At 34.8% G+C, this 72,089-nt stretch overlaps 1 protein-coding gene and 3 pseudogenes across 1 annotated transcript; 1 reads left to right on the forward strand and 3 right to left on the reverse strand.

Moving 5' to 3' along the window:
* The first annotated feature begins 18,333 nt into the window (after positions 1 to 18,333).
* On the forward strand, positions 18,334 to 21,263 carry LOC120087862 (cytochrome P450 81Q32-like). The gene is made up of 2 exons (XM_039044827.2): positions 18,334 to 19,679; positions 20,540 to 21,263. The coding sequence occupies exons 1-2, from the start codon at positions 18,807 to 18,809 to the stop codon at positions 21,167 to 21,169; spliced, it is 1,503 nt and encodes a 500-aa protein (XP_038900755.2). The 5' UTR covers positions 18,334 to 18,806; the 3' UTR covers positions 21,170 to 21,263.
* An 8,486-nt stretch (positions 21,264 to 29,749) lies between these two features.
* Positions 29,750 to 30,343, reverse strand: LOC150033319 (uncharacterized; annotated as a pseudogene).
* A 272-nt stretch (positions 30,344 to 30,615) lies between these two features.
* LOC150033320 (uncharacterized) lies at positions 30,616 to 31,595 on the reverse strand (annotated as a pseudogene).
* Positions 31,596 to 31,861: 266 nt separating this feature from the next.
* On the reverse strand, positions 31,862 to 52,396 carry LOC150033321 (uncharacterized; annotated as a pseudogene).
* Between the last annotated feature and the right edge of the window lie 19,693 nt (positions 52,397 to 72,089).

The raw sequence follows: 72,089 nt of genomic DNA on the forward strand, positions 1-72,089 counted from the left end.
TCTACTCATCCGTTCTTTCTCTCTTTGTTACAATGTTTATTATTTACGATCTAGACTAAATAGTTTGCACTTCGAATGCAAACTATTATAACCTAAACTAGAATTGATGCACTTCAAACATAGACTATCATAACCTACAGATTATTATAACCTACAGATTACAGTAACCATTGAATATAAACAAACTCAATGCCCCAAACACCCCTTTAGATTTCAAAAGGGGAAAATGAGTGTTACCAATTTTAAAGTACAATCGTTTTTTACTAATTTAAAGTTTAGAAACTAAAATGTTAAAAAAGAATCAAAGCCCTATTTGGTAACCATTTCAATTTTTAGTTTTTGAAAATTAAACCTACTTTTTCTCAATTTCTTACAGTAATTTACATATTTCTTAAGGTGAATTCTTAGTCAAATATTAAAAAAAAAATCATTTGTATTTCATGTTTGATAGAGAGTTTGAAAACAGAAATTTGAAAACAATGGATTTAATGAGAACAAAGTTGTATTTCATGTTTTCAGATATGTATTTGGTAGCAGATTCAAAAGTTGGATTCTAATTTAAATAGTAGTTTAAAATATGTATGATACTATACATTTATAAATCATGAAACTAGTTCTCGTTACTCACCAATATTTAGTTGACATTCAACTATTATTTATTTATGAATATCATTTATGTTTAAAAAATTAAAAAATTATTATTTTATAATATTATATAATTTATAATACATTATATACATTATTACATTTTTTTAAAAATGAATTGAGTTTATTATGACACATTATATTTTTAGATGTTCTTATCTTTATTTAATATTATTCTGCATTTCAAAATTTAAAAATTCAAAATATAGATAGAGTAAAAAAAATAGAAATGTGTTTTCAGAATTTGAACTATTTGGTGATAACATCCAAAATGTTTTATCTCGCTCTGCAAGTTTAAGATCGTTACTTGATTTTATGTGTTTATTTAATAATTTTTATAGGTATCAAGCATCTAGGAGGTAGAATCGACTGTTACGGGTCGTTCGGGATTAATTTACAGCAATTAGAAGTTAGAAACTTCAAATGATAAAAATGACCCAAATGCCCTTAGAGGCACAACACAGTAGTGCACCATCCCGCACATGGTACTTTTCCCTAAGAGCATGTTTTTGGGGAAATTGAAGACATTGCCATGGGCGCTTCATAGGGGAGTGTCGCGGCACTACATGGGCGTACGAAAAAGTCAAGGTTGCGCGTCTAGCAGATGAGATGAACAAGCAAGCGAAGGCGCTCCCTAACAGCATCAGGTGCCCAGTCTACGCTTCGACAAGGAGACCCTCGAGGGCTAGAGCATTGTGGCGCTAAGGGCCAGCACAATACTATATCTATTTTCTTTCTTTTTCATGGCTAGGGGAGAAGAGTTAAGCTGATTTTGAGAGCTCTAAGCTTGGTAGATTAGGGATGCATATTTCCTTGTTTGAATATCTACGATGAGCATGCTAGTAGATTTAATTGACAACTAAATAACTAATACTCGGATTTTCGTTTGCCCACACTTTGCATATTGTACATGTTCGTAATTGTATCTACAACATGCTTAATTTGAGTAGCAATAGATTTTAGTTATTACTATGGTTCGATTACTAGGATATTCTTCTATGGGTCATCAACAACAAAAGATAACGAAACCTAAGGAATGAAAATACGTCAAATTAGATTTTTCCAATTTAACTTAATGTCCTAATCAATCTTAGAACTTAATGCGACTAGCTAGACTTATTTGTTTAGGAATCAGCATCCGTGTCGATTTTCTTTACGGAGTTTGTCTGGATTTTTGTATATTCGATTGGGCTTGAGAAGTAGATAACCAATGAATATTTTCATGATAAATCAATGAATTGATCAATTGATAACCTAATTGTCTCTTAATTGATGAAAGTAATCTCGTGTATAGCTCTCTCTTTCTCTCTCAATCTATCTTAGTTGTCGCAATTTAAATCCCTACATTTAGTTTTCCTGTCTATGAATTATTAAATTCTCGAAAAATAGAGTAGCAACTAAAATGATGAAGAAAAATTATAACATGAATTCAACAATTAGAACTAAGAACTTATCTCGTGTAAAAGATGAAGGAAAGAGAGAATCAACACAGAATTATAGCGGTTCAATCCCGATAGGGATCTGTTTGGTTAGTGTTAAATGAGAAATTTTGGACCAATCACAATTTGCCACGTCATTTACTAAATTAATGACGAAATTCCAAATCATTAAATTTGGGCTCAATTAAGAGTTAACATAAGTCCTCAATTGAAGTTGAAGACAAACTTCAAAGACACCACGTGTTTTTATCATGACTGTTAAATTAGATAAGATTAATTTGGCCTAATTTGATATTATTATTTGGGTCAAAGTCCAACTAAGCCCAAAAAAGTAGGTTAATTTGACCTAAATGTCAAATCAGGCCTAAATCTGATTAATTGGGCCTAAAGGCCAGACCCATGGACTAACTAAGCCCAAGTATAACTAACTGGGCCCAAAGGCCAGACACATGGATCAATCGAGCCCGAGCCCACCTGTGAACTCTATAAATAGAGAAGCTCTCTTCATTTGGAGAGGGTAGCAATTCTATACTTCATAGAGCTTATAGAAAATTCTCTACAATCAGAAGACTCCTCGACTCCTGAAGCTGACCACACCTGAAGACTGAAGTCCTTCAAAGATACAAACATCCTGAAGATTGAAGTCCTTTGAAGATGTAAGCTTTCTGAAGACTGAAGTCCTTTGAAGATATAAACACTTTGAAGACTGAAGTCCTTTAAAGATGCAAGAAATTCTACATTCAGATAGTCCAGAGAGAATTCATCAACAAGCAAAAGACTCCCAAGACTTCTAAAGCTGCACTCCTAGAAGATAGAAGACCTTCGAAGACTGAAGTTGTTTGAAGATATAAGTATTCTTCTAAGACTTCAACTCCAAGATCATCACGCGCATCGCTTCCTCAAATCAAGCATACGCATTCGACTGAAAGAGAATCAAAAGATCAAGAACTAGAGATCGAACCACATCGCATCAAACCAACCTCAATACCAACACCAAATCAAGTTCAATTCCACGAAACAAGTTTCTTCGGAAGCCTCGTGCGAACACTAAATCCTCTAAAAAGATCAACACACCTGAAGCAAGAAGATCAAAAAGCCCGAAGGCCGGTCATCTAAGAAGATCAACAAGTCCAAAGGTCGATCGTCCAAAAAGATCAACAGACCCATAGTTCGATCGTCCAAGAAGATCAACAAGCCCAAAGGCCGATCATCCAAGAAAATCAACAAGCCTAAAGGCCGATCGTTCAAGAAGATCAACAAGCCCGAAGGCCAATCATCCAAACAGATGAACAAGTTCAAAGGCCGATCGTCCAAGAAGATGAACAAGCCTAGAGGTCGTTCATCCAAAAAGATCATCAAGCCCAAAAGTCGATCGTCCAAGAAGATCAACAAGCCTAAAGGCCGATCATCCAAGGAGATCAATAAGCCCAAAGGCTGATCATCTAAGATGATCAACAAGCCCAAAGGCCGTTCGTTCAAGAAGATCAACCAGCTTAGAGATTATAATTTATTTTGAAAGCATCAAAATAATATGTATTAGAGACTGTACTCACTTTTCACAAAATTAATACAAATACAAAGTTCAAGTTCACGAAATAAATTTCTCTTGAAATCTCACGCAAACAAATTGGCATGCCCAGTGGGACCTTTCTACCTCTCATCTCTCTCTCGTCATCCAAGTCAATAAACCTACAAATGGCACCAAAGAAAGTTGTATCCAAAGCTACTGTCATAAGCTATACTTACATAAGCTCTGTCATCACGGAAAAACTAATTGAATCTACTAAAGACGGGATCGTTATTAGAGAAAATCCCTTGTTCGACAACTATGTTTCTGCTACTGATCCATCAGATAAAGAATCGTACTTTGATACTATATCTATCATGGTGACTGAAGTAATGGCTGAGTCAGCCATGGCAGAGATGGAAAGGAAGATAAATTTCCTAACGAAAGCTGTTGAAGAGCGAGATCATGAAATTGCTGCTTTAAGAGATCAAATACAGACTCGAGAAACCTCTGAGTCTAGTCAATCTCCAACTACAAAAGCCAATGACAAAGGAAAGACTTTCTTGCAGGAAGACCAACCGCAACAATCTACCTCTGTTGCCACCCTGTCAATTCAATAGCTGCAGGATATACAACCTCTATATGGGTTCAGTATGGAAGACCATCATAGTCCTCCTTTATGTACTCCAAGCCATACACCAAGAGAATCGACAACCTAAGAATGCCAACTAGGTATCAACCTCCAAAATTCCAGTAGTTCGATGGAAAGGACAATCCAAAACAACATGTTGCACACTTCATTGAAACCTGTGAAAATGCAGAAACCAAAAGAAACCAGCTAGCCAAGCAGTTCTTCTATACCTTGAAAGGAAATGCTTTCGATTGGTATACTGATTTGGAGCCATAAGTGATTGACAGTTGGGAATAGCTAGAAAGGGAGTTCTTAAAACGCTTCTACAGTACAAGGCACACTATTAGCATGATGGAGTTGACGAACTCTAAACAGTGGAAGGGAGAGACAATCATCGATTACATCCACTGATGGAGAGCACTGAGTTTGGATTACAATGATAGACTCACTGAATTATCTGCATTGGAGATGTGCACTAAAGGCATGCATTGGGAGATTCTATACATCCTACAAGGGATAAAACCTCATACATTTGAGGAGTTGGCAACACGCGCTCATGATATGGAGCTGAGCATCGCCAATAGAGGAACTAAAGATTTTCTAGTCCCCAAAGGGAGAAAATACAAGAATGAATCCAAGGGCATTGAAAAAATTATGGATAGTGCCACAAAAGAATCTATGGTCATTCATGTGACCCCGCAGAAATTTTCCTCCAAAGGAAACAAACAAAATTTGAAAGAAGGCACAATGAGGGCGAGAAGCATCGTCCAACTCTTAAAGAAAGACAAGAGAAGGTTTATCCATTCCCTGACTCTGATGTGGCAGATATGTTGAAGCAACTGCTAGAGAAATAACTTATTCAGCTACTAGAATGCAAGCAGCCGGAACAAGCAGGAAAAGTAGATGATCTTAAGTACTGCAAGTATCATCAGGTCGTTAGTCACGCAGTTGAAAGGTGCTTTGTGCTGAAGGAATGAATTCTGAAGTTGGTTCGTGAAAAGAAGATTAAGTTAGATTTGGATGAAATAGCTCAGACGAATCACATTACAGTAGTAGCAACTTCAAGTGTTCCAACATTGTCTGTGTCCCATGCTCAAAGACAAAGCCTGATCTAGTTTGGAGCCTTTGAGCCTATAGTTGTTTGGTTCCAGCAAGAGATTCAAATAGCAAATTCCAAAAAGAAAGATGAACTCGTTGGAGATGACAACGAAGGGTGGATAGTTGTGACTCGTCGAAAAAGAAGATAGCCAAACTCCACCAAAACAGAGTCGCGTTCTTATCGAAGCTATAAAAGAAGGAATAAGACTCATAAAAGGAAAGGCAAAAAGATGACATGGAAGCCTAAGCCTACTAAGAAAGAAGACAAGAACTTTCGTCAATTCCTACGGCCGGTAACTTTGGCAAAATTTTTCCCAATAAGCTTTCCCAATAATCATCCAGAGAAAGTATCAGAAGTTATTGTATGTCCCACTGTCGGCATAGTGGAAGTCGACAACAATCATATAACTGTCGAAGAAGTCAACGACTCGGAAGAAATGAAGCAAAGAACTTTTGTCTTCGATCGTATTAAGCCTTCAAGTGCTCGATCTTCAGTCTTTCAAAGATTTAGTATAACCATGGTAGGAGAAGAAGACCAATGTCCAACAATTACTTCTACTCGAACTTTGGCCTTCAAAAGGCTAAGTATATCCACATCAAAGAAAGATCGACCTTCAACATCTACTTTTGATTGTCTCAAGACAACAAGTGATCAACATAAAGGAAGGATGAAAATCTTGAAAGCGACATCATTCCATGAAGAAAACAACGACGAAAAGATTCATAGTCATGTCCCTTCACGCATGAAGAGGAAATTTTTTGTCGACATAAGTACAGAAGGTTCCTTGATAGTGAAACCAAAGCTCATCATATTGACGAATCCTACAAATGAAGAGGATGATCAAAACCATAATGAAATAAGAGCTTTTGAAGTTTAAATGAAGAAGCTCCTCATTGCAAGAGCCTAAACTGCATGATGCTCCTGCCCCGCATGAGCTTAAAATATGAACGGCCCAAAAAAAATCTTTGTACGAACTACGTTACGACTTGATCCATGTCATTATAAAGGGTATGTAGGCAACTTAGAGAAATTTAAGTTCAGTCGCGCATATAAAAATATATATTCTTTTTCAACTATATTATGACTCGATTCCTATCATTGTGAAGGGTATGTAGGCAGCTTGAAAGAAACTTCAAGTTTAGTCTAGTTTAAAAAAAAAAAACGGAACTACGTCATGATTTGATCTCTTTCTTTAAAGGTATGAAGGCAACTTAAAGAAATTTAAGTTTAGTCCATCAAAAAAGGTACCACAACCACCTAAGTATGATACTACAAGATTGATGTTGATCATCCCCGTTAAAGAATGACACTTCAGATTGAAGATGTTCATCCCCGTTAAAGAATGACACTTCAGATTGAAGATGTTCATCCCTATTGGGGGCAACATAATGGATTGAAGATGTTCATCCCTCGTAAGGAGTTAGCACGGTAAATAAAAGGCACATAATTTGAATGCACTTTGCTTCCTCTTTAAAATCAAACTTGGATGCTCCTTCATCTTCAAGTTCAAAGGCTTCATCGAATGCTCAAGTCTGGAGGCTTTACAATGCCATCTTCATGCTCAAAGTCGCGAAGTCGAGCTCAATGTGAAGATTCATCGATGCTTCGTCAAACTCAAGTGCAAAGGATTCTCCGATGCTCATCAAACTCAAATGTGAAGGATTTACCGATGCTTTGTCAAACTCAAACGCGAAGGTCTCGTCGATGCTGCTCCATCTTCAAGTTCAAGATTGGCGTGCATGAACCCACTTCCATCTTCTAGTTCAAGATTGGCGTGTATGGTCCCACTTCCATCCTCAAGTTCAAGATCGATGTGCATGGCTCCGCTCCATCTTCAAGTTCAAGATCGGTGTGCATGACTCCCTTCTATCTTCAAGTTCAAGGTCGGTGTGCATGGCTATGCTCCATCTTCAAGCTCAAGGTCGGTGTGCATGACTCTACTTCATCTTCAAGTTCTTGGTCAGTGTGCATGGCTCGGCTTCTTCTTCAATGACTTGGTTTACAAAATCATGACGCAGCTTCACTTCATCTCCAAAGTCTGGCGTGGTTCGCTTCATCTTCAAAGTCGTGGCATGGCTTCGCTTCATCTTCAAAGTCGTGGCGCGACTTCGCTTCATCTCCAAAATATTGGCACAGTTTCGCTTTATCTCTAAAGTTTGGCATGGCTCACTTCATCTTCACAAGTTTGGCATCGTTTTGCTTCATCTCTACAAGTCTGGCGTGGCTTCGCTTCATCTCCATAAGTCTGGCATGGCTTCGCTTCATCTCCACAAGTCTGGTGTGGCTTTGCTTCATCTCCATAAGTCTGGCGTGACTTCGCTTTATCTCCACAAGATTGGCGCGACATCGCTTCATCTCCAAAAGTCAAGTGCGGCTTCGAATCATCTCCAAAAGTTAAGTGCGGCTTCGCTTCATCTCCAAAAGTCAAGTGCGGCTTCGCTTTATCTCCAAAAGTCAAGTGCAGCTTCGCTTCATCTCCAAAGTCAAGTGCAGTTTCTCTTCATCTTCGAAATTCAAGTGCGGCTTCGCTTCATCTCCAAAAGTCAAGTGCGGAAAAAGTCAAGCGCGACTTCGCTTCATCTTTGAAAGTCAAGCGCGACTTCGCTTCATCTTTGAAAGTCAAGCGTGGCTTCGCTTCATCTCCATGAGTCAAGCGCGGCTTCGCTTCATCTCCATGAGTCAAGCGCGGCTTCGCTTCATCTCCATGAGTCAAGCGCGGCTTCGCTTCATCTCCAAAAGTCAGGTGCGGCTTCGCTTCATCTCCAAAATTCAAGTGCGGCTTTGCTTCACCTACAAAATTCAAGTGCGGCTTCGTTTTGTAAAAAAAAGAAGTTAAAAAAATTGAAACAGAAAAGATCAAAAGAAAGAAAAAAAAAAACGAAAGAAAGAAAGAGGAAGGAAAATTGAAAAGAAAAAAAAATAGAAAAATAGAGAAAAAGAAAAAAAAAAAAGAAGAAAGAAAGAAAAGATTAAAAAAGGAAGAAAACGTTGGAAGAAAAGGAAAAAGAGAGAAAGGAAAGATTAGAAAAAGAGGAGGGGATAAGAATAATAGAGGGGTTTGGGCTCCTATTTATAGAGGTTCATAGGTTCCATAACAAATTAGGAAATCCAAATCAAATAAAAGATTTGATTTAAAAGATTAGATTTTTTATTAGATTTTCTAATTTGATTCTATCCTAATTTCAAATTAAATTAAACAAATTTTCTATTTAATTTAATCTTATTAGATTTTCTCCTCAAATTTATCTTCAACTAAGATTTGGACATATTCCAAATATTATTCAAAATCAAATTTAAATAGTAGATAAAATCATAAATTAAAATCTGGCCATATTCCAAATTTTATTCAAAATCAAATTGTTCAACATTGAGATTAAATTGTAAATAAAATCTCAAATTAAAATTTGGGCATATTCTAAATTTTATCCCAAATCCAAACCATCAAACTTTTATCCTCAAGCCAAATTATTAAGGATAAAATCTCAAATTAAAATTTGGGTATATTCCAAAATTTATCGTTAGTCTAAATCACCAAATCACTAAACTTTTATCCCCAAGCTAAATTATTAAGGATAAAATTTCAAATTAAAATTGGGGCATCTTCCAAATTTTATATCAAATTCATCCAAATTTAGGTTATTATCTCTATTTCCAAATCAATTTTTGGGAAAGATCGAAAATTCATCCTAAATTAAAGTTTGGCCATATTCCAAATTCAAGTATCCTATTGAGTTTTTATCTTCAATTAAAATAAATTGCGGATAAGAAAAAAAATCTCAATTGATCTTTTATTGAAATTTGGGCATATCCCAAATTTTATCTTAAATCCAAATCAAATTGGGGTAAAATCTCAAATTAAAATTTGGCCATATTCCAAATTTTATTCCATATTCAAGTTGTCTAGTGTTGAGTTTTTTTTTTTTTTTTTTTTTTTTAATCTTCAATCGAAATAAATTGTGGATAAGAAAAAAATCTCAATTGATCTTTTATTAAAATCTCGGCATATCCCAAATTGTATCTTAAATCCAAGTCAAATTAAATTGTGACAAAGCTCAAATTTTTTTTTTTTTTTTTTTTTTGTAAATTTGGCGATATTCAAAAATTTATCCCAAATTCAAGTAAACTTATGTAGTAAATTCATAGTTTGACTGACTCATCAATTGAGGTCAAATTCAAGAACAAATATATTTGGATTGATGTGCATAAATCTCGAAAATGGGCATTTGTTGAACGATAAATTTTGCACCAATCACAAGTTGCCACGTCATTTACTAAATTAATGAAGAAATTCCAAATCATTAAATTTGAGCTCAATTAGGAGTTGACATATGTTCTGAATTGAAGTTGAAGACTGAAAGTCCAACTAAGCCCAAAAAAATAGGTTGAATTTGACCCAAATGTCAAATCAGGCCTAAATATGATTAATTGGGCCCAAAGGCCAGACCCATTAACCAGCTAAGCCTAAGTCCAACTAATTGGACCCAAAGGCCAGATCCATGGATCAACCGAGCCCAAGCCAACCTGTGAACTCTATAAATAGAGAAGCTCCCCTCATTTGGAGAGGGCAGCAATTCTATACTTCATAGAGCGTGAATTCTCTACAATCAGAAGACTCCTTGACTCCTGAAGCTTACCACACCTAAAGACTGATGTCCTTCGAAGATACAAGCATCGCAAGCATTCTGAAGACTGAAGTCCTTTGAAGATACAAACAATTTGAAGATTGAAGTCCTTTGAAGATGCAAGCAATTCTACATTCAGAGAGTCCAGAGAGAATTCATCAACAAGCAGAAGACTCCCAAGACTCTTAAAGCTGCACTCCTAGAAGATAGAAGACCTTCGAAGACTGAAGTCCTTCAAAGATACAAGTATTCTTCCAAGACTTCAACTCCAAGATCATCACTCGCTTCGCTTCCTCAAATCAAGCATACGCATTCAATTGAGAGAGAATCAAAGGATCAAATACTAGAGATCGAACCACATCGCATCAAACCAACCTCAACATCAACACCAACTCAAGTTCAACTCTACGAAACAAGTTTCTCCAGAAGCCTTGTGCGAACACTAAATCCTCCAAAAAGATCAACAAGCCTGAAGGCCGATAATCCAAGAAGATCAACAAGCCCGAAGGCCGGTCATCCAAGAAGATCAACAAGCCCAAAGGCCGATCGTCTAAGAAAATCAACAAGCCTAAAGGCCGATCTTCTAAGAAGATCAACAAGCCCAAAGGCCGATCGTCCAAGAAGATCAACAAGCCTAAAGGTTGATTGTCCAAGAAGATCATCAAGCCCAAAAGTCGATCGTCCAACAAGATCAACAAGCCCAAAGGCCGATCATCCAAGGAGATCAACAGACCCAAAGGCCGATCACCCAAGAAGATCAACAAGCCCAAAGGCCAATCGTTCAAGAAGATCAACCAGCTTAAAGATTATAATTTGTTTTGAAAGCATCAAAATACTATGTATTAGAGATTGTACTCATTTTCCACAAAATTAATACAAAAACAAAGTTCAAGTTCCATGAAATAAATTTCTCTTGAAATCTCATGCGAACAATAAGATACATAAGTAAGATGCAGATCATTATAAAAAAAAAAATGTAAGAAAATAGGTTTGATTTTCAAAAACCAAAAAAAAAAAAAAAAAGTTTTGGCTTTGTTTGGTAACCATTTTGTTTTTTGTTACTAGTTTTTGAAAATTAAGTATATTTCCTCTCCATTTCTTATAATAACTTGCATCTTTCTTAAATACAATGGTTGAATTCTTAGTTAAATTCTAAAAACATTTTTTTTTAAAAAAAACTACTTTTTTTAGTTTTTCAAATTTTGGCTTGTTTTTTAAATCATTGGTAAAAAGAAGATAAAAAAGTAAGAAATTTAGAGGTAAAAATAATGCCTATAAGTTAAAAATTAAATGATTACAAAACGATAGTAAAACGATTATCACACGAGTCCTTAATATAACTTTTTGGTTCAAATATCTATTTCTTAGATGTGGCCCCTAAAATATCCTTTTCATCATTTGTAAGATTTGTTAATGCTCATTGTTTCATGTTTGTCTCATTGAGATAGACAACCAGCTATTTAAATAACTTGTGTCAATATTTTGAGATTTTGAAAAGGTGCATGACGAATACTTTGGGAACAAAATTATGTTTTGTTCCATATAATAATTCTTAAAACAATATTCAACTTTGTCCCCTCAAAGAAAAGATTAAATAAAGTTGGTTTCCAGCACATGAAAGATGCATCAATATTTATATAATGGTTGCACTAGTTTCTTTTTTATAAAAGAAGATTATTTTAAAAATTAATTGCGAGAATCGACGATGGATCTCCAATCTTAAAAGAGAGTACATGCCAATTAGCACTAACCTAAACTCCATTTGACATTGAGTAAAAATTCATGCCTACGACTATTATGAATTTTTTTTTTAATCAATATTGTAAAGCTTCACAATTTTTATTAAATTATATTATTTTAAAACTTATTGTAAAAAATAGTGTAGTTTTGATTCCTCGAGAGAAAGTTATCAGAGACCTCCAACATGCAGCTAAGAGATATTAATTAAATGATGCGACGAAAAACAGTCAAGTTGTATGTCATGAGAAAAGAAACAAAATGTTTTTGTAATTATCCAGTGTGCCACCAAAGTCCCACGCTAACTAGATAAGGAGAATATTATAGATAAATATAAATAAGTACGGCATAATATTTCAAATGGTATGTAAGACTTCTTGAATGAAATCAAAATATACAAAATAAAATCATGGAGATTGATAGCACCAGAAATGTGCTACTCTAAGGCTTTTAATTAGCTAGTTTTAGTGCATTAAATGTTCGCTTTGATACCTTTCACTACAAGAAATCACAATTTTTTCAACACTTGAAATCGCCGAAAAATGGTAGAAAACGCTTCGGAAGATTCTCTCCCGACGATGTATTGATCGTTGTCGGGAGTTTGGTCGGGAGAAATCTGTCGGGAGTAGAACTCTCGACGCTGAAAAAGGACTGTCGGGAGTTCCAAACTTCCGACGGTTAATATACATCGTCAGGAGTTCTTATAACTGCGGACGGTCTCTTCCATTCATCAACAGTCTCTTCCATTCGTCGGCAGTTAAAGGAACTCTCGACGACCCTCTATTTCATCAGGAGTGCCTTTCTCTCCAATCATCAAACGCGTCCATCTCATTTCTCTCTCTTTCTCTTCTATGTTTTTTTTTTTTTTTTGCCACAGACAAGTGGAGCTTCTGTCTCTGATTCCAAAGCCACCGGCGCCAGAGGAACCAAAACCGGAGGAGAAAGAGAAGCCCAAACCTGAAAAGAAGAAAGAAGAGGTATAACTACGAATCAAACACACCAACATGCCTTATTTATTGGTTAAAGTTTTACATAAATTTATAGGTAATATTAAAACCAATCAATCCGTAGCAAGAACAGTATAACGGTGATCAAAATTACAAGCAATCATAGAAATTGGAGAAAAGAGAACTCAAGAAAATGTAGGAACAGACGACGATGAACAAATGGTCAGATTAGTTTGTGTTGTTGTGAACGGGAGAAGAAGAAAGTTAGATCAGTTTGTGATCTTGGTTGTGAAAAGGATACATGAAGAATTTAATACTTTAAGGGTAAGTTTATATTTTCCCTTTCATCTCTGTATTTTTTCAGCAAAAGTATGTTTAAGATTAAATTGGTTTATCCTATTAGTTTTCGTCCTCTACATTCTATTATTCTGTAAAACGAAATTAAAAACGCATTCAATTTCTTTCCCTTTGGGAAATTCAAATCCCTTAAAAGTTCACTTGATTAACTACTTGCTTTATTCTTATTAAAAAAAAATCATCATGACTGAATCCCTAAATAAAATTGGAAGAGTTGTCTTGATTGCTAAAAGAGTTAATACATGATCTCCAAATGATGATAGTCTTGAACTATTTTAACTATATAAATTTGACAGGTGTGCTTGCATGTATTAAAGATTCCGAATGAAAAAAGAAATTACATAAGATAAGTTTATGGAAAATTATAGATTTATACGTAATAAACGTTGGGGCAATCGTATCACTTTGAACCTGAAATTTTCATACGTAATAATATTAAATTTATACCCTTCTTTAGATTTTGTCCGAAATACGTTGTTTGAGTCTGAGATTCATTAATTAAAATCCTAAATTGTTATAGATAAATCAATTTTGACCCTTGTTAAAATTACCTTTAAAAATCGTCTATGCATCAATTATTACATGTGCTTATACTTCTTCAAATGTAAGAATAACAAAATGGATTATTAAAAATGATGTATGAACGATTTTCAAATAGAATCCTTATTGAGAATCTAAATTGATTTGCTTATAAAATTTTTGGGTTTTAATTGACAAAATTATATGTGTCATATGATATGATGTTAAGTCAAAATAAAATGTAATGAAAAGTACAAAATAATACATTTATGAAAATTAGTATTAAAATTGATACAAATATTAGTTCAAAAATTTAATTGATACAACTTCGATATAAATTGAAACTTTTTCTAAATATTATACTTTCATTTTTTTTATTTCTCTTTTTGTGGTCGAATTTTAGTCATCATGTTGTAATTTCAAATGGTACTCTATTGAATGTTGAGGTACATAAGATGTGGGAAGATAAATGTAATTGTTGATGGTAAAATCTGGACAAAGAAACTTACCTGACCTTCATTATAAATAGAGCATGGAAACTCTGCAAAAAGGTAAGTTCTACTCCTCCAACTCTAGCGTGCTCTACCTCTTTTGCTAAATATTGACTTAAGCATGAAAGTTTTGTGGTAGACATTACACTGGCATTTTCTTTTCTTGTCTTGCAAGTTGTCTTTCTTCTCTAAAATAATAAATTTACCATTGAAAGCATGTGAAGGTCAAGTGAGTTTCCTTGTTCAGATTTTGCCATCAACAATAACAAAATATTAATTTCAGATGGTACACTATACCGAGCTAAGGGACTTGATTGGGAAACCACAAGCAACATTAGGTTTGGAAACATATGCTCAAAAATTTTGGAAACTCCTATTTATTTAGCTTCCGTTTGGTAACCATTTGATTTTTAGTTTTTGTTTTTGAAAATTAAGTTTATAGACATTACTTCCACTTTAAATTTCTTCCTTAGTTATTTACTTTTTTCCAATGGTTTAAAAAACCAAAACAAAATTCAAAAAATTCAAAAAAAAAATAGCATTTAAAAGGTTGTTTTTGTTTTTAGGATATTTGTAACACATAGTAGAATAAAAAAAAATTAAAAATATATTACATCTTTAAGATATTTGCAAATATGGATGAGTTGACTAGTCAATCTTTGAATTTTTTTTAATTTCCAATTTCGCCCTCCATTGTCTTATCTTTTTATACACCTTTTTTTAGTCTTTTTATTTTATTTATCTTTTTCGATTTTTGCTTCTTCCCTCCCTATTTTCATTTCATTTTCTTTCTCGGTTTTTTCTGCTTCTCCTTTTTTTTTTAATTCTTTCTTTTATCCAATTTTTGCTTCTTTTCTTTATTTTTTTTTTTATTTTCTTTCGTTTCCTTCTTTTTCCCTTTCTTTTTCTTTCCTTTATTTTTTATTTTCTTTCATTTCATTTTTTTACTTTCCTTTTCTTTTTTTAATTTTTTTTCTTTCTTCGGTTTTTGCTTATTCCTCTTTTTATTTTTATTTTCTTTCTTCAACCCTTGCTTATTCCTTTTTTTATTTTTATTTTCTTCCCTTTCTCTGATTTTTGCTTTTTTCCTTATCTTTTGTATTATTTTATTTTATTTTCTTTCTCCGATTTTTTGCTTCTTCCCTTTCTTTTTTTTTTTTTTTTTTAATTTTAGTTTTTCTTTCATTTGTCCGGTTTTTGCTTCCTTTTTTTCTATTTAATTTTCTTTCCTTTTTTTTTTTCTTCAGTTTTTGTCATACGCAGGACTTGAAAATACAAAAGACATAAGTGAGTTAACACCAACAAGCCAATCATCAAGTTTGATTATTATAACAAATAATAAATATAAATAGCAAATGAATGTCTAGCAGTGATAGCCACTAATATTTTCGATCATTGAGAGCTTAATCTTTGATTATATTTTTGTAGTTAATAGCCACTTATAGAAATCTATCATTGATAGCCAACTTAGTGAATCTAATTAATATAGTTGAATCTCGAACTAAAATGTAAGTGGAATGCCTAGAAGTTATCACTAATAGCATGTTTATCACTGATAGAAGCTATCATCGAAAAGAAAAGGGACTTATAAATGTTTAGGAAGGACAAGAAAGAGATAAAAAGGTATTTAGTGACTATGATTGATAGAAGCTATTACTGATAGCATGTTACCAGTGATAGAAGCTAATACTAATAACATGTTATCGATGATAGAAGCTATCTAATAGCACGTTATCGGTGATAGAAGCTACCACTGATAGCATATTATCGGTGATAGAGAAATATCACTGATAGCATGATATGAGTGAGAATATTGATAGCATCTTATTAGTGATTAGGGGTGTTCAAAAAATCCGATGACCCCAAAAAATCGGTCAACCCAACCCAACCCATGCGGTTTGGGTTGGGTTGGGTTTGGGTTCAAATAAATTATTTTTTTGTGGGTTGCGTTAGTTCATGGGTTCACCTAAAATAACCCGAACTAACCCAAACTTATTATTAACTTTACAATGTATATATTTTACTTATGATACAATCATATATACATATATTTATTTAAGTTTTATCATTTTTTTGGATAATTTATTCTTCAACAACTCCTAAAAATATTTTTTTTAGCACTTTGAAAATAAAATATTCATTATATAAATTGAAATTGAGTTGTTAATCTTAATTCAATATATGAAAATAATTAAATCAATTTTTTACATATTAACAACTTACTTTCTTTTAGAACAAAAATAACCCGATCAACCCAAACCAACTCAACCCAAATGTTTCATGGTTGGGTTGGGTTGGGTTCATCTTTTAAGAAGGGTTGTTTGGGTTGAAGAAATTAACAATCCGAACATTTGGGTTGGGTCCAAAAAGTCCTTCAACCCAACCCAACCCAACCCACGAACACCCCTATTAGTGATGTTATTGGTAAAAGAAGCTATCACTCATAACTACAATATGAGTGATGTTAGTGATATTGGTGATAAAACTTAGGTGATATCTATATATGGAGTTTCTTTCAAAGGTGATAACTAGTTATAGAAGTCTATCATTGATAGCCTTAAGTGTTAATATTTTAAAGTTGATTCTAATTGATGAAAGTCTATCAGTGATAACGATTGATCTGCGATAAAAGATTATTAGTGATAACTACTATGGTAATTAAAGTTGTTGGTCTTCTTTCAAAGTTGATCACTATTTATAAATCTATCATTGATAGCTACTGATGGCCTTAAGTAGTAATATTTCAACGTTGATTCCAATTGATGAAAGTGAATCAATGATAGCTACTAATAATTGACAGCAAATTAAAAGCTAATATTTCAAAATTGTATTAATTTTTCTCAAATTGAAAGCTATCGTTGATACCAACTATCATCGATAGCAATTGATAGAAGCTATCAGCGATAGCAGCTATTAGTGGTTATCACTGATAGTTACTATCAGTGATAGCTTTTAATTTGAGAAGGAAGAAGCGAACAAAATGGTGGCTAGGCATGGATTTTTTAGTTTTTTACCATTTTTTGACCTATATATGCAATTATTTTATCCTTGTACTACATATTCTATTATTTTGGACTTGTATTATATTTATGCAACTAGCCATTGTTTTGAAAATTTGGCTAAGAATTCAATCATTGTACTTAATAAAGATGCAAATTACTATAAAAAATTGGGAGAAAATAGACTTACTTTTTTTAAATAAAAACAAAAAACGAAATGATTACCAAACAGGATTTTAGGAAACCAACCATTCATTCCCGTCATTTCACCATTGTGAAAATTTAAAATAGATGTTTCAACTCAGTTTATGCTTTAATGTTGATTCTATTATAACCTCAGCACAAACAACTGATTTATGCTTTCTTAAAAATAAATTCTATCATATTAGTAATTATCTTAGCTTAAATTACAAATTTAGTCTCTGATTTTTTTTTTTTTTTTTTTTTTTTGTAGAAGGGTGTTTAATATATATATATATCCAAACCTTACAAAGTATTTATTTGGTTTCTTAAATTTCAACTTTGTGTCTAATAGATTTTTAAACTTTACAAATGTATAATAATAAGTTGTCCTTCAGCACGTTTGATTAAATTTGTGCCTAATTAGTCCATTGCTTATTCAATAGTATTTAAAATTAACGGATCTATGAGACATGAAATTGAATTGTGTTTCTAATAAGGTACTAAATTTTTTATTTTGTGACCAATAAGTTAATAAAATTTTAATGTATATATATATATATATCAAGGACTTGTTAGACACAATATTAAAAAGAAAATTAACTTAAAAACAAAATTGAAAGTTTAGAAATTTATTAAATTTTATTCCAGTTGAAGGATCTCTATTAAACACAAATTAAATAACATTAGAAAATTTTAAACTTCGTGAACCTATTTGATACAAACCTTAAAGTTCAAATATTAAATATTTAACTAAAATGTCTATCTCAACACTATGGCCGTTTGAGGCCAGGAGTGTGGAGTTATTAAATCTGGAGACCAATTGTGAAATTTGATGACTTGTTTGGTTGTGATACTCATAATGTAAATACTTAATAAAATATGAAATTATTATTATATCTTAATTTTGTGTTCTATGAAGTTATTGGACCAAAAAAGTGGAGGAGGTCTGGACCAAAGATTAAAATATTGATATCGATATCAAGATTTCAATTTTAGAAATATATTGACAAAATATTGATGTAGACATATATTTATGTAAATAACAAAATTTATCAAATTTATTTAAATTAATAATAGATGACATATTTTATAGATATTAATAAAAAGATGTCAGAGAATATCTATAGATATATCTAGATGTTGACGAATATTTGGATAAGACTTCAATATTATGCTAAGCTTTGGATGCCACATCCATGTGAGCGACCCTCTTTTAGGTGTACCTTCCATTTCCATCATCTTGTGAACTAATAGATAAGGATTTCTATTTTACTCGATACTAAAATAATTGCAATTGTCAAAAACAAATAATATGGTTTGCAAAGGTTTAACTTTACGTGATTGTTTGTGAATTACTTTAAAGTGATTTTGTCCCCCGAAATAATTGAGGTAACATCATTAAACATCAATATTTTTTAATGAAATTGATTTTAATAATGACAGAAATATTTTAGTCATCCAAACATGTCTTTAGTTAGATTAACTTTAGGTATACTCAACTAATTAAATAGTGTATTCTTGATAAAGTTTAATGCTCTCATTCTTATATGTATGTTGTTGTTATTACAAAATTGGTTCTTTTTTTTTAAATTTTTAGTCCAGCAACAATTGAAACTATCAAATAAACCAAATGGATTCTCTCTATGCTTTCCTTCTTTTCCTTCTTGCTTTTCTTTTTCAGCAACAGTTCAGAACCCGCCGGAGAAATCTGCCGCCCAGTCCACCGTCACTTCCGATCATCGGTCATCTCCACCTCCTACAACGCCCGACCCACCGGAACTTCCAAAACATCGCTGCCAAATACGGACCTATTTTCACTCTCCGATTCGGATCTCGCCTTGCTGTCATAGTCTCTTCACTCCAGATAGCCCAAGAATGCTTCACCAAAAACGACGTTGTTTTCGCCAACCGCCCCCGTTTCCTCATCAGCCAATACCTCGGCTACAACTCCACCACCATGTCCACGGCCCCTTACGGCGACCACTGGCGGAACCTCCGTCGTCTCGCCACCGTGGAGATCTTCTCCACGGCGCGTCTCAACGCCTCTCTCTGCATCCGGAAGGATGAAATCCGGCGATTGTTGGTCAAACTCCATTCGGAATCGTTCGCTAATGTAGAGTTGAAATCAATGTTTTCAGAACTGAGTTTCAACACCGTGATGAGGGTCGTCGCCGGAAAACGGTACTACGGCGAGGAGGTTTCCGATGAGGCGGAGGCGCGGGAGTTCAGAGAGCTTATGGAGGAGATTTCTCATCACGGAGGAGCTTCGCAATGGATCGATTTCATGCCCATTCTGAAATGGATTGGGTTTAACGGATATGAAAAGAGTTTGGCCAAATTGACGAAGAGGGCCGATCGATTTATGCAAGAATTGGTTGAAGAACAGCGGAATAAGAAAGGATTGGGAAGAGAAGAACAGATTTCTCTGCTTCATCGGCTTCTTGAATTGCAGATCTCTGAACCCGAATATTATACCGATCAGATCATCAAAGGGATCGTTCTGGTTAGTAATCCAACCCCAGTTGTTCAATCTAATCGGTTTTTTGTTTTTCATGTTTTGGTTTCTTCTTTGAATTTTCGTAACTTAGAGACTGAAACAGAGTAAATCGAAATTGAATATTGTAAACTCCATGAACGGAAAATCTTGGTTCACTTAACGAGCTTCAGTCAAACATTTAAAATATATCAGGGTAAATTTAATGACTAAAAACTTTAAATTTCATAGTTAAAGGTGAGAGTTTTAAAAGTTAGAGGTATAAGTGAAATCAATCTCATAAATCAAAGGTATTTTTGGTAGTTTAACATTTAAAATATAACCATTTTGATCATTTTATTTTATTTTTATTTCATTTCCTTCCCTCAAAATTTTAGTATGATACTAAACTTCATTGTAGTCTTCAATTTTTATTAAGGAAATTGTGTTTAAATTTTGCAAATGGGATCAAGTAGCTATTTTTGTAAAAAGTTATAAATATTTAAAACCAAAATAGTATTTAAAACTAAGTTTTATACTTACAATTTGTTAGATTTAAAATAAATGTAATTAGAAAAGGTTGGAAAAATGGGTTAAATGAGAAGTTTTAGTGTCCATATCTATAAGTGCATGTTGGGGAATGATTTTGAAATTGTCAAAATCACTTTAGTCATATTTAGAATTACAATAAAATGCACATTTAATCGCTCAAAATCAATTCAATGTTTAATTTAACCCTTTTAAAGATATTTGTAGTATTATTCAAATTGATTTCAAATGATTTAAAGCATTTTTCAAGTAATTTTGAATTAAAAAAAAAAAAAAAGTAATTTTTAGTATTTGTTAGCTTGAATATAATTTTTAAGCATTTAATCCACATTCTCGTATAGGTTCTGTTGCGTGCGGGAGTGGACACATCATCTGTAACTTTAGATTGGGCCATGACTCAACTACTCAACCATCTGGATATATTAGCCAAAGCCAAGGCTGAGATAGACACTAAGATTGGTCAAGACCGACCGCTTGAAGAAGCAGATCTCTCCAACCTCAACTACCTTCAAGCCATTATTTCCGAGACCTTTCGATTGCACCCCCCAGCACCAATGCTCCTCACACATTATTCCTCCGACGATTGTACCATCGCAGGCTACAACATTCCACGTGGAACGACGTTGTTGGTCAATGCTTGGGCAATTCACAGAGATCCGAAGTTGTGGGACGACCCAACCAGCTTCCGACCCGAGAGATTCTTGGGGGTAGTGAATGGATTGCAGTCGAATAAAATCATTCCTTTTGGAATTGGAAGGAGGGCTTGTCCTGGGGAAACTATGGCTTTACGTTTCATAGGATTGACTTTGGGATTATTGATTCAATGTTACGAGTGGAAAACGGCTGGAGGATATAAAAATGTTGACATGACTGAAGGTGGAGGTATCACCCTTCATAAAGTGAAGCCTTTAGAAACCATGTGTAAAGCTCGCCCGATTATGGATAAGATTCTATCAAATGGTTTGGACTAAATTTTACCAAGGTTTGGTTACAACCCTTCCTCTTGTTGCATGCAACTATTGAACAAAATAATGCGATTCCTACTCTATCACTCTTATTCCTTTATAGGCTTGTTTTAACTAATACTTACTTTGGTTTAGTTCAACTTTTCTCTAACCAAGTCCACCCTAGTATAAAGTGAGAAATCATCGACATAAATTAATACAAAACGTTTTTTCTCAAGGCTTTCTACCTGCATAGGACCTATCATATCCATATGAAGAAGTTTGACAACTCTAGTTGTGGATAAATGTTGCATTTTCCTATAGGAAATTTTGATCTATTTCCGAACTTGACAGTCTCCACACATTTTTCCTTCTTCAAGATGAAGATTAGGTATGCCTATAACGACTTTAAGGATGACATATTTTTAAACAGAGAGTAAAATGACATATCCTAATCGTTTGTACGCCAAGTTTGCTTCATCATGCTTTGAGATATGACATACTCTGTGAGAGATATTGTTATTAATCCATAATTAATTGTGATTAGAGGTATACGTACTTGACATGACTAATGTGTTTTCACTGTTTGTTACAACACATTTGTCCTTTGAGAAATTTACATCTAGACGTGATTTGATTTATGCTAATCAAATTGGTTTAGACCTTCTAGGATCGTCCCATCTAGAGTGGTGATAAAGAAGGAATAGAGTGTTGAATCCTTTCCAACCACCAAATACATTTATAAACTCCAAACCCAATCAAACCTGTAATATTAGTAGGCTAGATCGATCCATAAGGAGCAACTACGGTTTCTTCTAATCAAGATTCAAAGTTTCTTAAGATAATAAAGGGTGGATTGATTGTTTGTTTGCACAAGTTGAATGTAAATAGCAAGAAAAGTAAATAGCATGAAAAGAAAAGGTAAGAGTTGAAATGAGATTATCAAATGAGAAAAAGATTTAGCTTAGGTATTCAAATCTACCCATTAGTTTAGTTATTCATTGGATACAAAAATAGTTATCAAAATCATGCAAGTGCTTAGCCAACTTGCTCAGTGGTGTCGTGAGTCAAGCGTACTAGGATATTAATCAAGATACTTAATTAAACTAAGTCCTTAATGAGTTAGGTACGACACACCCCGTAAGCATCTCACACTCGCATTACGACTAACGATAAAATTAAGATGATTAGTTACTAAGTAGTGCATAAGTAGTATAACCAATATTGTTCCTAAACTTAACTAAACATGCAATGTTGTAAAAGGATCATCACAAACAACCAATTAATTTACAGACAAGCATGCTTTGAATTGTGCTATTAAGAATTAACACACAACTAAATGTTACAGAATGTGAGTCAACTACTAGCAAAGCAATGAAAAAAGAAAATATGCAAGGGTGTTCACCAACTCCAAACATAATTCAGAACATAGAAGTTCAAATACATTCAAGAATCACATCATTCATAAGATGAAAATATTAACTACAAGTTCTCACAACATAATACCATGATTTTCTTCCTCAACCTAGACTAGAGAGTACCTCTTAGCCCATACAAGTCTTCATCTTCAATGAATACAAAGGTAGAGAGAAAAAAATACAATATAAAGATGAAAGAAAATAGAGGGAAAATAGTGGAGAAGTCGGATGGATCGAGATCAAGTTGCTCTAACCTAATACTGAAAATAGAGGGAAAATAGTGTCGAGGCACTGGGAATAGCATTGTGGTCCTTTCCATATTATACTACCAGACCCAAGATTCGGAATCCGGATTCGGCCCCTAATAGCTCCGATATTCCCTTACATCCCCTGCGACCTGGCTATGTCATCCTCCCTTCTTCCTCACTTCTTCCCTTTCCTTGAATGCTTTAGAAGTGAAATTTGTCCCCATAAACCAACACGAGTCCTTTCAACATGGTTTGTCCTCACTCACATGCATCTTAGGAAAATTCCCAGGAGGTCACCCAACATAGGATTGCTCCAAGCTAAGCAAGCTAAGCACGCTTAACTTTGGAGTTCTTATGATTGAGCCATCGAAAAGGAAGGTACACCTTGTTGGTATAGGTAGTAACTTTCAATTCTTTTAAGCCCTTCTTTTAACCATACTTTCATGTCCGCAGGATCCCTCTCATTCGGATGTGATACCAGTTCATTCATGTACCACTCTTGAACTCGGGTCGTTACAGCAATGGTGTCACAACGCTATCTTGAATTCAAGCTACTGACTTCAGTGGCACCTCCTAGTGTCGCAACGTTAGATCCTCCAGGGGAAAAATCATAATTTTGATACCTCTTTGACCTAGACACTCGGTTTGGATTCCAATTGCTCCATTTTATGTTAGTTTTCATCCCAATGCTCAAATCTACCTCTTCGATGTTTGATACATATAAAATCATTGATTAAACAAATTCAACCACACAATAAACCCGAATTAATCTGAGTAAGATGATGCATTTCCGGTGCTATCAAGTAGGGAGACCTGAATGTTGTAGTTGTCCCCTACCAATAATTCTTCCTTTAGCTTCACCACCAAAAGTACACTTGAAATATTTAACAAAGATATGAGTGTATCAACTTTCAATAACATTGCCTATGACAGCATTAAACAAACGCTATAGAAAGTCTACGAAAGCATTTTGTAAAGCTATCGTATGTAATTCATTGTAGTGGTTGTTGTTGGGTAATAAACATGGATCCATATACATTATGGTAAAATACATATATGGTATCTTCTTGGTTAATCAGCTATGCGAAGCTAATATTCCTCGATCTTTGTCATGTGTCAGAGTGGAGATAAATTCGGGGTTTGTTGACATAATACTATTGCCTTCGAAGGTCGTTGGAACAGTTGGGTGCCGACAAACTGTCTGAATACCATCAAAGAGTGAAACACCACATAATTCCATGTGTCGGAATAATAAAAACCTAGCAAAGCAAGGTATCATCCTCAAAGATTGATAATCGTGTGAAATTGCTTATCCACATAATCGTGTGAAATTTCATAACATTTTTCCAATATTATAAAAAATACTCTAAAATATGTTTTTTTATAGTATAATTTTAATGTTATGAAACTTTTCATAGTGTTAGCAAAAATGCTATGGTTTCTTTCTAATAGAATTTATTATAGCAATAAAAAAATACTATAAAAAACATAGCGTTTTTAGGCATGTTGTTGCCGATATTATTGAAAGTCCTCGACTTTTCATAGCGTTTTTCCAAGAGAAATTGTACTGGGTAGCAATTTGAATATATTATTTTGTACATATGTCACCCATATTTGATGTTTTGTAAACATGGGAAAAACATCAAATCTGAATTTCTAGTTATCTTTTTATTACATATTTTTTCCTAAACAATTAATTGATAGTGAGAGAAAGAAAGATAGAGAGAGAGAAGAGGCGATCAGAAATTGGTGATTGGAAATGTGATGGTCAACAAAGGTAAATGACGGGGAGATAGAGTGGTGGTCAGAGACAAATGGTATGGAGTTGGTGAAAGAGAGATGTTGGGGGAAGAAAGATACAGAGAGAAATATTTGATATAGTCATGTTTTACTTTAAGTTTTTGCTGACTGATGACTGATACACTCATATCTTTGTTATATCGTTGATACACTTGAAATATTTAATATTCTTGCTCATTGATATTTAATAGTATGTAGATGGGCTACAGATTTAATATGTTTGCTAATTGATCACTACAAGAAATATCACTTACAATAGCGTTAAAAAAATGTTATGATAGACATTCCATAGCATATTTGAAATGTTGTCGTAACCCATGTTATTAAAAGTCCATGACTTTTTATAACGTTTTTTCAACGCTATGAAAATACCGTTTTGATAACGCATATATGATGCTATAAAAAGTTTTCATAACATAAAAGAAACGATATTGAAACGTTGTGATAGCATTTTCTATAGCGTGATAAAATCGCTATCAAAACCTTTCCATAGCGTTTATTCAACGCTAAATAAAATGTTATTGAAACATTTTAATAGCATTTTTTCCAATGCTATAAAAACCGATATCAAAATGTTTCAATGCCCGTTTTAATCACATTGTAGAAACGCTATCAAAATGTTTCCATAGCGTTTTTGAAATGCTGCCGTAGTCGATGTTATTAAAAGTCCTCAACTTTTCATAACATTTTTGTGCAACTATTAATATCACTATAGAAAGTTGACATATGATAGCTTTAACTCAATGTTATTAAATCGTTCATTGTATTGAAAAAAGTACTATCAAAAGTTTTCATAGCAATAAAAAAAATACTATAAAAGACATGCTATTGAAAGTACCTTATTTTTATTAGCATTTTTTCATCGTAATGGAGAAAAGCTATAAATTATACCCCGTTTTCAAGCATTAATTTTAATGTTAATGAAAATTCTATAGCATGTTTTGTTATACTAAAAGCAATGTATAATTGATCTTTAATAGCACTTGTTAATAACATTTTTTTTTTTAGATTTTACAATTTGTTTTGCAAATATTATTGTGAAATCAATTATAAACATATATTTATAGAGTTCGCTTGCCCATATAATTGTCTAAACGAAGAAAGATGTAATTCACATTTCATCCAAATTACAATCATAATTATAACCAAAATATTCAAATTTATAGCATACAAAAGAAATAAAACACTATATTCATTAAAAAAAATGGTTTGATATAGTCATCGAAAGTATGTTCCAACGAAGTTCTGACCTAATAGAACAATTTGTAAATTCTTAATCTAAATAAAATGACTACATATATAATCTCAAAATGTTGATACAACAAAAAGAGATGTTTAGATTATAGCGATACCAAGATTCTGCCACACAAAATATGTAGCTCTGACGATGTTTGTTGTTCAATCAATCACCTAATAAAAAATGAAACAAAAATAGCTTTCATAATTCATCACGATCTATCTATAACAATAGATTAGCTAATGAACTAACTAAACACTTAATTACAAAGTAGTAGCCAAATTTTCTTACATAGTTTGACTTTATCCATTGACCATGCAATAGTAGTGCCCACAGAATCGTCAATAACAATAATGTCAGATGTAGGTCTCCATAAAAAGGAATTTGGTACTTTTACCGTATCAAGCCACACGCAAACTGCATTCAGGCTAAGAGGTATGTGATGGAAAAGGATTGATGGATCATTGTTAGATCATCTACCTTTAGCAACGACTTCTCCTGTACCAACTCATTCTAGCATCAAACACTTACGAGGAGTGTTGGTAGTAACACTCTTTTTCACCAATAATATGGTTAGAAAATTTTCAAACAATAATAATTTTGAATACTAAATGAATAGAAAACGTCATAAATGAATTTACTAGTGGGAAATTTAGGATTGAAGTTGGATTATCTGCCGATGCTGATACTCTAACAGGATTATTAGAATTTTGTTCTTTCATATTTTCCTATACAAACAACATATTCAAAGTGTTATATAAAACACAATTTCAGTATATAAAGAGAGTTAGGACAATTTTACCTTGTCCCTTATGAAGGAAACTACTACGCTTTTCAATTCATCTACATCTATTGCTAAGTTGTTACATTTTCTTTCAAGAGATGCAATAGTCTTATCTTTCTGAATTGATGTAGATAACTTTGATCTAGTTAGATCGAATCCTAATCCTCGTACATGGCCATGATCGGGTCCGAAAACTCTGCTAATTGCATCGTCAATTATACTACTTCAACGAGACGTTCCCACATATTTTGTTCGATACGCTCCTAAGAAAAAAAAATGCATGAAATTGTTCAAATGCCAAGAAGCTAGTGAGCTGGGGAGGGGGATGGCTAATAATTAATACGAATTCACAACATTTAGAAACTTCTACTTGAACTAAATCATTACTCAAATGCCAACGAGTCAACAAGAGATCACTTAAACAAAACCAACTCAATAAAATATTGAGCATAAAAAAAATATAATTTAAGAGGGAGGGGGTAGGGGGAGAGGGGAGATGCCTTATGACCAACACAAATTCACAACATTTAGAAACTCCCACTTGAACTAAATTACTACTCGAAATGCCACCAAGCCAACAAGATATCACTCAAACAAAACCAACTCAAAAAAGCATTAAACATAAAAAAAAAAAAAAAAGAAAAAAGAAAAAAAGTTCATTTAAGAGAGAGGGAGGGGGGATGCCATATCACAAACACAAATTCACAATATTAAAAAACTCCTACTTCAACTAAATCACTACTCAAATATCAACAAGCCAACAAGAGATCACTTAAACAAAACCAACTCAATAAAGTACTGAACATAAAAAAGGATTATATAAGAGGGGGGAGAGGGGGATGCCTTATGACTAACACAAATTCACAATATTTAGAAATTCCTACTTGAACTAAATTACTACTCAAAATGCCAACAAGCCAACAAGAGATTACGCATTGAACATTAAAAAAAAAAAAAAAAAAAGTTCATCTAAGACAGAGAGGCGGGGGGTGCCTTATGACGAACACGAATTCACAACATTAAAAAATCATAGATATAACTCAAACATAAAATTCCAAGATTAAAAAAAAACTGCAGATATAACTCAATCTACAACAAATACCAAAAGCCCACAATAGAGATTTATCTGACTTAATATCTTTAAAAAATTAAGAAAAAATACAAAAAAAATAATCTAACCATAGTTTCGACCACTTGGGAGTTAATGGGTTTTCCATCTTTCTTCACATGTACTTTTGTCCAAACATCTACTTAGGTAATTGGAATTGAAGAAGAATAATTTTTCTACATGGAAAAAAATATTTAGTTATATATTATCTCTAGTGCTAATTATAATAATGCTATTAATATTATGTAAATTTTTACCAAATCTTCGGCTAGTCGAGCATAGCCTCTACGACTACATATGTATGGAAGTTGATTTTTTTTTCTTTCATATCCTTAAATTTCTTGTTTTTTGCCTGAAATCATACTCAAACAAAGTATTCAACAAAGGTATAAAGATTACATGTTTTCAAACCTTGAATCAAATAAATAAATTTACTCAATAATTATGCAACATACCTTAAATTTTGCACTTGTTTTATCTTTGATAAAGTCATTCTAATCATGTATTGAAGAAATGTTGTCTGGCATTAGTTTAATTAGCTCATCGTCATTTGAAGTTTTTTCAATTATACTCACTAGGCGAGATTTGCTTGCTCTCTACAGCTCACCTATCTTTTGAAACAAATATTTCTTCTGCCATTCTTCTTCAACATTATATCGTGCCTAAAGAATAAAAGCATTCACGTAGTGATATGTAAGAAAGTTTGAATTATATTTATTATAAAATATATAATTATTTATTACATACTTTGATAGAATTTCACAGTACTTTTTTTTGTCTCGTTGAAATTTTCTTCCAAGTTTCAATAGTCACCGGCACCACTTCTCTGACAAGTGAACTAAAAAATGAGGACAACCCAACCGATGTTTGTCTATTAGGTTGTCCATATTCCTTGTACCTTACATTTAATTTCATTTATGACTCCACCATTATTATTTGCATTTTGGTCTGACCTCTCGTCTTTTTGGTGCCCAATTCCTTTGTATGAACTTCAACAACATTTTCCTCCAATCGATTTTGAACCTCTTTAGTGGGTAATTTATAAGCTGGTGATCAAGTACGAGTAGCAGAGGAATCTAATGGGTTAATTTGTGGCCTTTTAGGCTAGGGATGAACAATGTCATTGACATGTGGGGATGGATTTGGAGTAGTAACAGGTGAAAAATCCCTATTGTTGTGGTCAAATGGGTCAGAAAAAGGAGATGTTTCCCTAACCTCTCTCTCTATACCAGGCTTGACGACATTATCTATATCATCTATAATATTTCTTCTTATGCTCTTTGTTGAATGAGGATCTTCTTCCTCGGCCTCCTCATTCGAGCTACCCATTTGAGTTAAGTCCATACTGAATGACTTTGTAAATCTCTAAGATGTTTTCACCAAGGTGCGATCAGATTGTCGTTGTTCAAATGTTTGTGTTGCAGTACGAGGTCTTCTTCATTTCTCACCAACGGTTGGTCCAATCTTTTGCTTATCTAAATCCTAAGACATAACACATTGAGATGATATTATATATATAATAATTTTCTATCTAAATTAATATTTAAAGACAACTTACATGTACATTTGACTTCATTATATTCTAATGTAGCAAGCTCTTAGATCCAAATGGTTCACAGTGCCCATAACCTGAAAAAAAAAAAAAAAAAAAAAAGAAAGAAAGAACACTAGCTTGCATAGATAGTTAAAGAGAGAATAAAGAGAACATTTATATTTATATATTGAATATACATGTAAAATATTTGTAGAGCATTACAAATTGAAATGGTTCACAATGCATATAACTCGGCAATATATTGTCCATATTTACAAAATAATAATCAATCACTATATTCACAAAAAGACCAACCAATATTATACTAAATATCCTTAGGCGTATGCACTATAAGTATAAATTTACAAAATGTCCACTAACTCTATGTTAAGGTCAATTCACAAAATGTCCACAAGTTATATTAGTGCAAATTCACAAAATGATCGTAAGTTCTAAGTTATCATAATAATATGCCTTCTCAATCGCATCGTGCATTGTTAAGACGTTCAAACTCTTCATGAATATGGTCAAGTGCTATGAAGAATCCTTCACCCATAAAGTTTGTGTCAATATTCTCATCATATTTATCTAATTCATGAAATCCTCTAGGGGATGCTTTCAATAAAATATACCAAGGAGAATTCATTTCCTCTTAAATAAAAAAAACTTGTTTAGCTTGTGATGTAAGAATGTATGGCTCACATTCAAATTGACTTTGGTTTTGATGCAAATGAACAAGTGTAAATCCATCATCAACTTTAACACCATTGTGGATTTTAGCCTAATCACACATAAACAATGGAAGTCGATAGACATAGTAATCTAACAAAATTATTTCGGTTAAGACTCCATAATATGTAACCACATCAATTTTTTGAGATCCATCTTCAGTACTTGATCTACATATTGTACTTGCATCAATTGTAATAACAATCTTTTGAGTGGACCTTTCTACATTTTTTATATGGAATCATTGACCGTTTATAATGTATCCTGAATATGACATTGTAGTTTTGCGAGGTCCATTTGTAAGCCATTTCAATATCTCTGAGTTTTTTTTCGTTACTAGCATCTAATGAAATTTGTTCCATTTAAAAATACTCTAGTGTTAGATGAATTCATGATTGTGATCATTACCATAAGTGAGCAAAACATTACCTTCTCTTTCAACCACAGTGGGAATTGTTCTGAGTGAGTTTTCAATAGGAGATTATCATCATTTGCAAGTCTTTTATTCGATGCATCAATTCTTTCCTATGCATTCTAAAATATTTGATAAATCACTAATTAAAATTCTAATACCTTATTCAAAAGAAAATGAATAGTCTCTAATTGATACACCACTCACTCTATAAATGGTTCCACTACAGCTATGTTAAACAAGCCATATTGATGCGTTATGTTGAGCACGTCATCAGATAATGGAATTTCATCTCCTGTAGATATAGGACGACCTTTGAGTATGACACCATTGTTAAATTCTTCATTCCGATGTTGTTTGGCATCAAGTCTAATTGAATCTTTCAAACAATTCTTATAAAAAAGAATGTGTTCCTCAGGTAAATAACGCTCTGCAATACTCCCTTTTGGACGTGATTGATTCCTAACATACCCTTTTAAAGTCTTTATGTACTTAAGGATAATCTTAGAACAATTATAAGATACTTGGGATATGATATTTAACTAATTGCTAACTATAATATATGATATGATACGCTAAGATATCTTTCAAATGGATACATAGAACGAAATTAAACTGGTCCACATAAACAAACTTCACACCCCAAATGAATGACCAAATGAGTCATGATGTCGAAGAAGGAAGGAGGAAAATACCTCTAAAGAAGGCACAATGTATCAATTATCTCCTTTTTAGTTTTCAACATACTTTCTCGATCAATTACACGTTGACAAATTTTATTAAAGAATGCACACATTCATGTTATTGAATGTCTTGGACCCTTCGGAAGCATTCCTCTAATAACAATCGATAGAAGTTGTTGCATTAACACGTGATAGTCATGAGATTTTAATCCCATTACCTTGAATTCCTCCACTAAAACACAGTTTGAACTGTTTGAACTATAACCATTAGGTAATTTCAACTCATGTAATCTCTTGCAAAATAACTGTTTCTCTTATTTGGACAAAGTGTGTAGGATTGGAGGAAGGTATACTCAACTCCCACGTTCTTCAAGGTGTAATTCGTGTCGTATATTCAAGTCTTGTAGATCTTTTCGATCATTGTATCCATCTTTTGATTTTCCATTAATATCCAACAGTGTGCCTATTATTCTCTCGCATACATTTTTCTCAACATGCATGACATCCAAGTTGTGGTGTAATACAAGTTCCTACATTAGAGTAAAAAACTTGCCATTACATAACATAATGTACATAAAAGCCTAGCCAACTAAAGGACATTAGTGAAAAAGATGTATGTACCTTCAAATAAGATTGATCGTTTTTTGCACATTCCATTCAACTCTTTTTGTCTCTTTTGTTTTTTCTTCTTAAATATTCCAAATAAATTTTGGAAATCTTTGGGTTGGACATCAATTGCATTTCCATTTGCAATCCTAGAAGCTTGTCATTGTTCAACTTTGCCATCAAACCATGACTTCTTTCTTCTATACGCATGAGATGAAGGCAAAAAATCGTCTATGACCTATATACACTAATTTCTTACTATGGTACAACCATTGGAAATGTGTGTGCTCCCCATAAATTGGACATGTCATCTTGCCCTTTGTTGTGGAACCAGTAAGATTTCCATCAACAGGAATGTCATTGATCTTCCACATAAGCACAACTCTCATTAAAGTTTGATTTAGTAACTACGTCATAAACTTCCACTCCATTCCATAACAATTTCAGGTCATTAATTAATGGTTGCAAATAAATGTCTATATCCTTGCCAGGCTATTTAGGACTAGGAATCAGTAATGTTAGCATTATATTTTCTTTCGACATACATAACCAAGGAGGTAGGTTATTTGTCACAAGCATAAATGCCCAACAACTATACTTACTACTAAGATTACAAAATGGGTTGAAACCATCAGTTGCAAGACCAAATCTTAAGTTTCGTGGATCATTTGAAAAGTCTAGCCACTTTGCATCAATTGAGTCCCATGAAATGCAATCGATTGGATGACGCATCTTCCTATCACTACTTTTATTGTTCATATTGTTGGGGTTGATATCCTAAAGTCTCGTGTCCTGTAGTTTGTAAAAAGTATGAAAATCGTTTTCATTTTGAGAGAATTAATTCAGTCGTGCATTATAAATCGTGCGCCCAAAAGAATTCGTGAAAGAACGATGACGAGAGCCTATATGATAGAATCTCATTCGTCTAAACGATCGTCTAGTTCACACATTCTCAAAACGATCGTATACCACTATCCTAAATGATTGTCCAGTTTTTCCTAAATGATCGTATAGCTCTACTATACGATAAGCGTCTCTGCTATACGATAGCAAAGTTCTTCTCGCGCGCGCTTATCATCTACACGAAATTGTCTCTTCCATCCTTTACCAAACTCACCAGAGCCCACTTTTTGGGTTTTTGACGTCGAGGATACCCGATTTTCCCTTGTGGTGGTGTTGTCCCTACGACCTTGTTCATGTACGTTCGGATCGTGTGGTAACAGTCGAGAGACTCGCCGGGTACTGGTAGATTGGTGGGAGTTTTCTGTTGTTATTGGTTTTACACATACAAAGATAGTCTTCCTCTAGTAAAACCCCTTTTCTCTATGTTTTATCGTATTTTAAGCATGTTGTTGATGAGTTGAATATGCATAACTGTTAGTATAGAATGTATATTGTTTATGTTCTGGTCACTGTGAAATCGGAGTGATCTAAGCTCGCTCATGGAACTCTCGGTATGAGATCCTTCAATTGGTATAAGAGCCAGGTTTTTGATACTCCGATTTCATTTGTTGCAACGAAATAATGTTTACATTCATGGTGAGTGCATTTCTACACTATTTTTAAGTGTTAATACTATTATGGATGTGCCGGATTAATGGATATTTTCGAGATGAATTGCCTCGGCCTGTTTAAATTCCTTTTACATTTGCGGTTGTATGTAAAGGGCCCTACGTTTTTTGGCATATATAATCGTAATCGAGTTTGTATTCAAAGGGTTTTAAGTCTTGAGTCGTTCGTTGAAGTTCTGAGCAAAGGTTGCGGCTCTTCGAGGAAGGAGATGATCTAGGGTTTTATGCAGAAAAGGTTCTATGTGATTTCTGTCCATCGCATCATGAAGATGAAGGACTATGCGATCGTGTTTGAACGCATCGATTGAACGATGGGGTATGCGATCAAGAGTTGGTCGTATAGGGAAGACGATCGGGCACACGATGGCTGAGTATCATTTAATGTGCGCAAGCTAGACAATCGTTTAGGTCAGCAAGCTTCATCACTTAGTAACTGACTAAACGATCGCTTAGTAACTCAAGGTAAATCGTTTACCTATCGTCGCGCTACAGGATCGCATAGACGATCAGGCTTCACAGCCTCGTCGTCGTCTATGCGATCGTTTGCTAAACTTCCTATCATCTAGTGCACGCTGAACGATCGTGTACCTGCTAAAGATTGCTACATGATGGAGATCTCCTTGCAGTTCAGGACCTAGTTCGCCTGTGAACCGGTTTGCTCGATGACAAATGTAATAGATAGGGTTTTTCATTCCGGTTCTTTTTGGTTTAAAGGCTCATCCCGGTCCATTAATCTATTTGTTTAATACATGCGATGTATGTTTTATATATCATATGGTATGCACATATAGTAAATCCCACCTTAGGTCATGCATTTATCATGCATCATCTATTTATTGTAATTGTTATTATTTAGAGAAGCATGATTTTATTATGTAAGAGCATGCTCATGCATCATTAATATAAGAGTTATATTTATACATGCCTAAAAAGCATTGGCATGCATCATCTTTATATTATAATTGTTATAGTATAAGGGTGAATGATAGCATGTTTTCTTGGTTATTACGCGTTATATAAAAGTTATATAGTAATGACCGGACATTACATGAAGCATGACACATATGTTACTTTATAATTGTTATAAATGCCTCGTTATGCGCAATGTTTTTTAGTTGTTTCTTTTTAAGAGTTAAAGAGAAATTAGAACTAAAAGAAATAAGAAAGACATGCATGCTCACTTAAGTTTAATTCATGTTTTAAAATGTTTAAAACTTGGATCATATAGACCTAAGATTCCAGTTCTAATATGATGAGCAACCCTAAGGCTTTAATCTTTTAATCAGTTTAATAGGATTAAATTGGATAATAAAAGGTTAAAGTGTAGCAAATCTATCTATAAGAGAACTTTTGTCTAAGGTGGGTTCTTTCTAGGTTGGGGTATTTAAGTTGATGGAAACGTAACACCCCTACCTGGGAGCTTACCTGGAAAGGTGAATTAGATAGATTTGATACATGCATGCAAGGATAGTCCATTAAAGTGTTTAAATGTGACTACTTGAACTTGTTTATATTTCATAAACAAACATTCTTTATGAGCAGACATTAAAAAGAAAATTTAGACTAAAATTAGTAGTCGGATTGTCTAGGTTAATGAATCCCTAGGTAGAACATTTAGTGGGAGGTACTTGAGACATAAGATGCTTCACTTAAACCTTTCACTTTTCTCCTTAAGTCTACACCGTGAGATCTATCCTCGGCCTCGCGACATCTTTGGTGTGTCCCCCCAACGGATGGTGTTTGGGTAGGTCAATATCAAGGTGGATGGAGAGAATGTTCATAGTAAGTGGGAGCGGAAAATGCGACAGCATATCCCTTGGTCTCCCTCGTTAGGTTAAATAAAGTTACTGCGCATCGCCTCGAGGTACCTTGGGAGTGTCCCCCTAAAGGATAGCAGTTTTGCGCATTTCTTATTTGATCTTCTGTAAGAGTATAAGGTAACTTAGTCTCTTGTCCTAATCTGTCTTTTCTCTATGGTAAGCACATTAGGGCGGGACTCTGCACTGAAAACGAGGGGTTACACTTAAACGGAATAGTTAAATGTTAACGATTCTGGACCGAAAAAATGGTGGCTTTTAGGTTTAGTTCCAAGAGTTGGTTTTGCCTAATGGTTCAGAATGTCTCATCCCAGTGAAGGGACAACTGATCACCCCACCGATGGCATTTGTCCTGACTCACTAGGGCATCATTGCAAAATAGAAGTCTATAACTTAGGGTACTTGAAACAGTTTTGCAAAACTAATTGGTTTAAAAGTGGTTTAGCAAAAACTAATCAAGATTTATTCGTATTTTCAGCAACTTTTTCAAATGGCTACAGCCACCTTATCTTTGTTAAGCGCCGAAAAATTAACTGGCGACAATATTTCAACATGGAAACATATGATCATGACGATCATAATCATCGAGGATCTCATGTTCGCTCTCACAAAGGCTTTTCCTCCTATTCCAGCTCCAAATGCCGCTCGAAATGTTCGAGAGGCATATAAGTGATGGATAAGGGCGAATGAGAAGGCCCGAGCTTATATCTTGGCAAGTCTTTCTGACGTCTTGGCTAAGAAGCATGAGCCTATGGTCTCAGCCCGTGAGATCATGGAGTCCTTGTGGGGGATGTTTGGACAACCATCTGAACATCTTATGCATGAGGCTCTTCAATACATTTTCAACTCCAAAATGCAAGAAGGCACCTATGTTCGTGAACATGTGCTAAACATGATGGTCCACTTCAATGTGGCAGAGTTGAATGGGTCTACAATTGATGAGGGCAACCAGGTTAGCATAATCCTGCATTCTTTGCCGGAGAGCTTCTTACACTTTGTTAGCAATGTGATTCTTAACAAAGTGAAATATAACCTTACAACTCTCCTCAACAAGTTGCAGACATACCAATCTTTATTAAAAAGTAAGGAGAGGCAGAAAGGTGAGGCAAATTTTGCTTCATCCTCAAGGACGTTCCATAGAGGTTCGACCTCAGGAACAAAGTCTGCACCTTCTACTTCTAACTCTGCAAAGGGGAAGAAGAAGATGGGTGGTAAGGGAAAAGGGAAGACACCTACTAACCCACCGCCTGTCGCCCCGAGGAGGCGTCCACCAGTTGCTAAGGGAAAGTGTTTCCATTTCAATCAAGATGGACATTGGAAGAGGAACTGTCCTCGGTATCTGAAGAAGAAGAAAGCAGCCAAGGCTAAGGCTAAGGCAGATAAAGGTGAATATGATTTACTTGTGCTCGAAACTTTTTTAGTGGAGAATAATGATTCGGCCTGGATAATTGATTCAGGTGCCACTAATCATGTTTGTTCTTTTTTTCAGGGGATTAGATCATGGCGATAGCTAGAGGCTGGTGACATGACGATGCAAGTAGGCACCGGGCACGTCATCTCAGCTCTGGCAATGGGAGGGATCCAGTTGACTTTTCAGAATAGGTTTCTAAATTTAAATGATGTATATATTGGTCCTGAACTAAAAAGGAACCTTATTTCTGTAAAGTGCTTATTACAATGTAAATACACTATTTCTTTCAATTTGAGTAAAGCGTTTATTTATAAAGATGTTGTTTTTATTTGCACAGCAAATCTGAAATCAAATTTATATGTGCTAAGGCCGTTAGCCATTAATTCCCTTCATAATACTGAAATGTTCAGAACTATCGTAACTCAATCAAAACGTCAACGAATTTCTCCAAAAGAAAATGCCCAACTTTGGCATCTACGTTTAGGGCACATCAATCTCAATAGGATTGAGAGATTGGTGAAGAATGGACTTCTAAATGAGTTAGAAGAAACTTCTTTACCTGTGTGCGAATCTTGCCTTGAGGGTAAGATGACTAAATGATCTTTTATTGGAAAAGGTTTTAGAGCCAAAGAGCCTCTTGAGTTAGTACATTCTGACCTTTGTGGTCTTACGAATGTACGAACTCGGGGTGGCTGAGAACGAGCATAAATGCACGTTATTACAGTGTTAAGTAATTAAACAATGAAGGTTTGCATTGATAAAATATGTTAGATTTCGTCCAAAAAGCATTAAGTTCATAACATTGCGATCACATGCATCTATCGCATAGAAACAGTTAGCTTTTGTATTTTTATGCAGAATATGCGTTGACGCAAGACAGAAAGCGTGATCACAAGAAATCAACAGACGAGCGTAGCGTCACCACAAGGCTTTGCGGTGATTTGTGCTTGCAAACATCAACTCAAGAAGGATTGTCGCATAGAGTAGGCGCAAATTGGTGGACGCATCTGGTGAAAAGCATAATTAATCACGATGTGACAGAAAGCTGATAATGGTCGAATCCGAATTAAGTTGACAAGCTGCTAACGATAACAAGTACACTCAGCTTTTTGGTGACAAATATTCGACACATCAGTCAGAGAATTAAAGCCATCCCATCTGTGCAATCTTAAGAGAGAAGCCGCTTTTCACCCCGAAGCTCTATAAATACGAAGGCAACCTTCAGAAAAAGAGTTCGGACAGTTCGGATAGTTCGGATACTTAGATAAGTTTCTCCATAGTTAGAATAGCCTTGTTCTTAGATTTTCTTTTATTTTAAGGCGGAAGCGAGAGAAGCGAGATTGTACTGGGAGATCGTTCCGGTGAACTTGGGAGAGTGTCGGAAGCATCAAGATCGGAGAGAGGGCCAGCTCCTGCGGAAGCAGGAATATCTTTTGAACAAAATAGAGTTGATAGTGTAAATGCCTCGGGAAGCAAGGGATTGCTACCAGGCTCTCTATCCTTATCTTCAATCGTCATTTCGTACTCAAACTTATCGATAGAAATAGAATTTACTTCTTTATATCTGCTCACTCTTTGTTTATTACGCATGAGTAACTAAGTCTGTTGAATGGGTTGAGAAGCACTTAGCTAGCATAACTGGGGATCTTCATTCTATGTGATTTTCTTGTATTATGTATGCTTCAATTGTCCATTAGAGATACTCGAGAGTGTCTAAGGATAGAATCTAGGCTTGGGAAAGTCAGGTTAGAATCTAGGCTTGGGAGAGTCGGGATTAGAACGCATAATCAAGAGATAGGAGCTTAGGAATAAGCGTTGTTTTCTATTAACGCATCGTATGCATCCTAGAGATAGGATATGATTGTGTGCAGTCACCTTATCTTTGTGTGCATTTTGCATCATCGCATAGGAAAAGAGTAGAGACTTAGGGATGGACATTGTTGCATTCAACACATGCGTCCTAGAACTAGGAGCACCGCATTTGCATTGGAAAATGATCTGTTGTCGCATGAGTGTAGCATGATTGCATAGTTTGACACATTCCGAGGAAACGCTAGTGAAAGACCTTCTCAACCCTTACCGTTTTCTTAAAAATTATCACCGTATACCATTTTTCCTAGTTCCTAAGTTCGACCCTGGACTTACCAGGAAACTCAGTAGAATTTATACTTGGATTCAGCCGGAAAACTTGTTGCTCAACGCATTTCCATCACCGCATTTCATTCCATTATTTCATCTCATAAAATAATGCATCAAGTTTTTGGTGCCGTTGCTGGGGACTTCCGAAAATCAGTGTACTAACGGTAGTTTTTCTGATTTCTTTGCAGCTCTCAATCTCTAGCAAATTACGACTCAGAGATTTAGAGGACATTTTGACGAAGACTAAGAAACAACCGCCAACAACAACAGCCAGATAAAGACAACATGGCGGAGCAGCCTGGAAACGGAGCACCAAACGAAAACAACGTCATGGCGAATCCAATCCTACTGGCAAACGATCGGAATAGGCCCATTTGGGACTATGCATCGCCAAACCTCTACGATTTCTCTCCAGGAATCATAAGGCCTGCCCTTGATGGATCTCGATTCGAAATGAAACTGGTAATGCTGCAGATGATCCAGACTGCAGGACAATTTGATGGAAGGCGTGGCGAGGACCCGCATGCTCACCTCCGGAGCTTCATAGAAATCTGTAACACTTTTGTGTTCCCGAACATCTCTACCGAAGAAGTTCGACTAACTTTGTTTACATTTTCTCTGTGTGATCAGGCACGAAAATGGGCATATTCTCTCGAGCTGGGAGAGATCACTTCTTAGGAACAGGTCGTAGAGAAGTTTATGAAGAAATATTTCCCACCTACTAAGAAGGCTATAAGAAGGAAACTAATAACCAATTTTGAACAAGACATGGATGAATCGCTCAGCGATGCCTGGGCAAGGTTTAAGAGGCTAGTCAGGGACTGTCCACACAACGGATTACCAGACTGCTTGCAAATGGAAATCTTTTATCATGGTTTAAATCCCACTTCGCAGACCAAAAACTGAGAATAAAGGATGATGATTCTAAAAACATCCTGGATTGCATCTCTAAAAATCACGTGGACTGGAGAGAGAGTGATCAGAGACTGAGAATAAAGGATAATGACGCAAACAATGGTGCTATCGCATCACTTCAGGGTCAGATGACCGCAATGATGAACCTAATTCAATGAATCACAATCAACAACCCAACGCCGCATAGTGGGCAAGTAAAGCAATTAATCAGACCGCCGCAAGGTGTACGACTTGCGGTGAAGGACACGCAATTGAAGAATGCCCACATAATCCACAGTCTATTTATTTTTTCAAAAATAATCCATTCTCTAACCCCTACAACCCCCAGTGGAGAAACACCCCACATTTGCATGGAAGAATCAACAACAAAATTTCTAATCTGTGGCACAAAAAGAAGGGCCACCCGGATTCTTCCGCAAAATAACGGTAGTCAAGCCAGTAGTTCGCAACCGCCGCAATCTTCCTCCTTGGAAAGTCTGTTGAAGCAATATATCGAGAAGAAAAAAACTGTGCTTCAAAACCAGGCGACGTCCATCCGCAACTTGGAATTATAGATGGGCCAGATTGCCAGGGAGCTAAAGAAAAAACCGCAAGGGGCCCTGCCGAGTTCAACAGAACTCTCACGCAACATAGAGAGATCAGGTAAAGAGCAATGTCAAGTCGTGACATTACAGAGTGGAAAAACTATAGTAGGGGAGAAGAGGGAGCCTAGTTGGACTGCTCTTATTGCGTTGAACCTGAGATTTCGGTGACTCAAGAAGAAGAAGGAGAAAAAGAAGAAATAGAACCAAAAGTTGCGTCCACCTCAGAGCCAAAAGAAAAGGGGACCGTGAGAGTACAATTGCCACCTTTCCCGCAGAGACTCAGAAAAAAGAAGAATGACGAGGTACAATACCAACACTTCATGACTATGTTAAAACAATTGCATATTAATATTCCATTCAGTGAAGCGATTGAGGAGATGCCCACATATGAGAAGTTTCTGAAGGATATGGTAACCAAGAAAAGAGGCACTAGTAAGTTTGCCACGGTGGCTTTGACGCAGAGCTTGAAATCAATAATCCCACCAAAGATGAGCGATCCTGGGAGTTTTACTATACTTTGCTCCATTGGAGGATTGTACATTGGGCAAGTATTGTATGACCTAGAGCCAGCATCAACTTGATGCCTCTATCATCTTTAAACAGTTGAATGTGGGGCAATTTGCGCCCACGACCGTGACTCTCCAACTAGCAGATAGATCTTTGGTGCATCCAGAGGGGAAGGTGAAGGACGTGCTGATTATCATCGACAAATTTATATTACCAGCCGACTTCATCGTCTTAGATTACGAAGCTGACAAAGATGTGCCCATCATACTGGGGCGACCATTTTTATCAACAGGTCGTGCCCAGATTGATTTGCACAACGGAGAGATCACCTTGAGCGTGAATGGACAAAAGCTCAAGTTCAACATCATTCATGCCATGAGATTTTATGACAACGAAGACCTGAATGAATCTGACGACAACCAGAATTTGAATGAAGAAGAAGAGCTTGACAATGAAAATGAAAATGGGGATGCAAGCGCATCCATTGTTGCATGTAATGCGATCATAGGAAAAACAAACAAGGAAGATGAGATGATTGCAACCCAAGAAGAAGAGCCAAAATAAAATGAAGAAAGAAAAACAATGCAACCATACTTGAAAGAACCACCAATAATAGAGTTGAAGACCCTGCCAAATCACCTAAAGTATGCATTTTTGGGGCAGAATGACATTATTTCCTCGAAACTTAATGAAGACCAGGAGAATGCGTTGATAAGCATTCTGAGAAAATATGTGCGAACGATTGGCTGGACACTCGCAGAAATCCAAGGAACTAGCCCCGCATACTGTATACACCGAATTCGTCTCGAAGAAAACCACAAGGGATCGATCGAACATCAGTGCAAACTTAACCCTGTGATGAAAGAGGTCGTTACGAAGGAAATAATCAAGTGGTTAGATGCGGGCATCATTTATCCAATAGTAGACAGCATGTGGGTCAGCCTTATGCAGTGCGTGTTGAAAAAAGGTGGGATGATGGTAGTCCCCAATGCAAATAATGAGCTGATACCGCAAAGAACCGTCACCGGATGGCATATTTGCATGGACTACCGCAAGCTGAATGCGGCAACGAAGAAAGATCATTTTCCTTTACCGTTCATTGACCAAATGCTAGATCGTCTAGCCGGAAATAACTTTTACTACTTTCTGGATGGGTATGTCGGCTATAATCAGATTATGATAGCTCCCGAAGATTAAGAAAAGATCACATTCACCTGCCCGTACGGAACTTTTGCTTTTCGTCGCATGCCATTTGGCCTCTGCAATGCGCCGAGCACGTTCCAAAGGTGCATGATGGCTATCTTTTCAGAATATCTTGAGGACTCTGTTGAAATATTCATGGAAGACTTCTCTGTCTATAGGCACACATACGAAGTCTGTCTTGCCAACCTGGAAAAGATATTGAAAAGATGTGAGGAGACGAATCTTGTACTTAACTGGGAAAAATGCCATTTTATGGTGAAAGAGGGCATTATGCTGGGGCACAAGGTATCTCGGGTGGACAAAGAAAAAATAGATGCAATTGAAAAGCTCCCACCCACAATAAGTGTAAAGGCTGTAAGGATTTCTTGGGGCATGCCGGAATTTACAGACGTTTTGTCAAGGATTTCTCTAAAATAGCATGACCGCTGAGTGCGTTGTTGGAAGCTAATAGGAAATTTGACTTTGATGGTAATTGCTGCAACTCATTCATGATCTTAAAGATTGCATTGGCGACTGCATTCGTTTTGATCGTGCCATATTGGACACTTCCTTTTGAAATAATGTACGATGCGAGCGGGTATGCGATGGGAGCAATACTAGCATAGAAGAGAAAAACAATACTACATCCCATCACATATGCAAGTAAGACTTTAAACCCTGCTCAGACTAACTACACCACCACAGAAAAAGAGCTGCTTCCGGTAATATTTGCGTTAGAAAAGTTTAGAGCATATCTGCTAGGAACAAAAGTACTCATCCATACTGACCACTCAGCATTAAATATCAAATGACAAAGAAGGACGCGAAGCCGAGGCTAATTAGATGGGTTATCCTTCTCCAAGAATTCCATTTGGAAATAATTGACTGCAAGGGGATGAAGAACCAAGTTGCGGATCATTTATCCAGATTGGAAAATCCTGAGGTTGACCGCAATGAGTTAGAGGTGAGCACAGTGTTTCCAGATGAGCAGCTATTCCAGATCGAAGAATTGCCATGGTACGCAGACATAGTCAACTATCTGGTTTGCGAGAAATTTCCAGAAGAGTATGCTTATCACCAAAAGAAGAATCTCAAACATGAATGCAAATATTATTATTGGGATGAGCCGAATCTATATAAGAGGGGGTCAGACCAGATTATGCGACTATGTGTATCGGAGGTTGCTCATCAACGCATATTATCGCAATGTCATGATTCACCATATGGTAGACACTTCGGAGGGCAGCGCACCGCAGCAAAAGTCTTACAAAGTGGGTTCTATTGGCCAACTTTATTTAAGGATGCCAAAGACTATGTAATGAAGTGTGACCGGTGCCAACGCACAGGTAATATTTCATGGAAACATGCGATGCCCATGAACATCATTGTAAAACTGGAGTTGTTCGACGTCTGGGGCATTGATTTCATGGGACCATTCCCACCTTCGAATGGTCACAAGTATATTATGCTAGTCGTCGACTATGTGTCCAAGTGGGTAGAAGAAATAGCATGCACCACAAGTGATGCGACAGTAGTCTCCAAATTCTTAAAGAAAAATATTTTCACGCGTTTTGGCACTCCACGTGCCATAATAAGTGACGAAGGCTCCACTTTGTCAATTACTCTGTCAAGAATCTACTGTTGAAATATAATATCCTCCACAAAGTGGCCACCACATACCATCCACAGACGAATGGTCAGGCCGAAGTGTCCAACCGAGAGATCAAATTGAGACTGAAGAAGGTGGTAAAGCCTTCGCGAAAGGATTAGGCAACAAAGCTAGACGATGCATTGTGGCCATACCGGACTGCCTATAAGACACCCATAAGCATGTCTCTGCATGCATTGGTATTTGGTAAAGCGTGTCATTTGCCGTTGGAGTTGGAACATAAAGTATTGTGGGCGGTGAAGAAGCTTAACTTTGATTTAAAAGCAGTAGGGGAAACAAGAAAGCTACAACTAGTCGAGCTTGATGAGTGGAGAATGTAAGCTTATGAAAATTCCAAAATATAGAAAGAACAAGAAAAATGGTGGCATGACAGCAGGCTATGCGGTAAAAATCTCCATGTTGGACAAAAGGTCTTATTATTCAATTCACGGCTACGACTCTTTCCTGGCAAGTTAAAGTCACACTGGTCTGGACCCTTTATCATTAAAGAAATATTCCAGCATGGTGCGGTTGAGCTGATTACTGAGGACGGGACCCGTACATTTAAGATTAATGGGCAACGAGTCAAGGCATAGTGCGGGGGTGATTTTCAGCGAAAAAAGACCTTTGTAGACCTGAGAAACCTGGAATGAAGGAAAATGATGTTGCCTCTACGCTGGCATGCAACATCATTTGGGGCGCAAGTCTTCCGGAGTATCCTTTTGCTTACTTATGATTCATGAACCCTCATCACTACAACGCTTCAATTATCATTTATCTATATGCATTTTACTTCTTTATAAAAAAAAAAAAGCGAGAAAAACTTTGTTAACTTCTTTTATCATTTGACCCTCTCGATGTTTTCTTTGCAAATGATCAAGGTAAACAATTGCGGAGGCGCTGCACGAAGATGCAACTACTTTATTCTGTCACCGCATTCCAAAGGAAGTAGATCGTCGCAAAGTAGGATACGTCAACAAACAATGCGGGCGACAGTGCAAATTTGGGGGTTGTATTTTTCCTTCACTTTATTCCAAATTCTGCACTATCGCATCGCATTTTAATTTTGAAAGTTTTATCACCGCATCCTCTTTGATTACCGCAATCATTTAACATTGATAAATTTAGTAAGTCGCCGCATGCTGTCTCTTTGCCAATTATGATTTCAATGATGAAATAAATGCTTCTATTTTTTCGTATATACTAGAGTCAACTTAATTTAGGACAGTCACTTCATGAAATATTTCTAGAAGTTAGTGGTCTGCTAGCTTTCTTTCAAACTGACTCTTTACGTAGCTTCCTAAGAACATCGCATGACTTCTTTCAATCTATTGGCAATTAGAACATTGCCCAATTTTAAATTTCAGGGTGTGGTATTTATTTTCGACCTTGCTATTTTTAGCTCTAGTAAAAAACAGGGGGGGGGGGGGGATTTTGAGAATAACAACTCCACTGTCAACGCATTGAGGAAACCCATGTTGATAAGAGTTAAGTTGTGAAGGGCACTTACACGTAGTTGGATGTTCACATGACACACATAGGGGCAATCCAAAACAAAAGTAAGTCGCCAGGATCAACGCATAAATAAATGACCGTAACTCCGCTTCCAAGAAGGTATGAATTTAGTCTGAGAAAGAGTGCCTTGCTCATAGTTGGATGTCTACATGACACACGTGGGGGCAAGCCAAAATGAAGGCGAGGCACTTGGATCAATGCAAGGTCAGAAAAAAAATAACAATGTAAAAAATATGCAAGGATAACAATCAGTTAACACCCTAGAAAAAGTTCTTTTGAAATAAATTATGTGATGTCATGGAATCTAGTAAAGTCCTTTTGAAGGTTAAACTTGCAGTCCCTAGGTCTTAGAAATATTTTAAGAAGAGACTTTAATAAGAATTAAGGAAATTTTGGTGTATAGGATTTGAATGAAGTATTGTTGAGAAATCTAGGAGAAGAGATTGCGGTCGACTTTCTAAAGGAAATCTTTAGCATTGTTTAAATTTGGGGGTATGATAACGAGTAGAAATGCACGTTATTACAGTGCTAAGTTATTAAACAATGAAGGTTTGCGTTGATAAAATATGTTAGATTGCATCCAAAAAGTATTAAGTTCATAACATTGCGGTCGTATGCATCCATCACATAGAAACAGTTAACTTTTGTATTCTTATGCAGAATATGCGTTGACGGAATGCGGAAAGTGCGATCACAAGAAATCAACGGACGAGCATAACATCATCACAAGGCTTTGCAATGATTTGTGCTTGCAAACATCTGCTCAAGAAGGATTGCCGCACAGAGCCGGCACAACTTGTTGAGCACATCTGGTGAAAAGCATAATTGATCACGATGGGACAAAAAGCTGATAACAGTTGAATCTGAATTAAGTTGACAAGCCCCTAACAATAACAAGTACACTCAGCTTTTCGGTAACAAATATTTGGCGCATCAGTCAGAGAATTAAAGTCATCCCATCTGTGCAATCATAAGAGAGAAGCCACCTTTCACCCTGAAGCTCTATAAATACCGAAGGCAACCTTCAGAAAAGGAGTTCGGACAGTTCAGATAGTTCGGATACTTAAATAATTTTCTCCATAGTTAAAATAGCCTTGTTCTTAGATTTTCTTTTATTTTAAGGGGAAAGCGAGATAAGCGAGATTGTGCTGGGAGATCGTTCCGATGAACTTGGGAGAGTGCTGGAAGCGTCGAGATCGGAGAGAGGGCCAGCTTCTGCAGAAGCAGGAATATCTTTTGAGCAGAATAGAGTTGACAGTGTAAAGGCCACGGGAAGCAAGGGATTTCTACCAGACTCTCTATCCTTATCTTCCCTTGTCATTTTGTACTCAAACATATCGATAGAAATGGAATTTACTTTTTTATATCTGTTCACTCTCTGTTTATTACGCATGGTAGCTAAGTCTGTTGAATGGGTTGAGAAGCACTTAGCTAGCATAACTGGGGATCTTCATTCTATGCGATTATCTTGTATTATGTATGCTTCATTCGTCCCTTAGAGATACTAGGGAGGGTAGTCTAAGGACAGAATCTAGGCTTGGGAAAGTCAGGATTAGAACACATAATCAAGAGATAGGAGCTTAGGAATAAGCACTGTTTGCTATTAATGCATCGCATGCATTCTAGAGACAGGATATGATTGTGTGCAGTCACCTTATCTTTGTGTGCATCTTGCATCATCGCATAGAAAAAGAGTAGAGACTTAGAAATAAGCTCTATGGGCATTAATGCATTCAACACATGCATCCTCGAACTAGGAGCATCACATTTGCATTGGAAAATGATCTATTGTCGCATGAGTGTAGCATGATCGCATTGTTTGACGCATTCCCGGGAAACGCTAGTGAAAAACCTTCTCAACCCGTTCTTCTGCATATTCAATGTATCTACCGCATAATCAAACTTTTCTCAAATCTACTGCATACATTTATTTTTATACCACAAACAACAACCCAAACAACTATTTGATTTATTTGGTTACCGTAAAGTCTTCTTAAAAATTATCACCGCATATCACTTTCCCTAGTCCCTGAGTTCGACCCTGGACTTACCAGGAAACTCAGTGGAAAACTTGGATTCCACTAAGAAAACTTGTTGCTCAACGCATGTCTATCACCACATTTCATTCCATTATTTTATCTTATAAAATAACGCATTAGTGGCTATGATTATTTTATCAGTTTTACTGATGATTACTCCAGGTATGGGTATGTTTATCTTTTGCAACAGAAGTCTGAATCCTTTGAAAAGTTCAAAGAGTTCAAGGCTGAAGTTGAAAACGCACTGGATAGACGAATTAAAACACTTCGATCTGATCGAGGTGGAGAGTTTTCGGACTCCGCATTCTAGGACTATTTAATAGAACATGGAATCGTTTCCCAACTCTCAACACCGAGTACACCTCAGCAGAATGGTAGAGCGGAGAGGAGAAATAGGATCTTGTAAGACATGGTTCGTTCGATAAAGAGTTACGCTTCCTTATTGGACTCGTTTTTGGGTTTCGTAGTAGAGACTGTGGTGTACATACTCAACCGTGTTCCCTCCAAGAGTGTTACAAGTACACCTTTGGAGTTTGGAATGGGCGTAAAGCTAGTTTACGTCATTTCCGCATTTGGGGTTGCCCTGCACATGTTCTTGAGGCTAATCCCAAGAACTTGGAACCACGGTCGAGGTTGTGCCTCTTTGTAGGCTACCCCAAAGGTACACGAGGGGGTTATTTTTATGATCCGACAGAAAATAGGGTATTTGTTTCAACAAATGCTACTTTCCTGGAGGAGGATCATATAAGGGAGCACAGTCCACGAACAAAAGTCGTGTTACGTGAGCTTTCCAATGAAACTACTGAAACTTCATTAAGAGTTATTGAAGATCCTACTACATCAACAAGAGTTGTTGATGGGAGTTCATCCAGTAGGTCGGTTCCACCTCAAGAGTTGAGGGAACCTTGATGTAGTAGGAGGGTTACAAACCCACCCATTCGTTATCTGGGTTGCACGGAAATCCTTGCTATGGTATCAGTTGGCGGCGTTGAGGATCCATTGTGTTATAAGAAGGCAATGAAGGATGTTGACCGGGATGAATGGGTCAAGGCCATGGATCTCGAGATGGAGTCGATGTACATCAACTCAGTATAGGATCTTGTAGATAAGTCTGATGGGGTTCGCCCTATAGGTTGTAAATGGATCTACAAGCGCAAACGAGGTGCTGATGGGAAGGTACATACCTTCAAGGCTCACTTGTGGCAAAGGGTTATACCCAGGTAGAGGGAGTTGACTATGAGGAGACTTTCTCGCCTGTTGCCATGTTAAAGTCGATCCGCATCCTCCTGTCCATTGCAGCTTATTATAATTATGAGATCTGGTAAATGGACGTCAAGACGGCCTTTCTGAATGGCAATCTTGAGGAGACCATTTATATGGTGTAGCCCGAGGGACTCATAGCCCAAGGTCAAGAGCAAAAGGTTTGCAAACTGAATCGGTCAATTTATAGACTGAAATAGGCATCTCGATCATGGAACATAAGATTTGATGCCGCGATCAAGTCGTATGGCTTTGACCAAAACATTGATGAACGTTATGTCTACAAGAAGATCATCAACGCTAGTCTTCTTAGTGTTATATGTAGACGATATCCTACTCATTGGGAATGATGCAGGTCTACTGACTGCAGTTAAGAACTGGCTAACGACCCAATTCCAAATGAAAGATTTGGGAGAGACTTAGTTTGTTCTAGGGATCCAGATTTTTCGGGATCGTAAGAAAAAAGTGCTGGCATTGTCTGAGGCATCGTACATTGACAAGATGTTGCTCCAGTACTCGATGCAGGACTCCAAGAGGGGCCTACTGTCGTTCAGGCATGAAGTCACTTTGTCTAAGGAAATGTGTCCTAAGATGCCTCAAGAGATTGAGGAAATGAGATGGGTCCCATAATCGTCTGTCATTGGTAGTTTAATGTACGCGATACTTAGTACTCGTCCAGACATCTACTACACTGTGGGCATAGTCAGTAGGAATCAGTCTAACCCAGGCCAGGGTCACTGGACCGCAGTGAAGAACATCCTGAATTATCTTCGAAAAACGAGGGACTACATGCTCGTGTATAGTTCGAGGGATTTGATCCTTATAGGATACATGGATTCTGACTTTCAGACTGATAAGAACTCTCATAAGTCCATATCAAGGTCAGTCTTTACTCTTAACGGAGGAGGTGTAGTGTGGCAAAGCACTAAGCAAGGGTGCATCGCCGACTCCACTATGGAGGTGGAGTATGTAGCGGCTTGCGAAGCTGCTAAAGAGGCCATCTGACTCAGGAAGTTCTTGACAGACCTGGAAGTTGTTCCAGATATGTCTAGACCCATTACCCTCTATTGTGATAATAGTGGGGCACTGGAGAACTCCAATGAGCCAAGGAATCACCAGCGTGGTAAACACATAGAGCGGAAGTATCATCTGATCTGCGAGATAGTGCATCAAGGGGACATGATAGTCATGCAGATCACTTCGGAGCACAATGTTGCTGACTTGTTTACAAAGGCTCTCATGGCTACAGTGTTTGAGGGTCACCTACAGAGCATGGGCCTACAGGATCGCCCACAGGGCAAGTGGGAGATTTTATTATACTAGGCTTTTATGTGCTCTAGTTTATTGTTTTGTACTCAGTTTTTTGTACACCCCACTTCGTTTTAGGACAAGTGGAAGATTGTTGGGGTTGATGCTCTAAAGTCTCGTGTCTTGTAGTTTGTAAACAGTATATATGAACACATGTGATTGTTAATATATGATATTTACTTCACATCTTGTTTTTTCGCTCATTTACGTGTTTTATTTGTTTTACCACAAACCAATAAACATAAAATCCCTAGTTATCTATATATGACTCAAGGATATATGTGGTGACATACAAGTGGATTATGTCTTGAGTAATAATCAAAATGGTCTGTAGTATATAGATATAGAAGGGAAACCTTATCCTGGTAATGCTACGGACGCGGCCCACTTTGTGGAATGGTCACAAGTGTTGTGACTTTCCATAGATGGTCTGATTCTGATCATTCGTGTTGGGGACATGCGAGCGGGGGCATCCTATACAAAGAGTTTGTATAAGATCTGACCACGAAGTGTTAAAGTCTCATTATATACCACCGTTCATGATAGAGATTTCATTTCACTAGGATGTTCATAGATAACATGACCTCAATCTTGAGTGAGTTGGGAATTCCTGCCATTGAGGGCGGTCTTTTGATTTGTATAGCTGCGAGGGGCCATGTCACCGATTCAAACCTACCATTTTAGGGATACGTCTGATTTGGGAGTTGGGAACTCAACTACATAAGATGGAATTCACTCCTTCCCTGAGACAAGGGTAAATAGATAGATGGCTCTCTTAAGGGCTGATTCCGGGGCTTGAATGATGTGGCATCACACACCTTCTCTTGGCCCGAGAGGTGTTCACACATAGTTGGACTATATTGTATTTTTCATTAGAGGAATCAATGGTACTTAAGGAGTGAGATGTAACTATAGGGGCAAAACGATAAATTGGCCCAGATGTACTTACCAGCATCTGTGAAGGGTCATCGTACTCATGATTGGTTATATCCAATGGACACAGAAATATATCTGTGGTAAGAAGAGTTCAACTGTTGGTCTTTAGTGGAATCACTGACAGTTAACAGATGGTGAATCACGTGGCTAAAGAGTTTAGTCAACTATTCACGTACTGTTGGAGCTTTGAGCCACAGGTCCATTAGGTCACCTGGGTAGCTTGGATAAAGTCGAGAACCAGTGTTTAGATTAATTTGAAATGTTCAAATTGATAAGAGGAAGTTCAATTATATATGATATAATTGGACTGATTAATTATATGTGATATAATTGGACTGGTTCATTATATATGATATAATTGGCTAAATGTATGAGATACATTATTTTGGAGGAAATTAGATATAAATATGATTTATATCAAGTAGAGGAAAAATACTATAGTAGATATATGATATATAACTATAGGATATAAATATAATATGATTATATTTATTAATTAAATTAGTTGATTAATTATTTAATAATTAATCAATTAATTCACGTTTGAACGTGGGAACATGGGGCCGTGAAGGTTAAGGTAAGTATGAAAATCGTTTTCATTTTGAAAAAATTAATTCAATCGTGCATTAAAGATCCCGTGCCCAAAAGAATTCGTGAAAGAGCGATCGCGAGACCCTATACGATACAATCTTATTTGTCTAAACGATCGTCTAGTTCACGTGTTCTCAAAACGATCGTATACCACTTTCCTAAACAATCGTCCAGTTTTTCCTAAACGATCATGTAGCTCTACTATACGATAAGCATCTCCGCTATACGATAGCAAAGTTCTTCTCGCGCACAATTATCGTCTACACGAAATCGTCTCCTCCATCCTCTACCAAACTCATCAGAGCCCACTCTTTGGGTTTTTGATGTCGAGGATACCCGGGTTTCCCTTGTGGTGATGTTGTCCCCATGACCTTGTTCGTGTACGTTCGAATTGTGCAGTAACAGTCGAGAGACTCGCCGAGTGCTGGTAGATTGGTGGGAGTTTTCCGCTGCTTTGGGTTCACACATACGAAGATAGTCTTCCTCTGGTATGGACCCATTTTCGCTATGTTTTATCGTATTCTGACCATGTTGTTGATGAGTTTAATATAGAATGTATATCGTTTATGTTACGGTCACTGTGAAATCAGAGCGATCTAAGCCCGCTCATGGAACTCTCGGTATGAGATCCTTCACATATGCCACGTTGGTAATTCAGCTATATCATGCATTTGGAACATTCGTTTCAATCTTGGAATCAATGGAAAATACCTCGACACTTTTGTTGGAACACCCCGTTTCATTCGCTTGGTACGCTTATCCACCTTCCATCGACCCACAAATTGAACAACTCTCTAAATCTTTATTCTCTTTCCTAACTAAGCAACAATCATTTACACAAACATGGATCTTTTAATGTCCTAAATCAAATACTTTTAAGAACTTCTTTACTTCATAAGTGGATTTTAGGATAACATTGTCAGGGGGTAGCATATCGTGCAATATCTCTAATACGCTTGTGAAACATTTATTTGTCCAATCATTAGTAGTCTTTATCTTATATAAGGATACCACAGTTGAAATTTTTGTATATTTAGTACAATGAGGATACAAAGAAGTGTTTGCGTTTACGACGTTTTGATTGTCATCACTATTTACAAATGGTTCATTAACTTTTTTGTTGCTCATGAAATAAGTAACACGAAAGGGTTTACCATCAAATATACACTCTATAGGTACTTCTTCACCATGATGGTACCAAATCCTATAAGTTGGATCCGTACTTTTGATAACCAAATGTTCATAAACAACATCAAAGGTTTGATGATTCATGTTTCTACATGCCTTGCATGGACACAAAATTTTGTCTATCCGACTCAACATGTTCTCTACTTGTTTGATAAAGTTTCATGCTCCTCTCAGATATTCATTGGTCACTCTATTAAAAAAACCCAAGTTCCCAATTAATATAACCAACTATATTAATCTATAATTAATTCCATATTATTTTGACATTCTCTTACCTGTTCAAATGAACCTAGTCTTTTTCAAATATTATTCTTCAAATTATTGCTACAAGAATGCCAAATATAATTGTTGGATGAGTATACACAATCATGATGAAAAAGCCAAATAAAGATATGTGTTATTAAATTAAAAGTTATGCATTTTTGTAGCTTACCAACTCAACCTATAGTGAAATCGAGAATACTAGCATAAGAAGGTACACATCAACAAAGTAATAACCATCAAACATATATTAAGAAATCTCCTTTATTTTGATTATAGCCCATAACAATATTAAAAAAAAATTATATTTTGCGTCACTTATACATCAATCAATTAGTATTTCAATATGGTCAAGTCAAGTACACCAACAAGACATATAATTCAATTGATGGTAGCTCAAACTTGGTAGAGACAGTGAAACAGAGCTAGAGATAAATAAATGAATAAATAAATGACTTTACAAAAGGACGAGTTTTATACTATCATAAAAGTAAGATAAATTTAGTATTTTTTGTTTCAACTCATAAGTTTATAGCTAAAACTTGAGACCCATTTGGATTTACTCTTTTTAAGTGTTTATAAACACTTTTTTTTTTCTTTTGTACTTATAAATATTTATTGAAATTGAAATAGTTACCAAAAGGGGACTTTAGCATTTTATCTTTCTTTCCATAAAAAAAAAACCCTAAAATTCAATGAATACCTAACTTTATGAACCACATTTGGTAACCAGTTTATTTTATTTTATTTTATTTTATTTTATTTTTTGTTTATAAAAATTAAGTCTATTTGTTCTCAATTTCTTACCATTGTTTGCATCTTTCTTAATTAAGGTTGAATTATTTGTCAAATTTTAAGAGCTACGTTGTTTAGTTTTCAAAACATAGTTTTGAATTTTTAAAACATTGGTAAAAAGAAATTAGCAAAGCAAAATAATTTAGAGGTAGAATAAATGTTTACTAGTTTAGTTTTTAAAAGCTATCATTAATTCAAAAACCAAAAAGTTATCAAACGGGCCTAAATATTTATAAGTGGAGCCAAAGTATTTTTGCTTCTTACAAAAAGCTAATACTAGGAAATAAAAACAGAGAAATATACAGCTATCACTCATTAATTTTGTTATTTCCAGACATTACTTAATGTTGGAGACAATGGAGTTCTACATATCTTCACAATGATATGATATTATGAATCTATCAATTTCTAACTTTGCAGGAAGCTAAGTTTTTCATGGATGATGTTTATTTTAATAGATGAAAATAAATTTTGCACTGAGCAAGACATTACTTAAATAAATATAATGGTTTAATTTGATCAATGTTATTAAATGCAAATTATAGTTTTTAATAATTTAATTATTTGATATTGGTTATAAGTTTAATGAAATAGATTAAAGTCTATATAAAGAGTTTCATGCAAACATGGTCCAAATTAATTTTAAATGGTTTAAAATTAATTCATCTAGACTTATGTTAAAAGCATTTCTATTGTGATTAGAAATAGGTTAATCTTTTGATTTGTTTTAATATGATTAAAATGAATTTCATAAAAGATTAAATTTATAAAATAATTTTCTCTAAGGGACCTTTGTTCGAGGAATGTTCTATCTAGGCTGGGGCATTTAAGCTGATAGAAATGGAACACCCTTACCTGGGAACCGATCTAGATGATGAATTAGCAAGTATTTTAAGTATGCAATAAATGGTTTGGTTTATTAAAGAGTTTAATAAATAAAATCACATATTGTTAACATAATCAATATAAACGTTATATAAGCAATTTAACAAGGACTTAGATAAACTAATTAGCCAGATTTAACTGAGTAAGAAACCTTAAGTTTTAAAATACTCAGTGGGAGGAAATAGATGTATATGATACGTCAATTTTTTCACTTACGTTTCTCCCTTAATGTTCACACTGTGAAACTCATGCTTGGCCTTGAGGTGCCCTGGGAGCTTCCTCTTTCAAATGGTGTTTGCATGGGTCAATATCAAGGTGTATCAAGTGCTGAGAGTTGGAATTGAATTTCATGTTTTATCAAATAGTTCTGAAATTTTAAATTCATGTACTATCCACCTTGATTAGATCAAAGTGTTTTAATTTTTTTACCTAATAGGTTTTCAACTCTAGCATTATACTCTTTGAACTTTTCAAAGGCTCCAGACTTATGTTTCATTAGGTATAAGTAACCATACCTCAAAGAATCATCTATAAAAGAGATGAAGTATTTGTACCCTCCTCTAGCCTTCACATTCATTGAACCACAAAGATCCGAATGTATGAGCGCTAAGGGCTCTTTAGCTCTATAACCTTTTCCACTAAAAGATCATTTAGTCATTTTTCCTTCGAGACAGGATACACATAGAGGTAATGAATTATCTTCTAACTTGCATAGAAGTTCATTTAAACGTTCTTTTGATTCAGTTGGTCTTAACACATATAAGTTGTCTTCTAGCTTACCCGAAAAAATAATCACACCATTTTTTTATAATGAATGCTTAATTTGAATTGAAAGAAATAGAGAGTGATTGTTCAATTAAACAAGAAATAGAAATAAGGTTCGTCTTCATCTTAGGAACAATGTATAAGTTTTCTAAAAACAAAAATCTATTTCCAAAAGACAACTTAGCATCTCCCACTACACGAGCTAAAATCGTGTTTCTCGTTCCAACCTTGAGCATGATTTTACCCTCTTCTAGTGCCTGGAAGGAACTAATTCTCTGTAAAGAAGAACAGACGTGATTAGTAGCTTCTGAATCAAGTATCCAGACATCATGGTCATTTTCCACTAAACAAGTTTCTAGGACTAGTAGATCATATTTACCTTTCTTCTCTTTCTTCTTCTCAACAAGGTACTTGAGGCAAATGTGTTTCCAGTGACCATTCACATTACAGTGGAAGCATTTACCCCTTTCAACCTTAGCCTTGCCTTTCCCTTTTCCAATCGTGGGAACTTTCCCCTTCCTTCCTTTCTTTTTTTGGATCTTCTTAGAACCAGAGCTTGAAAGAATATACTTAATTATAAAGGATAAACCCTTATAGAACTTTTTGGAATGGGCAACATTTACCCTCCTTTTACTTTTCCCTTACCTTTCATAAGGGATTAAAAAGTTTGTAACTCGTTTAGAAAGGTAGTCAGATTATACTATATTTTGTTCAATACCGCATTATTGTGGAATTAAAGAAAACTCTTCGGAAGAGATTCCAAAATAAAGGACACCTGATTCTGCTCGTCTGTGGCCATATCATTCATTTTGACGATATTAAAATGGACCATTAAGTCGAGAACATGTTCTCTCACTGATTGGCTCTCTTTCATGTGCACATTGTAAATATACTTGAGGGCCACGTGCCAGATCTGAGCGGACGGTTGTCCAAACATCTTTTGAAGCGACTTCATAGTCTGACGTGCAGTCATCATGGCCTCATGCTTCTTGGTGAAAACATCAGATATACTTGCCAATATGTAGACTCGGGCCTTGTTATTGGCCTTCGTCTAATGGTCATAAGCATCCTTCAACGCTTGAGATGAATTTTGAGCGAGGAATGGAGGGCATTTCTCTGTCAAGACAAACTGTAGATCATCAACAACAAAAATCATATTCAAGTTAGATTTCCATGTCACATAGTTTTCACTGATTAATTTCTCATTTTTCATCAAAGATATGATTGTGGAAGACATGCTGAAACATATAACAATCAATCGACCTTATTAGTTATCTTTGTCATAACCCATTACTTAATTATCCAATCAATTTAGCAAAAACTCATGTAATCATATAACCCCAATTAAACTACTGATTTTAGTTTTTGCAACGATACTTCATAGGTTTGTATAGAGCAATAGCCGCTAAAGGGTGATCAGCTACTCCTCCCGTGAATTGAGACATTCTCAACCAATCACTAATAACAAAATAACTCATATTCCTATAGTTTTTAACTACCGTTGTTTCGATCAAGGATTCATTAACTCACTTAATTTATCCCATAAGTGTGAACCTCCCATTTCTAGTTCCCAGAGGTATGCTTCAACAGGCAATCGAAGGGAAAGACAACTCTTGAAGATTAACCTAAGAAACCATATTTATTGTTGGAGTTTGCATTGTTCTAACCCCTATGATCTGGCCCTCCGAAGGGATGGCCGCTCTAGAACGACATGCAGGCGGATCATAGGAATCTCACGGTGCAACCTAATGGAGAAGACCGTGGTATACATTGACACACATCCCTCTCCCACTTACTATGAACACTTTCTCCATGCACCTTGTTATTGACCAATGCAAACACTTTCTGACGGGAGGTCATGCCTTAGGCGACACAAAGCCGAGTATGGATCTCACAATGTAAGCTCTTGGGGACATGAGAGCTGAAATTTGATATATTATATATACCAACTTCCTCTCGATAAAGTATTCTAATATTTTATTAGGATTTTATTATACTTAGTTAAAATCCGGCTAATAAATTTATCTAAGTCCTTTCCATTTGCTCAATTTAAAATTTATATTGAATAATTTTACAATACTTGATTTCATTTATTAAACACTTTTAATAAAATCAATCATTTATTGCATGCTTATAAAATATTTTCCCAATTTACCTTATAGGTAGGTTCCCAAGTGGAGGTATTCTGTTTTCGTCAACTTAAATACCCCCTCCTAGACAGAACCTTCTTTAGTCAAATGTCTCTTATGGGTAAATATTTTTATAAATTTAATCATTTACTGAAATTCATTTTAATTCTATTAAAATAAATTAAAAAAAAGTAACCTATTCTTAATTTCATTAGAAATAACATAAGTCAATTTTGAAGAATTTAAAATAATTTGGACCTATGTTTGCATGCAATCTAGATTATAGATTTTATTATATTTCATTAATACTATAACTCTTTATAAATTAATGAATTATTAATTCTATAAACTCTTCAAGCATTCACATAATCGTTCACTATTTATTAGAACAAATTTAATATATAGTATGATACATGGACATGTTTAGATTAATCATACATCACTTATATAACACTTATATTATGATGCATGAGCATGCTAATTCAATCATGCATCTATAAGATATAACCCTTTATATTTAATTATGATGCATGTACGTGTTTATCCTAAGGTGGGTATTTTTGAATCAATATGATATATAATAGGTAATAAAAATTCAAAAAAAAAAAAAAAAAATTTAAAGTATACATCTAATGCATAATTAAATTAAACAACAAAAATCTGACCGACTTTTGGCATCCTAATAACATATTTATTGATTAGATTAATATAACTATTATATTAATTTAATTAATTAATTAATAATTACTTAATTGTAAAAGGAAATTAGGTTAAAACAACCGCTTCAGACTTCTCGCACGCATTGCATCGCTCCTTCCAAACTCGAAGCATTGCAACATTGAGGGTAGCATTGCAGTTACGGCTGCAACTCAACGCTTCTACCTCTCAACGCTGCAACACTACGATAGCAGCGTCGCGATGGTGATCGGCAAAACACTCTCGTTCTGCACGATTTCTGCTCTGAACTTGCCCAAACACTACCGTTTCTTCGCAATCTCTTCAACAACCATTGCTCTATCGATCGATATGGACTTATAGTCTCGAAGGAAGAATTAAATTGGCAAAAAAATACAACAGACCCTTAAAATTTAATCAAATTAAAAAGTAATCTAGTGCCAAAATCGAAAACATCAAATTTTGCAAACCATCATTCAAACGTTCATAATGCAGAATATGAAAACCCACCTATAAATGATTTTGTTTCAAAAAAATACAAAGAACGAAGATGAAAGAAATTTTCTCTAATACCAATCGAAAGGATCGAATCCCGCAGCAGAAGCGTTCTATTAAAATGCCTTGCATCCCATAATCCGATTTTTACATAAACATAATTATTGAATTAAAACATAATATAAACATATAAATTAGCACGCTTTAGGGAAAAGATTAGAACGATTCTTAACTTTGTAGATTCCCAAGTACCACGAACAATCCTTTCCTAGTTCCAATGAACGAATCTTCAATGATCTTGATCACAAACAATTTCTTTCACAATCTCGAACACTACCACGAGAGTAACCTTGTTATTCTCTGGGATTCCAATAAAGGGATAGGTGGTATCCAACTATTGGGAGAGGGAGAGGAGAAAGGGTTTTGGAGAATAGAGAGGATTTTCTTTATGGCTTAGGGAAAATTTTTTGCACAATAATACTATTGTATTGTGTATTATGTTGTGTGTATGGTTTATTCCCAAAAGGGTCATAGGGAGGTCTTGCCCTTTTCCCAATAATTTTCTTTTCTATAATTAATTAAATAACACTTGTTTAATTAATTAGCCAATTTAATTAAATAATACTTATTTATTAATTAACCCAATTAAATATCACTTCTTTAATTTTAATTTACACAATAATTAAATAACTATTTATACATTAAACCCAATTTAATGTACATATTTAATTATCATATATATCCCATGTATATATGCAAAACCTCTCTATTAATTATTTCTTTGTGATTCACTTGAATTAATTAATTTGAATCTTATTCAAATATTACTTTCCAATTTAATTATAGATCGTATCCATAATTAATTATATTAATCACATTAATATATAGTTTCCTCAAATTAATTCGAAAAATTCAAATTATCCTTCTTAAATATCCTCTAATGAGCTATGAGGGGACTTAGTGGACATGTAGATCAGAAGCTCCAACGGAGATTAACTGGCTAAACTCATTAACCAAATTAATCAATATTCATTAACTATAGGTACACTTCACTAAAGACCTACAGTTGCACTTTTCTCACTACAGATATATTTCTTTGTTCACGAATATGGACCAACACCAGCAAGTTAGTCCTTCACGAATTTTCGTAACTCTAATTGGGTCAAATTACCATTTTACCCTTGGGTTACCTCTGACTCTTGAAGTACCGGTGCTCCTTTAATGAACAATTTGTTTATAGTCCAACTAATAAACAGAAACCCTTCTTAGGCCAATGAGAGGGTATGCCCTTTGTTCAAGTCCCAAAGACACCATTTAAGGAAACACTCGTGTACTTACCCTTAAGGTGGGAAGGAGTGAATTCCATCTTGTCTTATTATGTTCCTAGCTCCCTCCTCGGTCTTGTCCCCAAAATGGTAGGCATATTGGACTTGTGATCTGGCTACCTTCCCCCATAAAAAAAAAGGATTATCCCTCGTGAACAAGAGTTCATAATATACTCAGGATTAAGACTAAGTCGCCTAGATCATCCTAATGAAATAGAAACCTAACTAGTCAATGGTGTAACATCTAGTGGTGACAATTTTGCAGTCCAGTCTTATGAAAACTCATTGCATAGGTTACCCCCACTTGTGTGTCATCTATACGAATGCGTTGGATCATTACGTTTGTATCAAATACAAAGTGGGTCGTATCCATAGTGTTACCAGAATAAGATACCTAGTCTTATCCCTATACTATAGACCTTTTAGGTTATATCTTAAATATTGATCCATGTATCTCTTCACATATAGTTCAGGACTTATAAGAAAACTTTGGATGTTAGTTTATTGGATCTAGGGTTATTAAGACAAAATAGATAACAATACAAGCAATAACATTTAATGAATTAACATCCATAACTATTTATTTATGACGGTCAATTAATAATATTTACTATCTACGAGTTTTAAGACATAAAACCCAACAAATATTTAATCTATTTCATAGAAGATTATTGATGATACATATTTACTTAATGCAACACAAGATTGAAGCACTTGAATAGTTCAAGGACTATAAAACTGAGGTTGAAAACATGTTAGGTAAAAAGATAAAAACACTACGATCTAATCGTACTTGAGAGTATATGTATTTAAGATTTTGAAACTATTTGCTAGAACATAGAATTATGTCCCAACTCTCAGCCTCTAGCACAAGTTAGTAGAATGGTGTATCAGAAAGGATAAATATAACCCTGTTAGACATGGTTCGTCTATGATGAGTTATGCTCAACTTCTTGAATCATTCTGGGGATATGCAGTGGAGATTGTTGTTTATATATTCAACAATGTTCCCTCAAAGAGTGTTTCTGAAACACCTTTTAAGTTATGGAGAGGTCATAAAGGTAGTTTACACCACTTTATGATTTTGAGATGTCCAAAACATGTGCTCATGAAAAATCCCAAAAACTTGGAACCTCGTTCGAGAGTATGCCTATTTTTAGACTACCCCAAGGAAACAAGAGGTGGATACTTCTTTGATCCAAATAAAAATAAAGTATTTGTATCGACAAATGCTATCTTCTTGGAAGAAGACCACATGAGGGACCATAAACCACGAAGCAAAATAGTTTTAAATGAGATTTCTTGTGATACTACTGAGACTTTAACAAGGGTTGTTGAAGAGGTTAATACATCAACACGGGTTGTTGATGTCGGTTCATCTAGTCATGCTAAACTATCTCAAGAGTTGAGATTGCCTCGACGTAGTGGAATGATTGTGAACCCACTTATTCGCTAAATGGGTTTAACAGAAAATTTCTGATGATGGGGTTGAGGATCCATTATCTGATATCATATCTGATGATATTCGATGATGGGGTTGAGGATCCATTATCTTACAAACAAGCAATGAAAGATATTGACAAGGATGAATGGATTAAAGAAATGAAACAAGAAATGGAGTAAATGTACTTCAATTCTATTTGAGAGCTCGTAAATCAACCTGATGGGGTAAAACCTATAGGTTGAAAGTGGATCTACAAGCAAAAAATGGGTGTAGATGGAAAGATAGAGACCTTTAAAGCTAGACTAGTGGCAAAGGGTTATACCCAGGTTAAGGGAGTAAACTATGAAGAAAATTTCTCACCTGCTGTGATATTAAAGTCTATTCGAATTCTCTTGTCCATAGCCATATATTATGACTATGAAATATGACAAATAGATGTCAAGAATGCCTTTTAAATGGTAATCTTGAAGAGATGCTCTACATGAATCAACCAGAAGGATTTATTGAACAAGGTCAAGAGTAAAAGGTTTGCAAGCTTGATCGATCCATTTATGAACTGAAACAAGCATCACGGTTGGAATATAAGATTTGATACTGCGACCAAATCTTATGGCTTTGTCAGAATGTTTATTATCTTTGTGCTTACAAGAAAATCATCAACAGCTCAGTAGCTTTCCTTGTGTTGTTTATGGATGATATCCTACTCATTGGAAATGATGTAGGATTTCGAAAAAATTTAAAGAAATGACTAGTCACCCAGTTCCAAATGAAAGATTTGGGTGAGGTGTATTTTGTTCTAGGGATCTAAATCACCAAGGATCATAAAAACAAAACGATGGTCTTGTCTCAGGCATCGTATATTGATAAGTTGCTTGTCAAATATTTGATGCACAATTCCAAAAAGGGTTTATTACCTTTCCGGCATGGAATTGTTTCATCTAATGACCTAAGACTCCTCAAGAGGTTAAGGAAATGAGAAGAGTTCCCAATGCATTCGTTGTTGGCAGTCTTATATACGCAATGTTATGTATCAGATCAAACATTTGCTATGCAGTAGGGATTGTCAATAGATATCAATCCAATCTAGGATTAGTCATTAGACAATAGACAAAACAATACTCAAGTATCTATGAATAATAAGGGACTATATGCTTGTGTATGGAGCTAAGGATTTGATTCTTATAGGATACACTAACTCTGATTTTCAGACTAATTAGAATTCCAGGAAATCCACATCAGGATCGGTGTGCACTCTGAATGGAGAGGTTATAGTATGGCGTAGCATTAAGCAAGGATGTATAGCGGATTCCACTATGGAGGCAGAATATGTAGCTACTTGTGAAGCTACTAAAGAAGTTGTTTGGATAAAGAAGTACCTTACTAATTTGGAAGTCGTTCCAAATATGCCTTTGTCCATCACTCTTTTATTGTGATAATAGTGGTGTTGTGAAAAATTCTAAGAAATGTAGGAGTCATAAAAAAGGCCAACATATTGAGCGAAAATATCATCTCATTAGAGAGATTGTGCAACAAGGAGATAGAGCAAAATGTTGTCCATCCATTTACAAAGGCTCTCAGAGCTAAGGTTTTTTAGGGCCACTTGGAAAGTCTAAATCTACAGGATATGAGTCATCTAATCCAGGGCAAGTGCGAGATTTATTTAGTGTATTGTATGCCCTAGTTTAATATATTGTATTTGATGCTATACATCCCACTCGCATTAGAACAAGTAGGAGATTGTTGGTTTTCGTGTACTAAAACTAATATATCTTATAGTTTGTAAAAACAAATTATAAATATTTAACAAAATAAGAGATATTTTATTAACATTTAAACTGCATTAGTTCAATCCATTAAACTAACAACCAAGGTTATATGATGTAACTTAAACATGTATGTGGAGACATACAAGTGGATAATGTTTAAGTAATAATCTAAACAGTCTATAGTAGATGGGTAAGACTAAGCACCTTATCCTAATGACACTACTGATACAGTCTGCTTTGTAGTTGTTACAAATGTTGTAAAATACTACAAATGATCTGATATTGATAATTCATGTCGAGACATGTGAGTGAAGGTATCTTATACAAAGAGTTTGTATAAAACCGAACCACGAAATGAATAGTCTCTCTCCATAACACCATTGTTAGAAGAGACATACATTTTACTAGGATGATCATAGGTAACTTAACCTGAATCTTGAGTGAGTTGTGAACTCTTGCCTATGAGGGCGGTCCTTTGATTTTCATTGGTGAGAGTGGCTAGTTTCACCGACTCAATATGCCTACCATTTTGGGAATTCGTCTGATTGGGGAGCTGGAAACGCAGCTACACAAGAAGGAATTTACTCCTTTCCGACCTTAGTGAAGGTGGTAAATTGCTCCCTTAGCAGCTAATTTTGGATCTTGAACAATGAGGTCTCAACCTCACTGACCCGAGAGGTGTCAGCTTATAGTTGGACTATAAGCTATTTGTTCATTAGAGTAATCGGTGGTAAATAAGCAGTTAAATATAATTATAGGGGTAAAACTGTAATTTGACCCAGCTGTAGTTATGAGCAATTTGTGAAGAGTCAACTCACTATTGATTGGTTATATCTATGGACACATAAATATATCTATAGTGTGAAGAGTGCAACTATTGATCCTTAGTGGAATGACTGATAGTTAATGAATATTGATTAATTTAATTAAAGAGTTTAATTAACTAATCTCATACCATTGGAGCTTCTAATCTACAGGTCCATAAGGTCTTCTGTTAGCTCGCTAAGGATAGTAATGAGGAATGATTTGAATTGTTCAAATCACTTAAAGGAGTTTTCTATTAATACGATCAATATTTAGTATATTCTGATACATTATAGAATATGGTTAATTATAGGTATGATCTATAATCCAAACTATATAAGAGAGATATATTTCAATGAGATTCAAATAGAATTACAGTATTAGAGAGATATATTTGAATGAGATTTGAATATTAAATTCATATGAATTAGATTCATATACAATTACAATATTAGAGAGATGTATTTGAATGAGATTCAAATATTAGGTTTATATGAATTAGATTCATAAAGAGATGTATGCATATAAATATGTGATATTTATATGTTAATTAATTAACCCTATATTAAATATGATTTATTATATAGTTATTTCATCCATATGTTAATCGCTTTATTAATCGTTAATTAACTAATTAATAAATGATTGAGAATGGAGGCTCGTATAAATATGTGATATTTATGTTAACTAATTAATTGTATATTAAATATGATTTAATATACAGTTATTTAATTTTTATGTTTGTTGATTAATTAATAATTAATTAATCATTTAACAAATCATGAAAAGTAGGAAGACTTGAAGAGAGGATTACCCTTTCCCTATAAATATACCATTATAACTCTTTTAGGGTAAGGAACTTTTGTGAAAAATTGCCCTAGCCTCCACTATCATATTCTCTCTACTCTACTCTCTCAAGAACATTCTCTTTAACTTCATTCCCTCTTCCAATTTGTTAGAGCCCACACATCTAGCCCTTTGGAATCCTAGAGCATAACGGGGAAGCTCTTGCAATGGTATCTTTGTTTGTTGAGAGTTTCGAATTTGTTCCTGTGCAAAGGAGAGAAAACCATGAAGAAAGGGGAATCGTCAAGGGTGAGTTTTCTTCTTTCCTTTCTTATCTTCTTCTTAATTTGGAACATGCTTAAGTTTATTTAATGTTTATTCTATTTTTGTGTGAATTAGTTCACTATTTTTATGTTTTATAAAATTGATTTTCAAATTGCACGGCGATCACATGCTTCTACTGTAATTTGATTCCCTTCAATAGAATGATGACATTGAATGTTGCAAAAAATATGAACTTAGTTTTTATGGATGCTAGATAATTACCTGCAGCTAGCTTGCTTAGTTCATCAATTAGAGATATGTTGCAAAAGTGGTTTTATGATCGAAGTAAAGCTACTTTTGCAATGAAAACTCTTTTCACTTCTTGGGCTAAGAACATAGTACAACAAGAACACATAAAGTCAACAAGTTTTTTGGTAAGAATTCTATCTTTTTCTTATTGTCTATCTATCAGTATCTATCTCATATAGGCACTGATAGTCCTCTATCACTGCCTATTCAGATAAACACTAATTGTACTTTATCTTTATCTATCTCAATTTGAAGTTATCAATAGGTAGACTCAGATAGATAATATGTGTAAAGTGTCTATCTTAGATAGACAGTGATTACGTTTTTTCTTGAATACTTGTTGATACTAATTACCTTTCTCATATTTATCTATTAGATTGTTCCCATTAGCAACACTGAATACAAGATAATGGATGGAGATAAACAATTCATAGTGAAGCTAGATTTGGTTCTTGTTGTTATCGAGTATGAGATTTTGACGAAATTCCATGTGCACACGCACTTGCTATTCTCTGAATGCCTAATTTAGATACATATTCTTATGAGCAGACTTTTATTATAGAAGAACATTGTCAGCAGCATACAATGGTTATGTTAGACCTGTTGGAGTTCATTTGGATTGAGAGCTGAAGATGATGTCATAGAAAGATTACCTCTTATTGTTAAACGTCAAGCTCGAAGACCTAGAAAAAACAAATTCTATCTATAGGTGAATTTAAAAGTTCATCCAAATGTACTCATTGTAATCGTAAGGGTCAAAATAGTAGGACTTATAAACTTCAACCAATTAATCAAACTATTTAATCATTATTATTTTCATTGTAATACATGTATAGACAGGTGGATTGACATTAGAGTTTATGAATGATATTTTCTGATTTATTTTGTTCTTGAGTTGTGAATGTTTTTAATAGTACCTTATTCTTAATTTGTTATATATCAGTGATAGCCATAAAAACTGGAGGAAGCAAACAAATTATTAGTGATAGGCACAGATAGTGCTTATTTGACTTTATCAACTGATATCATGTAGGTGAACTTTAGCAAAAAAAATGAGTATCTAGACACAGATAGACAACTATCTATGTCTATCACTGTGTATATAAATTATGACATGTATCTGAATCTATCAGGTTGCAACATTATCTATCACTAAATATATAAACTGTTGGGTTTTATGTCCTAAAACTCATGGTTTGTAAATAGCAAAACTTGTTCTAAAAATTCAATAAGTTGTTATTAAATATATGTATTGCTTACTAGAAATCCAATAAACCTAAAAGACCCATGACTATTACATGAGTACTTGAACTTTATGTGGAGACATAAAAATGGATAAGGTTCGAGTAAATAGTCAAAATGATCTATAGTATATTAATAAGGTTGGGTGCCTTATTCTGGTAACACTATCGGATGCGTTCTACTCTATAGTTGTTACAAAGAGTTGTAAAGTGCTACAAACAAAGTGATCCTAATTCGTACATGTTATGATATGAGAAGTAGGGGCATCCTGTGAAAATGGGTTTGTACAAGATCGGACCACGAAATCAGTCACTCTTACTTTATAACGTTGTTTACTGTTTAAGACTGACTATTTCAAAGCGATGACCTAGGTAACTTGACCTTAATCCTGAGCTAACTATGAACTCCTATTTATTCGGGATTATCCTTAAATTTGCATAGGTGAGGGTTGGCTCAACAGCACCGGCTCAATAAATCTCTATTTTAGGGGTAAGCCCGGGTAGATAGCTGGGGACATAGGGTGCAAGAAGAAATTCACTCCTACCCATTTTTAGGGATAGTGGAGAGGTTCTTCCCTTAAGTGTTGACTTCGGATCTTGAACAAGGGGTCCCTCCTTCTCATTGGCCCGAGAGGGACTCAGTTTGTTGATTGGATCACAAATCAATTGTTCATTAGAGGATCAGTGGGACTTAAGGAACAAGAGGTAATCTCAGGGGTAAAATAGACATTTGACCCAGCCGTTATTACGAACAATCTATGAAGGATTAACTTACTAATCATGGTTATATCAAGTGGACATAATATATCTACAGTGAGGGGAGTTCAAGTATGGGTTTTAATGGAGTGACCCATTAGTTAACGAATGGGGGTTAATTTAGTGTAATGAGTTTAGCTAATTAATCTTAGATCGTTGGAGCCCATGATTTGAAGGTCCGCGAGGTCCCCCTACTAGCTCGTAAATAGATTAGCTTTAGAGTAGCGTGATAAGTTAATTTGAAACGTTCAAATTAGAATTAAAGGAATTAGTGATTATATGAGATATAATTATACGTTTAATTTTAAGAATTGAATGGAACTGGAGAATTAATATTTAAATATGATTTAAATATATGAAGGTGGATTTGTATAAATTTAATTTAATATTTGATATTAAATTAATTAGAATTATTTAAATTAATTAAATAATTATTTATTAATTTTATTAAGAAAATTAATTTATTTATTAATTTTTTGAAATTAATAATATTTTTCAATTTTTGAAATCATTTTTTGTAAAAATTGAAAAAGTTAGAAAAACACAAAAATGGAATTTTGGTTATTTCCATTACACCTTCAAGTAGCTAACACAAAACCCACTTCATTTGGCTTCAATAACTCCAAGCATGAGTTGCATCTCATGCAGTCATCTTCTTTGCATGATAGCTTGCAATATATTGAGAAGATTGGAATGGAATTAAGACATGCAATATATAGAAATTTTACTGAAAAATTCGTGTTGAAGAAGGTGTTCTGCAAATGGGTTGCTGCAATGAGCTATTCTCCAAGTTCCCTTCATTCAAGCTTATTTTGAGTCCCACAACTCAATCTAAAGCTCCAAGAAAATAGTGGAGAAGATCATGAGGTGGTCTACAACAAGATTTGGCCAAGTTTGCAGCTGAGAATCAAGATTCAAGATGTTCTACAAAGGTATGACTTGAAACCCTCTTATTTTAGTATATGAGCATGCTTTAGTTACTACCAAAATCAATGAATTAGAGTGTTTATTGATCCTTATTGCTTCCGTTGCTTGCTAATATACTCCAACATAGACCATGATTGATTTCCTCATTGTACAACACACATTCATTGCGACTACGCTTCCCCCTTCCCCTGTTAAGTCAAATCCTTAAATGATAGAACTCTATCATTCATTGAAGTCATCCATCCTTTAAAAACCCATTCATTGAAGTCTTATCACTGTTTATCTCAAATAGACATTGATAGTACTTTATCACTATCTATCTCTAATAGACTATGACAGAACTCTATCACTGTCTATCTCAGATAGACATTGATAATATCCTGTCTTTGTCTATCTCAATTCGAAGTAGACAAGTACGTATTGATGTTAGAGTTTTTTCTATAGTTGCTAAAGTTCTTAAGACAGATAGTGATAGTAGTCTATCACCATGTATCAATAGATAAACTAAGATAAACAACTACGTACTAACAAGTACATTATTAAATAACATCGATGCACAAACACACAATGAACAAAGCATATTAATTTTATAAATTCCAATGGTAGTTGATTGTCAACAAGTAGAAAAAAATAAACAAACTATAATATAGAAAACCAAGTATAAAGAAATGTTCAACTTGAAGTTTTACAAACTAGATAAAGTAATTCTACAATCAAGATTGAGAGTGAGATTGAGATTGGAATTTAGGTTGAGATTGAGTTTGAGAAATGTTCAAGTTGAAGCTTGGAGTAGTATCCGTCATCAATTTCACATATTCTTGAGTAGAAGCTCGAGGTTGTACTTTTTTCTTCTTCTGAGGTTTCTTCCTTTCAGATTTCTTTTTTGGAGACGTTTTTTAATTTTTGATTGTCTAATGCTTTTTTGGTTGGTTTTCGCTGTCTCTTTGGTCTCTTCTTTTTAAAGTGTGTGTCTTCTATCAACCTTTTACGCTTTCTGTACTTCTTCTGCTTTCCCTTCTTTTTCTATTTTTCCTTTTCTTTGAATCTTTTCATCTGTATCCTCTTCACTATCAATTTCTTATTCCACATCTTGCTTCTGCTTTTGGTTTCTTTTTGGTCTCTCCTTCTGAAGGAGAATCTCTTAATTCTCTTCCTTATCAGTGTCTTCCTCTTCATTGTGCTCTTCCTGAACTTGTTCCTCCTTATTTTGCTCCTCTTCTACTTGGTTTTCTTCTACTTTCTCTTGGTCTTTTTCTACTTGTTCGTCATCTACTTTCTCTTACTCTCTTCATCTTCTTTCTCTTTCTCAATTTGCTCTTCTTCATCGATTTTCTGCAAGAAAAAATTGAAGTTCATAAGTGTTGGAGTTGATGACCTAAATCTCGTGGGTCTTCTAGCTTGTAATTGTTTTGTACAAATACCCTTTATTTTTCTAATAAAATAAGAGGTATTTTAGTTGACATTTAGTTCCATTAACCAACAAAACCCAATAAACTAAGGTCCAGAGCTATCTTCTAAAACTTAAACGTGCATGTATAGACATAAAGGTGGATTATGTTTGAGTGATAACTTAAACGGTTTTTAGTAGATGGATAAGGTTGGGTACCTTATCCTAGTGGCACTATGAATACAATCCGCTTTTTAGTTGTTATAATTGTTATAAAGTACAACAAATGGTCTGATTCTGATCATTCATGTGAAGATATGTGAGCAAGAGTATTATATATAAAGAGTTTGTATAAGATCAGACCATGAAATGAATAATCACTCTATATAACACCATTGTTAGAAGAGACTTATATTTCATCAGGATGACCATAGGTGACTTGACATGAATTATGAGTGAGTTGTGAACTCCTGCCTATGAAGATGGTCCTATGATTTGCATGGGTAAAAGTGACCAGTTTCACTGACTCAATACACCTACCATTTTGGGAATTCGTCTAATTAGGGAACTGGGAATACAACTACACAATAAGGAATTCACTCATTCTCTATAGTTAGAGAAAGTAGAAAAATTGCTCTCTTAAGAACTGATTCCAAGGCTTAAACAATGTGGTGCCACACCATCTCCTGACCCGAGAGGGGTCAGGTTATAGTTTGGACTATAACTTATTGTTCATTAGAAAGATCAATGGTACTTAAGGAGTTAGATGTAACTATAGGGGAAAAAGCGATAATTTTGGCCTAGTTGTATTTACAAGTAGTTTATGAAGGGTCGATGCGTTGTTAATTGGTTATATCCATCGGACACAGAAATATATCTGTAATATAAAGAGTGAAGTTGTAGGTGTTTAGTGGAGTTGAGCAACAGTTAATGAAAATTGATTAATTTAATCAAAGAATTTGATTAATTAATAATGTACCATTGGAGTTTCAAACTATAGGTCCATAAGGTCCCCTCGTTAGCTTTTTTGGGATAAGTGAGAATCGAATTAATTTAGATATAATTATGAGATATAATATAATGTATATTATATAGTATAATATAAAGATTTGTTTGAGAGAAAAATAATGATTTGAATATGATTCAAATATTAATATGAATTTTATCCATATTAAACATTGTTGATTAAATGAGAGAATATGTTTTGAGTGTGCATATATATATATATAATAGTAATAATAAAATAAATTAGTTAATTTATGTATATATATCAATTAAAGAAAAATTAGTTTTTTGTTTAATTAAATGTTTTTTTATAAGAGAATTGGTTTTGAATAGCTTTTTCTCTTCATGTTGTTTCATTAATTGGCATATGGAAAATGAATTTATTAATTTGTGTATATTTATTAATTAAAGAAAAATTAATTTTTTTATTTAATTAAATGTTTTTTGTTTAGAGAATTGGTTTTAAATAACCTTTTCTCTTCATATTCTCTCACTAATTGGTATGTGGAAGATGAATGGATTTGTTCTTTTATCTTCTTCTTGCCCCCTTATAAATACACCTAAAGTGTGTAGATTTTGTTGTGCTAGTAATATTTCCTTGTTCTCTCAATTTATTTTCTTTAAATCCTTTCTCCAAATTAATCTTGAAATCCACAACTCTCATCGATTTTCTACCCCAAAAATAACAAGGTTTTCATGTGGTGGTGTTCGATTGGTTGTTGTGTTTTTACGATCCTCTGTGTTCGAGTTTTGTTCAAGTTCCGGAGAGGAATTGAGAAGAGATTAGTCTTCAAGGGTATGTGATTTTTTAATCTCTTATTCCTATTTAATTTCTACACATATATGCTTAATAGATCATATATATCTTGTTTCCGTCTTTTATAATTTTATATGTTATGTAAAATTAGAATTAGGACGCGATCACTTTCACAACTGGTACTCGTATATCCTTTCAATTGGTATCAGAGCAAGTATTTTCATCCTAATTTTACTTTTCATTTGAAATACAGAGTGATGGGGGGATTTAGATTATGCATAGATGTATGTTGAATGTGGTTTGCTTGTTTGGATGTTTTTGGGATTTGTTTTAGTTTTTTTTAGCCATTTATTTGTGTTTTGATATGTAAAGGGTCCATTATTGTGAGCATTTTTTTTGTTTGCTATCGAGTCTGTATATCAAAGGGTGGGTCCTTCATGACATTTTTTTCCAGCTTCGATCTGCTTCAAAATGGAGGAAAAATTGAAAGATGCGCGGTTCAGCTTCCGAAAATTCAATCTTTTGCGGTTCAGCTTTCAGTGATTTGGTTTTCGACAGTTCAGCTCCTGGTGGTTCTGCTTTCAGCAGTTTTTTTTTTGTAATAATTTAATTAAGAAAAATTATAATGGATGACAAATTTAGATGGTGTAATTGCATGCGTATCATTGATATATGAAAAATTAGAGATAGGACAAAATTCTTGAATTTGACTTTTTCTCTTCTATCATATTTGCAAGGTAGTTTGTCTTTTCTATCCTTTCTTCTTGGTTTTTCATCTGTTAGAAATTTTATTATAAAAAAAATTGGCCAATTGGATTTTGGTTTTTGTTGCTGTGTAAATATTTGTGGGTTAATTGACTAATATCAAGCAATTCCAATTTTTTTAAAATTCCGGTGTAAGTTTGAGATAGATATTTGAGATGTGGTTTTAGCCTTTTAAGTGAATAATTTTGTTAAAAAAAAAATAAAACAAAAAAAAAAAATAAGAATAGTGTACTATG

Source organism: Benincasa hispida, chromosome 10, assembly GCF_027475165.1.
Source record: "Benincasa hispida cultivar pf3 chromosome 10, pf3_genome.v1.1, whole genome shotgun sequence".
Lineage (NCBI taxonomy): Eukaryota > Viridiplantae > Streptophyta > Magnoliopsida > Cucurbitales > Cucurbitaceae > Benincasa > Benincasa hispida.

Bases quoted from the DNA above. Each gene is read 5' to 3' on its own strand.
- LOC120087862 (XM_039044827.2), top strand. From the start codon at position 18,807: ATGGATTCTCTCTATGCTTTCCTTCTTTTCCTTCTTGCTTTTCTTTTT. The intron at 19,680-20,539 runs GTTAGTAATCCA...ATTCTCGTATAG, and splicing joins TCATCAAAGGGATCGTTCTG to GTTCTGTTGCGTGCGGGAGT.